This window comes from Capsicum annuum, chromosome 2 (genome assembly GCF_002878395.1).
Source record: "Capsicum annuum cultivar UCD-10X-F1 chromosome 2, UCD10Xv1.1, whole genome shotgun sequence".
NCBI classification, from domain to species: Eukaryota; Viridiplantae; Streptophyta; class Magnoliopsida; order Solanales; family Solanaceae; genus Capsicum; species Capsicum annuum.
This window is the reverse complement of record NC_061112.1, coordinates 115529241-115588597: the sequence shown is the minus strand read 5'-3', so window position 1 is coordinate 115588597 and position 59357 is coordinate 115529241. Positions and strand designations below refer to the sequence as shown.

General features: G+C 31.4%; 4 protein-coding genes across 38 annotated transcripts; 2 read left to right on the top strand and 2 right to left on the bottom strand.

Annotated features, from left to right (window-relative positions):
- Positions 1–14047: 14047 nt before the first annotated feature.
- Positions 14048–19099, bottom strand: LOC107859036 (ferredoxin--NADP reductase, root-type isozyme, chloroplastic). The gene is made up of 5 exons (XM_016703905.2): positions 18647–19099; positions 17468–17524; positions 16327–16653; positions 15494–15713; positions 14048–14840 (listed from the first exon to the last, which is right to left on the bottom strand). The coding sequence occupies exons 1-5, from the start codon at positions 18668–18670 to the stop codon at positions 14341–14343; spliced, it is 1128 nt and encodes a 375-aa protein (XP_016559391.1). The 5' UTR covers positions 18671–19099; the 3' UTR covers positions 14048–14340.
- A 13165-nt stretch (positions 19100–32264) lies between these two features.
- LOC107859035 (E3 ubiquitin-protein ligase DIS1) lies at positions 32265–38870 on the top strand. 12 transcript variants are annotated; one of them, XM_016703898.2, is made up of 4 exons: positions 32265–32592; positions 34849–35081; positions 35834–36220; positions 38278–38870. In XM_016703898.2, exons 2-4 carry the CDS (start codon positions 34863–34865, stop codon positions 38596–38598), a joined length of 927 nt encoding a protein of 308 aa, XP_016559384.1. In that variant the 5' UTR covers positions 32265–32592; positions 34849–34862; the 3' UTR covers positions 38599–38870. The 12 variants fall into 12 exon arrangements, with proteins under 12 accessions (XP_016559384.1, XP_016559390.1, XP_047262615.1 ...); XM_016703904.2 differs by having other exon boundaries at positions 32273–32592; positions 35799–36220; XM_047406659.1 differs by having other exon boundaries at positions 32351–32915; positions 35799–36220.
- Positions 38871–40007: 1137 nt separating this feature from the next.
- On the top strand, positions 40008–48641 carry LOC107859033 (nuclear transcription factor Y subunit A-7). 24 transcript variants are annotated; one of them, XM_016703896.2, is made up of 9 exons: positions 40066–40385; positions 43395–43498; positions 43670–43737; positions 43836–43899; positions 44671–44813; positions 46412–46519; positions 46610–46774; positions 47871–47937; positions 48040–48116. In XM_016703896.2, exons 4-8 carry the CDS (start codon positions 43872–43874, stop codon positions 47931–47933), a joined length of 507 nt encoding a protein of 168 aa, XP_016559382.1. In that variant the 5' UTR covers positions 40066–40385; positions 43395–43498; positions 43670–43737; positions 43836–43871; the 3' UTR covers positions 47934–47937; positions 48040–48116. The 24 variants fall into 24 exon arrangements, with proteins under 24 accessions (XP_047262618.1, XP_047262617.1, XP_016559377.1 ...); XM_047406662.1 differs by lacking the exon at positions 47871–47937 and having other exon boundaries at positions 40008–40093; positions 48040–48641; XM_047406661.1 differs by lacking the exon at positions 47871–47937 and having other exon boundaries at positions 40011–40385; positions 48040–48641.
- A 628-nt stretch (positions 48642–49269) lies between these two features.
- LOC107858004 (40S ribosomal protein S25-2) lies at positions 49270–51598 on the bottom strand. The gene is made up of 4 exons (XM_047406679.1): positions 51481–51598; positions 51325–51399; positions 50618–50752; positions 49270–49537 (listed from the first exon to the last, which is right to left on the bottom strand). The coding sequence occupies exons 1-4, from the start codon at positions 51481–51483 to the stop codon at positions 49424–49426; spliced, it is 327 nt and encodes a 108-aa protein (XP_047262635.1). The 5' UTR covers positions 51484–51598; the 3' UTR covers positions 49270–49423.
- Between the last annotated feature and the right edge of the window lie 7759 nt (positions 51599–59357).

The following is a 59357-nucleotide window of genomic DNA, read 5'->3' as shown; positions in this document are numbered from 1 at the left end:
TGCCAAAAGTAAAAAATATTGTTGGCTTAAAGTGGATATTCAAAATAAAGTATCATACAGATGGAAACGTACAGAAACACAAGGCAAGACTTGCCGCGAAGGAATACTTGCAGCAGCAGGGCATTGATTTTGAAGAGACATTTTTCCCTATTGCTCGGTTTGAAACGGTTCTGCTCAAATGAAATGGTCACTTTATCAATTTGATGTTAAGTCAGCATTTCTTAAATGGTGAACTGGAAGAGGAGGTTTATGTTGCTCAACCTCAAGGTTTCAAAATCAGTGGACAAGAGGAAAAGGTGTACCAGCTGAGGAAGGCGTTTTATGGGTTGAAACAAGTGCCACGTGCTTGGGATAGCAAAATCAATTCCTATTTTGTTCAAAATGGATTTGAAAGGCATGAAATTGAGCCTATTTTGTACTTAAGGAAGCAAGGTAACAATGATCTTCTTGTCATTTGCCTCTATGTTGATGATATAATTTATATGGGTTCATCTCACTCTATTGTAGCTGAATTTAAATCTAGTATGATTAGTAGATTTGAGATGACAGATTTGGGTTTGTTGCATTACTTCCTTAGGCTTGAGGTGAAACAAAGAGAAGGTGATGTATTTGTTTCTCGAAAGAAATATGCATTAGACTTTCTTAAAAGATTTGGCCTTGTCAATTATAGATCTTCAGCAACACCTATGAATATGAATGAAAAATTACAGCAGGAAGATGGTACTAGGCAAGCCAATGCAAGAAGTTTCAGAAGTCTGGTTGAAGATTTGATTTATTTGTCTCATACTCGTCTGGATATTTCATACTCTGTTGGTGTCGTTTCAAGGTTTATGAGCAATCCAGCGAAGAATCATTTTCGAGCTGCAAAAAGGATTCTACACTATATTGTTGGAACACTCGAACATGGTATTTGGTACTCTCATGTTTCAAATTTCGGATTGGTAGGCTATACTGATAGTGATTGGGAAGGCTCGATGGATAATAGGAAAAACATATCAGGCAACACTTTCATTCTTGGATTCGGCGCAATAAGATGGAGTTCTAAGAAACCAGCAACGCTGAATTGTCGACTTTAAAGGCAGAGTATATCGCAACAACTTCTTCAGCTTGCCAATGCATTTGGATTAGGAGAATTTTGGCCGATCTTAATCATAAGCAAGAGAAAGCAACAAAAATATATTGCGACAACAAGCCCACAATTGCAATGACTAAGAATTCTGTATTTTATGGAAGAACAAAACACATTGACATTCACTTCCATTTTATTCGTGAGTCAGTGGAAAAAGAAGAGATCATATTGAAGTTTTGCAACACCAATGAACAAGTAGCAGATATATTCACAAAAGCATTGCCCTATCAGAAGCATGTTTACTTCAGATCATTGCTTGGTGTTAGCGATTTTGAATCAAAGGAGAATGTTGAATAAGTGATTAAAAAAAGGGAGAAAAGTTACTACAGTTTTCTTTTAGCATTTTATTGTTTTTGACTTAGTCTAGAGTAGTTGTTCTTTAGTCCTTAAGTTTCTCTTGTTAGTTGAAAGCACTACCGAGTTAGTGCCTATTTAGTGCAGTTAGTGCCCTTTATTTTGCATCTTTTAGTTGAGTTGTAAACTATTTGTAAGGGCTTATCAGTGATGAATGACATTCAGAAAAAAAAGTCTTACAATTTCAGAGAACTCTCTGCCATTCTATTTTCTTGCTAGTTTTCTTTTCTTTCTAATATTTTGTTCTTGAGTGAGCTTGAGATCTTTTCTCCAACAGTCCACCCTTCGACTAAGGTAAATAATTACTTTACCAAGAAAATTACAAAGATAATCAAAATCACAAGTTATTATCTCTCTTTTCCCCTTGAAGCCGGTTAACTTAGAAAATATTTTGACAAGAACTATTTGGTTGTATTGAAATTTAAATTGTACTATTCCCTTTGTGCCAAAATAAGTGTCATTTAAGTAAGAAAAAGTTTGTTCCATGTAAAGAGTTATCTTAAATAGAAGTTGTTTAGCAAACTACACATTATGTTGATTGATTTCTGAATGATCATAAATTTTGTTAAGATGATACTTACTTTGGGAGGAAATGTATGTTACTATTAAAATTTAAGTAAGTGAGAAATTCTTTACATAAACCAAACTCATATACAGGTTTAGTATTTGAAGAATTAATGGTCACAAGTCGAATAAAAGCATTGGTAGCTAAAAGCAACTCTTTATTAATGATGAATTTCACCAAGTAAATGGCGAATTACGTGTCAAATCAGACGTAGACTTGATTCAAGTACTAGAAAAAGGTCTTCTTAATCCATACAAAGTTTAGTAGGAATAATTGTTGGTTTTGACTGATGGAAAGTGAATTAAAAATGGAGGAAAGTGGATTGAGTTTTGATTTTAACAAAAAAGTGTTCTCTCATATAGGTGGAAGAGAGAAACTTCTTCGTACTTAAATATAAAAATATGTCTTCATGTGGATAGTGAGACAATAAAAAGACAAGCCTTACATCGTTGTTGTCATCGCTCGCTCGACTTCGGTGTTGGAGGATTTGATATGGCAAATGATCGATAAAGAGATTATCTTTTTGAAGATAATTCATTTGAAACTTGAAAGTTAGATGATTGTTTAATTCAAATTCGATATAAAAATATTCTCTATATGCGAATACATGAGCATGTGTGGACACAAGTCACAACACTTCGAATGGATGCTACTCTTTGAGACATTGTTTAAAAATGAAATATGGGCCTGCAGGTGCAGATGCCAATGCAGGTTATGTCATCTTTCTGTTTTTTTGACAAAAGTTGACCTACGCCCGTTGATGGCCTATTTGCACGGTTTAAAACAGTGCGATTTTTCAGAACCATTGATTCCTTTCTGAAGCATCATCTTTTGACCATAAATATCTGATTTTTTCCTCAAGTATAGTACCAAAAGTTTTGAAGTAAAAATCACTCCTCGTTTATGAAAAACTCAAGTGTGATTTACGAATCGTTGAGTGCGTTCGTAGTTTTATAGAGTTTGAGATACCGCTATTTTGTCGAAGTGATTCATTTTATTCCGGGAGCAGGGAGGATATATTCCATAATCTTGGATAATTGAGAAGAATAATTTCCTTAAGGACACACCATAAATTCGGCGGGCTTGAATCTTCCTTCATCTCTTTCGTAATGTTTGATTTTGCAAAATAATCCTAGCATTTGACTTAATTTATTTTTTATTTATTTTTTGAATAAAGATCACATTGATGATAACTCATAACATATTTCATAATTATTTATAATCTCTCCTTTATGTTAGAAAAACTAACATACTTCTCAATTTACTTCAGAAAATTTATCTTTGCACATCATGGTATAATCATTAATCGCATATCGCACATAAAAAACTATTAAATTGAATATTGGATGACCTTAAACCAATTGAGAGGGGGAATTAATCGTAATTTATTGGTCCAACGCGTACAAGTGTTATTGTATGCACTATATCATATTTCAGACCAACATGCAGACACTTTATTCTCACAAGCACTCAGGGACGGACCCACATGTATAGGAGGGGGTGCACGTGCACCCGTTAACGTCGAAAAAAATTATGTATATATATGTGTATATACCTTGAGAAATTGGGATGTAGCTGATAGTGCACCCTAAGATAAATGGTAGTTCACTTTGATGCGTTGGTTAAAGCCAACCCTTCCGTCCAAGTGACCAGCAATTTATAACAATAAAATTTCTGGAATGGAGATTTAACTTGCGACCAATCCGTAAGGGGAACCCTCCTTGATCATTGAGCTACCACAACTGATTTTTTAAAAATGTTAAAAGTAAACTTCATATTATAAGAAAATAAAGTTATTAGCTTAAAACTCTTGTTTATTCTATATATTTATTTTTTCAGTATTATTCATGTCTTTAGCGACCAATTGAATATGATAATATTTCTTAATCGACACCGAAAGTTTTTTTAATGTCTTAAGATAATATTGGTGCTCCACAATATTATCAAAAGCAATAAGCGTAAAAAAGCTTCAAGGTCTATTGTGTTTAAGCATAAAGTACAAATAAAGCGTGAGATTTAACGAAAAAAGGCATTAAGGTAGAAAAGTTATAAATCTATATCTAGTCCAAGACTAATAATATAAGCATGAATGACAAATATATGAACAAAAAAACAAATTTTTTTTATAAAGTGAAATATTAATTGTTTAGTGTTCGTCTCCTCTGAAAGCCTCATTGACAAGGGAAAGTATGTATTCGAAATTAGAACCTAAGCTACACATTAAGCGAGGCAAGCGCTCAACACATTTTGAGTCTTACTTCGAGGCTTATACGCGTCTTTGACAACACTGATGCACCTACAGACTTCAAATCTTAGGTTCGCCTCTGAAGCACTGATTTTTCTATTTATCAGAAACATTCAACCTTAAATCAATATTATCATGATGGATTGTATGGATTACATAATCTGGAAATTTTGCTCTTAAAGCAATTTATATTTAGTACGTAACTTTGTGAATGGGCTGACAATAAATGTGCATATGGTCATTTTATTGATGCATCAATTTAATATAGGCTCAAGTTATCGACAGACACTTAAAGTTGTTTCAAAAATTCACTTAAACCCCTCAGTAATCAGCAAAAGGTATTGAGTGAATATAACACATTCGCATGATGTCACAAAACTGACCAATAAGGAAAATACACGTGACAAACGAATTTTTTTTTAAAAAAATTATATGTTAAAAATTCAATTAAATAATGACACATGTTGTGTGGGTCTAAAAATTATTTTAAATATATTATAATTTTTTTTTTAAAAAATAACCGGTTCCCCCTATCCCGCCCCGCCCCCTCCCTTCTATTCTCTTCTCCATTTTATACCAGAAGATGAACTTTTAAAAAAAAAAAAATTAAAATCTGGTTTCCTAACACCCCGCCCCCTCCTCTTCCATTCTCTTCTCTATTGCTCTGCAAGAAGCTGAACTTTTTTTTTAAATAGAAATTGGTTTTCGCTTTACTAATTTCTCATGATACTTTCTCCATCAAGGATACCAATTTCTCCATTTTCTGCAAGAAAATGGTTCCCCCTTCCCCTTTCCATCTTCTTCTCCATTTTCTACAAGAAGAAAAAGAGGCTAATTCTACATGTAAATTCGAACGTGTAAATGAAGAAATAGTCATCTCCATTATATTGTATTTGTGTTATTTAAGTTCATAAACGTGTAATTCGAACAATTTTAAATTTTTTGTGTTGATTTTCTGGCGAGTCTCGCCAGATAATGCATTCCTTAGAAATTTTTAATGAAAAAAGGAGACGGCTAACTTTCTGTTGTTCTTGTTTTAGATGTATAAAATGGATTTTTGCATTTGTGGGTAGACGACGATGACGGAAAGGGGTGGGGGTGGGCTTGACGATGAACTGGGGGGGGAGGGATGATGAAGACGAGATGAATCGGGAGGGGTGCATTTTTTTTTAATTAAAAATTATGGTAATTAAAAATTATATTAATGAAATAATGCAAGTATAAGTTTTTTAATTAAAAAAAAAAAAAATTCTACTATTCACGTGCCCAAGGAGAGTGTAATCCAAATCAGCATTTTGTGCTTGATAGATACCAATTTTAGCACTTGAGGTGCCTGATAGGTACAGACCTTAGTTGAGGGGTCCAAGTGAATTTTCGGGACAACTTTAAATGTCTGTTGATGACTTACGCCCTTAATATATCACATGACAGGTGAATGAGTCCATTTTCACCTTTTATACTTTTTAAAAAGGGAAAAGACAGAAATGATACTTCAAATTAAACTATTTCCATGAAAATGACCATGAAATTTAAATTCCACTTTCTAACCTTTTCAATTTACTGGCTTATTCTAAACCGTTTCTACACAACTTCTATACAGTTTCTATACATATCTTATACATATAAATATTCTATACGAAAATTATACAGTTTTGATATAAAATTTATACAATAACTGTAGTTTCTTTTTACACGTTTTATACAATAATTATAGAATTTTCATACACTTTCTATATATTTTTTATATATATTTTATACATATTTATATTTGATAGAACTATACAATTTCCATACATATATCTTATATAGATATATATTTTATTTAACAATTATATCATTTTTATATAATTTAATTATTATTTATAAACAATAAAAAAAAGCAGAATATTTGATCAGTTAAAATATTTATAGCAAAAAAATAATTGAAATATTTTTAAAAGAACCGAATTGCCCAAGTTGAATACTGTGTCAGTATTTTATATAGATTGTATTAATATTTTATATGGACTATATATGGACTACGTAGGCCAAAATGATCCAAATTAGGAAAAGTCTATAAAGCGAAAATAGTATATCCGGCTAGCCACTTTTTGAAAAGCTTTCAAACTTGGGCTATTTCTTTTTAAAAATTGTTATAGAGTGTCCTTTTTCCATTTTAAAATTTAGGAAACCCAATCCAATATTCGCTGGTGCAACTAACTTATCATGAGAACAAGCAACATAAACAATTCTTGAAAAATCTTCTAATTCTTCATTAAATGTCCAATACTCAATATATATACATATTCGGGATGTTATAATTGTTCATGCCAACTTATGAACTTATTCATAATAGTAAACTCCAGATGTTTCATGACATGTGCTTTTTTGCTTTAATAAATGGAAAAATTTCAAAAGTAGCAACTTAACAGCTATAATTATAACTTTTATAGCAACTGCTTTATAATTATGAAAAATAATAAGTTGTATTTTTTATTTAAGTAAAACGTTGCTATATAAATACATATACAAATTGAATAATAGTTTCTATTTTAACTCCAATTAGTTAGACTTAAATAAGGGAAGTAACCGTCGCTTAATTCATGCTACTTTTAATTATAAAGATTTCTCTTTTGACTCTTCTATTTCTCTTTTTTTTTTCTTTTTTGTTTCCTTTTTTTTTTTCCTTTCTCATATTTTTCCTTTTCTTTTTCTATTTTCATTTTTTTATCTTTTTTTTTATTTTGATTTCTTTTTCTTTTCTTTCCACTTTATTTTCACTCTTCTATTTCTCTTCGTTTTTTCTTTTCCATTTTTTTTCCTTTATCATATTTTTCTTTTCTTTTCCTATTTTCGTTTTCTTCTTTTTTCTTTCTATTTTTATTTTATTTTATATTTAAGTAAAGTGTTGCAATATAAATATATATACAAATTGAATAGTAGTTCCTATTTTAACTTCCATCAGTTAGAGTTAAATAAGGGAAGTAACCGTCCCTTAATTCATGTTGCTTTTAATTATAAAGATTCATTTTCCTTATATAACTCTTCTATTTCTTCTTTTTTTATTCTTTTTCGTTTTTTTTTCTTTTTTCTTTTTTTCATTTTTTTTATGTTTTGTTTTCTTATTTTTTCCCTTTCTCATATTTTTTTTCTTTTCCTATTTTTATTTTATTTTTTTTATTTTGATTTCTTTTTCTTTCCACTTTTTTACTTTTCTATTTCTCTTTCTTTTTTATCCTTTTTCGCTTTTTTCTTATTTTTTTCCTTTCTCATAGTTTTCTTCTTTTTTTTTTTTTTTTTTTTTCTTCTTCTTCTTTTTTTCTATTTTTATTTTTTTATTCTTTTATTTTTACACTTATATTTCTATCTTTTGTTTCTCTTTCTTTTCTTTTTTTCATTTTTCACTTCTTTTTTTTGGATTTTGTTTTTTTCTTTTTCTATTTTTTTTTCTTTTTTTACTCTTCTATCTCTTGCTTTTAGTTATATCTATAGCACATATACATATTAAAAAAATATACACAATACATAGACATACAGATTTGCGTATGTATTTACAGTTCAAAACATACATACATACATATATATATATATATATATATATATATATATATATATATATATATATGCATATGTATTTATAGACATACATATCTGACTCATATGTATATATAAACATATAGGACACAAAATTTCTATAACAAAAAGTGACATAATATATTTGCCTAATTGCGCTTGAACTACACATTTCTTCTTCATGATGTAGACATCAAAAATATTATTATGACAAAAAATATGCATTATCCATAAATATATATGCATTAATCATAAATACATATGCGTTATTCATAAATAGATATGCATAACTGAAAAAATACATATGCATTTTTGAAAAAATACATATGCATTAGTCATAAATACATATGCACACTGAAAAAGTATATATGTATTATTCATAAATACATATGCATCTATTAAAACCTAAGCATAACTAAAAATATATTTTTAAATTAATAAATATAGCATACATGCCCATAAAAACGTATGAATAACTAGAAAATACATATGTATTATTCAAAAATACATATGCATATCTAAAAAAAAATACATATGCATTAGTCATAAATACATATGTAATCTGATAAAATACATATGTATTATTCATAAATATACATGCATAACTGAAAAAATACATATGCATTACTCACAAATACATATGCACAATTGAAAAAATACATATTCTTCCTTTTCGTTTGACTTCCTCTTTTTCACATATTTTTGCACTGTTTGGAATTTTGGAGATGATGGTTTTCTCAATGTTTTTCGTTTCATGATTTTCCCAATATTTTTCAGCTCGTCACAATACTTTGATCTCACCTCTTCTATGCCAACTTCTCTGTCCAGCTGAATAGAAGTAAAGATCAATTTAACACAAAACTCCACAAACCCCATCAAATAACATATTAAAAGTTATAGCAAACCTCCATCAAATAACATATTCCTCCATTATAGCAGACCTCCACAATCTTTCAACAACCCCCCCCCCCCCCCCCCCCAAAAAAAAAAAAAATGAAGAAGACGGATGAAGAAAAAAATACAAAAAATAAAAATTGTATGAAAAGATAACATGCAAATACTGTAAACAAGATTACTTGGGCTACTAATTAACTCGCTATATTAGTAGGACTCTTTAAAATTATTATGGTATAATTATATTTTTTAAAATGTATAAAAAGTTTACACGTATCTGTTGATATTTTTAGAAGTCCAAATACCATAAATTAGTAGGAAAAAATGACTTACATATCACTACCGCAGGCCACAAAAAAATTTCAGACAATGAGAGATACTCATTACGAATTTCTACTGTAAATTTAATTAAAACTGCCACTATTATTATTGATTTGTCTTACTTATGCAATGATGTTTGCAGGTAGTTGAATACAAAATTTAAGATATTAACTTAATTTTGTAGTTCGATGAAAGAAAAAGATAAAAAAAATAATGGTTTAAAGGGTAGTTTGATAAATATCAACTTACCTTATTTGATGGAACACCATTTAAAAAAAAAAAAAATTAAAAAAAGCGAAGTGAAATATGGGGGAAAATTGAAAAAAGTGGAGTGAAATATGGAAGGAAATTAAAAAATGTGGAGTGAAAATAGGGAAAGGTAAAAAAGTGGGTGAAACCCAAGTGATTTTCAAGGTTAAAATATTGTTACTTTTACTATAACTTATAATTTTGAGAAAGTGTTGCTATTTATTGTAATTAAGGTTTTAAGTATGCTAGTTTCTGTAATTTTTTCTTTATAAATTTCACATTTACTATTACATGAATAAATTTTAAATTTACCATTTCGGAAGTAAATTTTAGAATAATTTGCCTTAATTGTTCTATCTCTTCTAGAACAATTGCCTATCACATTCACCCCAGGGAATGAATTTTTACTTATAACAATTGAAATTCGCATTCCCAAGAAATGAAATATAATCGTGTCTTAAGCTTATCAGATTAAGATAACTTAGGATCTCTTTCAAAATATTACTACTACCGGAGCAAATCAAAACATACATAAGATAATAGAAAATTTTTATCTAACATATCTTTCAAAATATACCACGCTTAAAGCAATTAATTCTTTATTATTATTGTTGTCCTTTTCCACGCTCTTGTGCATTCATTCTATCATTTTTCTTCTTTCAGACATATTATGCACTAGTACCACATTTATTTCAAGGAATGAAGCATATTCAACGGGACGAGCTTCAAGACTTTTCATAAAAAATATATTATTTTGTCTTAGCCATCATTACATCATCAATATAATGCATTGATGCAAATTCAATATCTTATCCATATAAAATCGTCTCCGACATAAATCAATGGGACTTGAACCCAACATCTTATTATCTTGATGCATTAGGACACTAACTCGCTATCTTACCCTCTTGATGCAATGTTACATGAATCCACCGTCATACCCTCTAATCTTTTAAAATAATACCACCTTAGTGGTTACCAACGATCACCATATTTACTCAAACATGCCACTGAAAATATTCAATCATGTAACTTACTATAGTGACCAAAACCATAATTTAGCAATTCATCCATTTAAAAGTACACAAATTGTGACATCATGTAAACTTGAATTTTGAATAAATTACCTTTAAATGATATGTAGCATATTTAAATCTTCATAAAGCAATACTACTAAATACCTTTCTTTTCAATATAAAAATAATTTATCAACAACAAAGAGTTAGAAAATGTAGCAGAACACTCCAAAGTAAACATGTACTAAGTGATCTGTTATCATAGCGATACAAATTAAGCGAGTTCGGAGTCTAAAGGGAGAGGTTTTAATCCAAAATTCTAAATAGATATATAAAATGAAAAAAAAAAATCAAAACAGATAAGATAAATACAGGTGTTTGTCGTGTTCATAAAAAAATCAACGTCGTCGGTTATCTGAAAAGTGCAAGACGAAAGCACGATTTTAGCTTACAATATAAATTAAGTCACTTACTTTATCCTTTGATCAGAGGCGGAGCCAGAATTTTTGTATGGGGGGTTCAAAATCTAAAGAAAAACTCATCAAAGGGAGTTCAACATTTAGAATATATAAATAAAAAATATTTTAACCATATATTAATAATATAATTTTTTATCGAAGGGGGTTCGTCCCCTTTATTAGGCTAGCTCCGCCTCTGCCTTTGATATAAAAGTTGGTGGGGATTGAAAATTTAATGACATCGATGTACTCCCCCGTCTATCTTTATTTTGGGATATCCAACAATACTTGTCCAATTTATAAAATCAATGAATAATTTACGTATTTTACCCTTGGTATTAAATACCATACATCACTCATTGCATTTTTCAAAGTAAAAAATTTATTATATTCAAAGGGTGATATAGTAAAACCACCAATCTATTTATAGTTTTTAAGGCACATGTCAAATCAAAAGTGAACAAGTATTTATGTACTGAGTGAAGAATTTATTTAAACTATAGTAAGTAAGATAGTTTTATTTCTTACAAGGTTAAATGTGTCCCTTAACTTATTAATTTTTTTTTATAAACCACGCATTTCATTCATTTCTTGTTCACATTATTTATTTGTTCTCTCGTTTCATTCTCTCTTCATTAACATTATTTTTGGTGTTTGTTCTTGTTCTTGTTCAAAGTCTATTTCATCAAAAATCTTGCATTTCAAGATATATTTTAATCACCTTTTTATATAATTATTTTAATACCTAACAAACAAATATGTAGTATTAATATAATTAATCATCTTTTTAGCTTACTAATTTGATAAATGTTGTTATTATCGTACCAACTTGTTAACGCATTATTAGTATACCTTGTTAACAAGTAATAATGTGTTAACATTTGGCAAAGATGGACGAAGGGAGTACATCGAAGTCATTAAATTCTCAATCCCCACCAACTTTTTCAGTCAAAGGGTAAGGTAAGTGACTTCATTTACCTTATAAGATAAAATCATATTTCCACCTTGCACTTTACCGACGTTAACTTTTTTATGGACAAGACAAATACTTGTATTTGCCTTGTACGTTTTGAAATTTTTCATTTTCATATGCCTCTTTGAAATTTTAGATGAAAAAACTTATCATTGGCTTCGAACTCCAAATCTTTAAGTAAGACTTTTTCGAAAACCTTTTAGGAGTATTATCTATCAATGCATTGCTATCAAGATAAGCGTGTAATATTAATTTAGAGACACTAGTAATGTGTTATAAATTAATATAGCATAAACAAGAATAATAAGAAAGATAAGAGCGAGTAATTCTCATTTCTGTTGAGGATTATATTGAGGGATGGAAGATAAATTACAATGAAAGGAAAAATCTTTTATTTATAGTGAAAAATTGACTTGATCCAAATTTAGGTTTATTAACTTTTTTTCAAATAAACATACAAGTAGACGTTCACTATAATACAAATATATTTAGAACAATTTCTCAATTATTCCTTTTTATAAAAACATTATTCTAAACTAATTCATATATATACAGATAAATATTAGAAAAGGGGCCAAATATATTCTTAACTTTGCGATTTAAAGTAAATATACCCTTCATTAAAAAAGTAGTGCACACGTGCCCTTGGCGTCTCACAAATGATGTGTATTTACCATTTTCTTTTGTTAAAAAGTGCATTGAGATTTGAGATAGATGCTGCTAAGAATTATTTTTACACTCTACTTAAGAAAACATTGATTGAAATTTTATTTTATCATATTAATCTTAGTAATTATGCTTTAAAAATTTAAATTTAAATTTAACTACTAAAGAAAATGACTAATTTTTCTTAATTTCATAAATTAAACAAGTAAATTCACATAACTATCTTTAACAAGCGGAAAAGTAAAATGAAATGAGGGGGTTGTGTGGTGGGGTGTACTTTGGTGAAGTTGTGTGGTAACTCTTTCTTGCTCACAGGAGTTGTTGAACATTTGTTCCTATTTATTCTAATTTTGGTGGATTGAGTTATCCGATACATGTCGCTGGTGAAAGGTGATAAATATCCTGTAAAATTAATCGAAGTACGCACAAACTAATCCGGACACCACGGTTATTAGAAAAATTGTAAAGACGTTCTGTAATTTTTGTTTTCTTAGTGTTAATGCATATTGTAGTTGATTTATGTCCCTTTTTTCTCTTTGGTTGCCTATGATCTAGGTAATGTGTTGAAAGAAAAAGGAAGACTATTAAATCATCTAGAGATAAGGAAAAAAGACCTTCAAAAAATGCTAGAGCAACACATTATGTCAAATGTTTGAGATCAATTACAAGTCACTTTTTTCTTCAATTCTTTCAATATACTTAACTATTGACCAGAATCAAGACTTTAGTTATGATGATTATCATTGATCTACCTTATAATTGAGCAGTTGATTAGTTTATTTTAGGATAAATATAATACCTAAAGATTTAGCAATATTCTTAAATTTATGTACCATAGCAAATTCCAATCGCTAAAAGGCATCTTAGCTGGACGCTAAACCAATCCATCCATATTTTATGACTAAGGGGTCATTTGGTAGAATGTATTAAAAAAAAATACATGCATTAATTTTGTGTATTACTAGTACCTTATTTGATAAATTTTTAGTTATACACTCGATTGTGTATTGAGATGTGTATTACTAATACCTCAAAATCCATGGCATTAGTAATGCAATGGATCTAATGCAAGCATTAGCATGATCAAAGACATAATTATCCCTCAAAAAACTTTCCACATTCTTTCTCATATATATAGAGAGAGAGAGACGGTATTTTTGTAAAAAAAATATTTTTTTAAACGATTATGTAATTCATATTATTTTTAATACATCAAACCAAACACTGCATAAAATAAAAATACAAGCATAACTAATGCAAACACAACTAACACAAGCATTGCTAATACATCATATTTTACATTATTCTTGTACACTCTAACAAACGACCCCTAACAGTGCAACATAGGCTGGTAAGATGTTGCATAACTTTTGTCACTTCTCTAGTCAACCATGATAAATCAACAATAGCATTTACTGAAATGAAAAACACACACAGTGTAATCTCACAAAGTGAAGGCCCGAGGAGGGCAGAGCGTACAGAGACCTTACCCTGATAGACCCCGGCTCAAAGAAAAGCAGTTCAAAAAAGTTGTAATTGATGGAAGTACAACAAACAAAGGATAATAACAAAACAACAAATAGTAACAGAATAAAAACTACAACAACACAATATGATAATCGAGATTCAAGGAACAACTAATAGTATTTGCTGAAATGAACATAAACAATAAGCATATTCCCCATCATTAAAGAGGACAGTTTTTATCTCAGAATGCCCTATTATAGGCATTTGAAAAATAAAGATAAAGAGTGCAAGATTCTAATTACCCACATTTATTCTCTGAGTGCCACTGAGCAGCGAACTTCTATGTTGAAGACTGGCAGTACAACAGCATTTAAAGTGCAAATAAAGTTTCTGTTGGCAACAATGACAAATAAATGCACTACACCAAGCGCCAAGAATCTGCATTTCCTAATCAATAGACTTCAACATGCCATTGCTTGTTCTTTTTGAGTTTTGAGAGCTTCTGTTCCCAGCTCTCACCTCTTTCTTCCGCGACCCTCTTCAAGGTATCCTGAATTCCGGGCATCATTCCCTTCAACCCACAGAAATATATGTGCGCCCCTTCATCCAGAAGTTTGAAGATCTCGTCGCTGTATTCCTCAATCTTATCCTGAACATACATCTTTCCCCCTTTCTTGTTCTTATGCTCTCGGCTGAGGGCGCGATCATACCTGAAATTATCTGGGTATTCATGGAGATAGCTGGTGAACTCTTCGTCATAAAGGAGGCTATCCCTATTTGCCACCCCAAGGAAGAGCCAAGCGAGGCCATTGAACTTGAAAGTGGGAACAGATTCCATGAACATACGACGAAGGTATCCTCTAAAGGGAGCCACACCAGTTCCAGTTCCAATCATGATGTGGGTGGCATTAGGATTATCTTCGGGCAGAAGCATTATCTTACCAGAAGGACCTGCTCCAAAGTATTCAAAGAACAATTAGTGAGAGAGAAAGGAGAGCTTCAGTCCTACACCTAAATACGCAACCCGAAATTTAAAATTAGAATAGCTTCATTCTGTTGCGAAGAATAATCAGAACTGTTAAGTGACAAACTGTCAATAAAAAAGCGGTACTAACAGAAAAAAAAACATTGAGTATAGACGTTCTAGTGGCAACTAATTAAAAACAAAAGGTTAGCTAACCTGAATGTTACATTTTCAACATGCTCCATTTTCAGAAAATGTCATGCCTCAGGAAAATCCAGTTTCATTACAAAAACAAAGAAAATCACTTTTAACATAAGAAAATACAGACGCTATAAATTCTTTTTTAATAAGGAGGGATGGACTAATGTAAATCAACTTCTACAAACCACTAAAGTTTCTAGTTTATAGCCTTGTTTAACAGTTTATTGTCCCACGAGAATTTTCTTTCAAAAAAAAAACACTTTAAGCCAAAGCAACTGATGTGATAAAAGATGACGTAGCAATAGGAAGAGACATGCAAATTTATGCAATGGATAGAGCAAGACAGGCAGAACTGTAGCACTGATATGTAAGGTTTTAAGAAATTCAGAATGCGATAATTTCGTTTGGTAATATCTATAAAGCATTACTAGTAACTTACCTGTAATCTGTACCTTGTCACCTGGCTTGGAATCACATAGGAAATTGCTGCAAACACCGTTTTTGGACGGGTCTTCTTTTCCTGTTTCAGGATCGTAGTAGACAGCACGTCTGACACACAAGCTGGCAGTTTTCCCATCAAAGGAGTCCCCGTACCTAGTTGATGCAATTGAATATAGACGAACATTGTGGGGACTACCTGGTTTCTTTGGATTCTCCCCCTGAAACGTATTGAATATGAGCTTGGAAGATTGCTTTATGTAGAGATACTACAAGTTTGTCATGAGGAACAAATCAAGTTTGTTATACCAGAGGTATAAGGTCAAACGCATTGTGACATTAAATTTCTATTTTAACAATGAGGGAAACTAAAGTCCAGGTCAAATCTGGAAATGTAGAAGCTACATCTTAAATTTATCAGCCAGCTAACCTTATAATGCAGGGTTAGCATACAGTGATTATTGCTTACAGCAAGCCAGAGTTTTTTAACTGGACACCCCACTATGCATATCGGGACCTCCATCTATTGGGATCATTATACCAACAACGGATAAAAAGAAACAGCACAAGTTTTACAGTAGTTTAAAGTATCCATTTGAGCCTACTGTGCATGCTATCTTTTATTTCTCTACAGCCATCAAACAAGTAAAAAAGTAGTCAACAACAAAGGACAGGCAAGCAAACAGTAGAAAATTCAACGTATTTGCGACATACACCCCTCTAGTAACTGCAAGGCACAAGTTACTTTCAAAAGACTCGAACAAGGGAAAGGACATAACTCTCAGAATTATAATGAAGATGATGGAAAAAAAAATCTTTGAAGTCATAACTTACAGGAGGAATGACACCATAACTTTGTCCTTCCCAGTAAGGAAGATTGCCGCCATGATCAATGACAATGTGACAAGTCTCCCCAGGAGCTTTTGGGCCTACAATCCTCTCAATAGAGACAATCTTCGCCGTGTATGGTTCCCTGGGCTTGTAGATATTCAATGGCGGTTCTTTTGCATCTTCAAGTGATAAAGGCGATACTAAAACTTTGTCTTTACTTGCCGGTTTCACTGACATACAAACAATTTGTTGACTTCTGGATCTTGAGGCTTGTAGATTAACATGAAGCATAGAGATCCATGTTTTATCAGTAAATGTTACATTTGTAGCCTGTTAGCCAATGAAATAAATATCCTTTGAGGATTAGATGCCAATAAATACCGAATGGTGCCTATTACTCGAGTCAAATCGCTTCTAACAATGTGATTCATAGAGCAAACACGTTACTTCATACAACAACAAACTCTTGGACAACTTGACAAGGAATATCATCAGAAAGTGGAAACAAGAATATGTATGATGGATTTCTCATATGGTCACTCAACTAATAGTTATCATCTAAGAAATTTGTCTTTCTTGATTCCAATTTCTTCAACAAAGAAAGTGACTTTCTAAAATAATAACTATTACTTGAGTGACCATCTGATAAATCAAACTCCAAAAGTGCACAATGTTCCTAATTTGTTTCTCTTTCTCCCTTTCGCTTTGTATCTAGTGTTAACTGCAGAAGTTTCAAAGTTATTATGATATCACATGTTTTTTGTACCTTAATCGTTCTAGTTTCATTTTTCTCTACTGTTTTTGCCCTTCTATTGTTATATATAATTCTGCATGGATACTTCATACTTCTAAGAACCACCACGGTGCTTCTTTCATTAATCTGTCTGATGAACAAAATTCAATCAAAAGAACCTTTTGATGTAATGCATTTTGTCCCTCAAGAAAGCAACTCAAAACTTTCCAGAAAGAAAAGCTACAATCTTTTTTTTAAAAGTAATAAAAAATAAAGACAAACAATCAACCAAGTAGCAAACTCAACATCGAATCAGTACAACGATATTTTTTAAAAAAACAAGTTAAAATTTCCACATTCAAGTATCAGAACATGAAAGTGATATCAATCAGAGAACATTTTGTTAAGGACCTTAATGGTAGATCTCCGAAAAGAGGACTCTGTTTGAAGAGGAGCAGCAACTGAGACCTGCATTCAGAAATGCGAAAACTTTAACAGCATGTTTGGATGGTTGTTACATATTGTTTCATAATGTATCGAATTGCATTGTATTGTACTGCATTATTTTTATTTTTTTGGTAATTAGCAGTTTATTAATCACCAAAGTGTCGTCAATACAAAACCATAGCGAGTATACACTCTAGCTATCTCATATCAGTAACTACATCAAACTTAGCTAGACATACATTCACCTAAACCAGCAAGACACTAGCTAGAAAATCAAGCCATGCAAAAATACTTGCCCGTAAATTACATATATATGCTATCTCCCTAGCAATGACTTCATAATCTCTGGTTTTCTTCTCATAGACTTTCTCGTTTTTTTCTAACCAGACGGCATAGATAGTCTGTATGGTTTTTCACTATTACATAACATCCATCAATAAATCTGAAAAACAAACTTGCAATATTATAAAGAAAAACAAGGTACAATGTAGAACTATTATAATAATACAACAATATACCCCATGTATTCCCACAAATGAGGTTTAGGGGAGGTAGAGTATACATACACCTTACTACTACCTCGTGGACATAGAGATGTTCTTTCAAAAGCTCAAGTAACACATAACAAGACAGTGCGAAAAATGTGGATTATCAAATACTCCCTCCTTCTATCTTTACTGTTTGGTATACTAAAAATAAATGTTCAATATACTTGTTTTGAAAAAAAAATCGGCTAATTTACCATTTTGCGTCCATTTTACTCTTATTATTAAATACTATCCATAATACAATGCATTTTTCAAAAGCATTAAACCTATTGATGTTCTTAAAATGTGTGACAAATCAACAGTAGACAAGTAACTGGTGTCCCATTTTACTTATTCTTTTTTACTTAACAAATTTTTGTAAACTAGTCATGTTATTTATTATTTTTTTCAATAGCTGTGTCATCCAATTTGGGACGAGTAAAATGGGACTGAGGGAATAATAAACAAATACAGGAAAAAACGAAATACAAATCGACCACACCAAATGAATCTTATTTTCTTTGTTACATGCCAATGAATTTTACGATATGATATAATAATAAATTTTAACTAATGATCAAAACAAAAAGAGAGAGAGAAAATAAAGAGGATTGACCTGAGAAATAGCTGAATGGGCCATGATCAGATCCAATGAAGCTTTGGAATTAAAATTGGGCAACTCTCAAAAGAGCAAAGGAAAATAAACAAAGGTTTTTATAAGTGGGTTTAATGGAATCAATTTGGGGGTTTTAGCAAAAGGCACAGTTGGTGGCTCTTCACATTTTGATTTCAACTTGTCCACTGTCCGTCAAAAGGCTTCTCACATTTCTTTTATTAAATTAATTTTATTAGTTATGTTTTAAAAACATACATTTAAATATATATATAATTTTTTAATTATTTGATGATAAAGATAGTATCCATTAATTTTATAAAAAATAATTAAGATAATTTATTCTTGAAAAAAGAATAAATTATTTTAAAACAGAGCGAGTATTATATTTTCCTAGTTTTTAATCAAAAATATTGCTGTAGATTTAATTTAATCCTTTGAGGAATGGTTTAGTACAATGAATCTAATAAGTAAAGATAGATACCTATAGAATTATTTTATATTATTCTTTATAGGAATAATAATTCTATCATTTTAGTATAATTAGTGAAATAAAATAGTTTTGAAATCATTAAATAATACCTTATATCAAAAATGAGATAAAGTTAATTTCAAATTTTATCTTAAAATTATTTTTCTTATTCGATGTATCAAATAATTCCTAAATATACTTATCATTTGTTTGATATGAAAATTAAATTATCATGAAATTATAATTTTTAAATTAATTTATTTTATTTAAAATGTCAGATATAATAATTTAAGTTAAATGAGATTAAGATGAAATATCCTAAAATTAAACCCCTATTAATGTGGTACCAAACGGCCCCTCAGTATGTTGTCTCTTCCGTTTGCTAAAGCACCAATTAAATCAACGTATTAAAAAATTAATGGCCATCGGCCACTGCCAAAAGCTACTAATTAAAATATAACAAAATTAATCAACTTTACAGCGAATCGAAAAAATTGAGTGGACTCAAATCGATTTGATTCAAAAGAAAAGTTTAAATAAAATTTAACTTCGATCAATTTTTTCCTGCCAAAATTCGAGAAAACAAAAGTTGACTACGCTTTATTTTTTGTATACTACTTCAAAAGTCAACTATTGAATTTCATTTTACCTCAGAACATTTAAGATTTGAAAATATGGGATAAATTATAATTGTTATAAATTATAACATTTAAGATAGATATTTACATTATAGTGAATGTAGATAAGATCTATTTGAAATCTATTAGAATATGAAATATCTATCTTTTAGAAAGAAATTAAGAGTAATTTAATAGAAATAGAAACTAAGAGTATGGATGTTATGATATTTGGTATGGTGTTTGGTAAGAGTTTTAAATTATTTTGGTATTTGATACGGTATTTGATATTTATGCAATAAATGTCAAGATATTGTATACCACACCGAAGTTTTTTAATAATATATAAAACTCATGTATATTATATTTAAAATTATTAAATATATTTATATATCATCCATTAGTCAATTGAACATAAAAGTAATTTTTATTTAGAAATAAATTTTTTGGGAAGTTTATTATTTAGTAGTACTATGCTTAAGTTTAGGTAATATTGTTTAGAGTTTGCATCTTGGACTACTCAATCGTGATTGAAATGTTCTTTTTGTGTAATTGATTAACAAAGGTAATTGTTAGTCTTATATGATTGAGACGTTTTTAAAGTTTAAAGTTATAGTTTTTTTATATGAATATATGTAAGTCGAAATCAAATAAAGTATGGTTACCAAATTACCATAGGATAAAATGCTGAAACCGAATTTAAAAATGTCGAACCATACCGAGCTAATTTGGTATGGTAATGGTATTGTTCTTTTAGATACCGAAAATCGAAGTTACCATACCAAATTTTAAAATACCGTACCGTACCGTACCATACCCACCCCTAATCTTGGTAACTTGAATTCAGTGGTATTTGGAGAATTTGATTAGCAGGAATTTCCCGTGAAGAAGATAAAATCATCACATAATTCGAGTACTTTGGTTAATACTAAAGAGTAAAGATCTCATCGTGGTTATGATTTTCTACATCTCAATTTACTTTAGAGAACTTTAGTAGAGTCCATAATAATTCTACAACCACCGGAATTTACTATATATATATATATATATATATATATATTTCGCTATTAAAAATTTGGTTTGTGAATATATATTTGCTTTATGTTTTATTGACTGAATTTCGTGACATTAAAAAGGCAAGACATTGGGTTATAGTCCTGATGCACCATAGTGATAAGATGTTGGGTTCAACTCCCATTAATTTATTGTCTAAAACGTCTTTATATGGATAAGACGTTGAGTTTAAATCTCAATGCACCATATAGATGATATAATGATGGCTAAGGCAAGATAATGTGTTTTGGGTGAAAAGACATGAAATTTATTTCATTGAATATGCTCTATTCTATAAAGTGAATGTAGTAGCATTGCATAACATGTCTGAAGAAAACAAGTTATTGAATGTATGAATATAAGCATGGATAACAATATGATAATAATCATCAAAACTGATGATATTTTCACATGCTTATTATGCTTGAGAAAAAAATCTCTGCAATCACATGTATGCCTCGATTTTCTCTTGAAATATTTTGAAAGAGGATATAAGCTATCATAATCTGATAGATTTAAGACACGATTATATTTCATTCTTGGGAAATGAGAATTTTGATTGTTACCACCACAGTTCCATCAATATTTAGTTAAGTTTATCAATATAAACATGCACTTGATTGTGATGGTATCACAACTCACTTTTGAAATTTGGAGTTTACTAGAATAAAAGTTCATAAGTTGACATAAACAATTGCGACATTCCAAAGATGTTCATTTAAGTATTAAACATATATTGAAGAATTCAAAAATTCTTCATGAACTTTTAATGTTACTTGTTCTCATAATAAGTTGGTTGGACCAACTAATGTTGGGGCTGGATCCCCTAAATTCTGAAAAGTATAAAAGGTGAATATGGACTCATTCACTCGTCATGTGACCTGTTAAGAAGCATCAATATAAGATGATCACATGTATATACATTCATAAAATTGTCTGCTCAATAAAATTGAGTTAAAAACATAATTTTTAGATTGTGTAATCAAGATATTCATCTTGATAAGGATGGTTTGGCATTAAATGCCTTCGATAAATAGTTAAATCATCGTTAATGAGAATAGAGTTTCATGCGTTGGTCTGAATTATGATATATTGCATACAACAACACTTGTTCGCATTAGACCAAAAATTATAATTAATTTCTCCCTCTCAATTGGCTCAAGGTTAGGAACCAAATATTCCATCTAAAATTTTTTAATGTGTGGTATACGATTAATAAATATACCATGATGCACAAAGAAGATAGAAGATGTTAGTTTTTCTAACATAAGGGGGAAGATTATAAGCAGCTATGAAATATGTTAGGAATTACCATCAGATCCCCATTCAAAAGATAATTCAAGTCAAATATCGAAAGTATCTCATATTTAAACTGTAAATGCTCCAAATTGAATGTCTCTGAAGAACAAAATCTACTACATGCATAAAACACGGTAGATCAATCGGTTCCAAATTCAATAATTCTTAAATGATGATAAGGATCAAATGATTATAATAAGCAGGCATTGTTCTCATGAAGAACCTACACATAACACTTCGTGAAATGTTATGAGAGGTTCAGGTACCCGAAAATAATGAAGTGATAAGATATCAAAATGTTATGTCGCATTATGAATCGATATAGAATGATATATCATCAATATCTTTGATACAATATTGCCGCAATATTGTAAAAGATTACGAGGATTTGAATTCTACGTTTATTTAAGCATGCTGACGTAGAAATATTTATCAAGTTACATGAAAGAACACATCTTGTTTCGATCTTGTTGATTGTGCTGGTGTTGAGTATTTACTTAACCTGGATAAATTTCGATCTCAAACATACAATGTGTTCACATGTGGGATTACTGTCATATCTTGGAGATATACAAAACTGTCTATCTAGCCACTTCATCGAACCATAGTTAGTCATGAAGCAAGCCGATAATGTGTATGGTTGAGGTCCATGATACATCACATTAAAAAAAATGTGGTTTGAAATGTGATAATATACCCATAATTTTATATAGAGATAATACAATATGCATAACATAGTTTAATGGAGGATTCATAAAAGTAGACTGAACGAAGCACACTTCGCCAAAACTTTTCTATACACATGAGCTCAAAAATAATAGTGATATTAATGTGCAACATATTTGTCCGAGTGACAATATGGCTGATTTATTCACCAATTCTTTTCCAACTGCAACTTTTAAGATGACGGTGCACAAGATCGGTATGCAAAGGTTCAAGGATGTTCTCATTAGGGGGAGTTAATATGAGTTGTACTCTTTTTCCTTTAAGAGATTTTGTCTCACTGGATTTTTCTTGTAAGGTTTTTAATGAGGCAGCTAAAATGCGTATTATTGGAGATGTGTACTCTTTTTTCTTCACTAATTTTTTTTCACCGAACTTTTTCTAGTAAGATTTTACCGAGTCACATTATCTATCACTTAGACATTCAAGGAGGAGTATTATAAATGTATTTAAATTATAGTGAATGTTTATCAAAAATATAAATAAGGTTTATCAAGATCTATTTGATATCTATTAAGATATGAAATATCTATCTTTTAGAAAGAAACTAGGAGTAATTTCTCCTATAAATAAAAAGGTTTCCTTCATTGTAAAAGACCCTAAGAGAATCCCTCAAGAGAAATAAGAATTACTCTATCTACTCTTGTTCTTCTCTACTTTATTTTTCATAATTATAATGAAGGGAAAAAAAATTATTTGTAGAGAAAAACTGACTTGGTCTAAAGTTACCGTTTCTAACTTTTTCCCTAACAAGCATACACGTAGATATTCACTATAATACAAATATATTTATAATAGTTTCTTAATTTTTTTTTATAAAAAATATTATTATAAAAGAATTCATATATTATACCGATAAATATTAGAAAAGGGGAAAAATGTATCCTTAACTTTGCGGTTTAGAATGGATATACTCTTTGTTAAAAAAAAATAGGAGATTTTCTTTAGGTAGGGGATATATCCCCTTGTCGTCTCACAAATGATGTAAATTTACCATTTTCTTTTGTTAAAAAGTGTGTTGATATAGATGTGGTTGAGAATTACTACCTACGTTTTATTTTACTTGGTCCATATTAACTTAACATTCTACTTAAGAAAATGTTGATTGGAGGTTAAATTTATTAATTATGTTTTGAAATATTAAATTTAATTACTAGTACTTTATGTAATAATTAAAAGACTGTGGTAGTATTGAAAGAAAATGATTAACTTTTCTTGATTTCATAAATTGAAAAATTAATCCAAATATTTTAGCAACGGAAAAAGTAAAATGAAATGAAGTGGAGGGAGGGGGGTACTTTGGTGAAGTTGTGCTCTGGCTCTTTCTTGCTCACAGGGTGGTTAGTGATTTCTTCCTATCTATTCCAATTTTGCTGGATTGAGTTATCTAATACATGTCACCAGTGAGAGGTGATAGATATCTCATAAATTAATCGAAATATGCTCAAACTAGTCCAGACATCACAATTATTAAAAAAATTGTAAAAATATTATGTAATTCTTGGTTTTCTTAGTCTTAATGCATGTTAGAGTTGATGTATGTCCTTTTTTCTCATTGCTTGCCTTTGGTCTGGGTAATCTGTTGAAAGAAAAAGAAAGACTGTTAAATCATCTAAAGATGGAGCAAAAGACCTCATTCAAAATGCTAGAGCAACACATTAAGTTAAATGTTAGCTTGCTTCCAATCCATTAACAGGAACCAGATAAGGAACAAGAAAGAGAAGCACTTTCAATTCAAAGGTTAGGTGCGATAGTCACTCGTGCAGGAGTAGATGTTTGGGATAAAAATCCAGTCTTATGGTGCTTTTGTTTAGAGTTTTTCCTCTTCGATATATTTTACTGTGGCAATTTTGATGGAGAAGATTGTTAACCCTCTCTCTGTTGGTTTTCTCAGACAAGCATCATTTGATGTTAAGGTTAACTCAATAGTTAAGTTCATTACTTTCACCATGTAATGTGTAGTTGTGCCTAATGAATGTTGACTGGTGGTGAAGATTATACTTCCTCCGTTCAGATTTATTTGCCATATTTTGACTTAGACATATCAATTCAAAAATAATGACTGATATAGTGACTTTATCATATTACATCTATTAGTTGATGTTTAGTAATAAATACCGAAAAATAATTTGGATGATAAGTTAATACTAAGAGTAGAACATGAAAAAGAAAAATTCTTAATTTGTCAAAATGATTAGTAAAAATAAAAATCAGGGTAGAAAAATAATAACAAATAAATCTTAATTGAGGCAGTATATAAACATGGGTTCTTTCAAAAATAGTTATACTTTGCTGAAAAAATCACCTTTCATAGCCATATTTTACATAATTACCATTTATAGCCGTTGTATTCGATTTTATCAATAGTCTGTATTCATATAAAATAAAAATACCGTACCATTTAGCCATTGTATTCAATTCACAACCACTGTATTCACTTTTACTCAGTGGTTTGTATTCATATAAAATATAAATACACTACATATTTAGTCTCGTCAAAAACACTATCATTTTTTTCTTTTTTTTTAAATATTTTTTCTTTTTCGTGTTTTCCTCGTTTTTTCTTCTTTTTTTATTTTCTATCTCTTACTTCTATTTCTCTTTCTTTTTTTCTTTTTGTACTTATTTTCTTTATCATTTTTTTAGTTCTATTTTAGATTTTTTGTATTTTTGAAAAATATGACTACTCTAGCACAAGTCATGGATGATAACGTAAATACCACAATTGTTATCGTATTTGTAGTCACACTGTCATTTATATTTTTGTATTCATTGATACAACTGTATTTGTATTTATATTTTAAAATTCGCACTTGTATTTGTATTTTGTAGTTCACATTTATATTTATATTTTATAGTTTGCACTTGTATTTATATTTGTTAGTCCGCATCATCATTTATATTTTATATAATTCGCACTTGTATTTTAAAGAACTGTTTTGTATTTTTATTCTATAATTGACTGTATATTATATTGGATTATATTTGTATTGTGATTTTATTGTGTTTGTATATTTAGATTATATTTGTATTTGTATTCTATTTTCGTCGATGCCTTTTTATTTTTAAAAAATTATTTTGTATTTGTATTTGTAATTAAGTTGATTGCATATTGTATTTAGCCGTGATTATGTACAATTTATCATTTGTATTTATATACAAACAAGTAAATGCATTAATTGTATTTTCTTGATTCTAAAATATATAAATATGTAATGTATCATTTGATACAATTGTACCATTTTGTATTTGTATGTCAAAATTATCACTCGTATTTGTAAATAAACAAATATCACTTGGTACAAATACAATTACAAACAAATGATTTTACAAATACAAATACAATATGTATTTATATATATTGTATTTGCATAAAAAATTGAATTGTATTTATCTGTATCAATAAATATAACTTTATCAATAAACACAAACAAGTATTCGTAGTAAGAAAATCAATCATTTCTTTTCAATAATTAAAAAATACAACTGATAGTTCACACTTATATCTGCATGTTATAGTTCGCATTTGTATTTATTTTTTATAGTTCGCACCTGTATTTGTATGTTATAATTCATATTTGTATTTTATAGTTCGCACTTGTATTTGTTTTGACTAGTTCGCACAAATGAAAAGAAGAAGAAAAGTGAAAAGGAAAAAAAAAAGGAGAAAAAAACCAAAAAAAAAGAAGAAGGAGAGTAAAAAAAAAAAAAGAAGAAAAAATTAAAAAGGGAAAAAAAAAAGGAGAGTAATAGAAAATTGAGAAAATACATGAGAGAAACTATAAATTATAATTAGGAATAATTAATAGACAAAAGGGGCTATGAATTGTAATTAATTGAAACTTAGGCTAAATAAAGTAATTAGGAGTCAATATTTACTAAGTTATGTAGTTATCCATATAAATATAGTTGTGATTAGTAGCACGTAATTGATAGTCACTCTTGGCTCAAGCTTACTTAGAAAACCTCGTAAGATCATTTTAATTAGAAGTGTATTTTATTAAATTAATTTTATTAATAATATTTTAAAATTAACCACTATTAATTTATATAGTTATTCAACACAAATATAAAGAAAAATTTACAATTTTTTTCAATTAATTTTATATATTTAAATAAATAGTTTTAGTATGGAGGCTTTGTAATATGAAATGAAAGGTGTATTTGGGAACGTGGAGGTTGGTGGTGGTTGTTAAAGGCTTGTTTGCTACAAGAGATAGGATTCATCAGTTTCATTTTATTTGGTTTCTTTTTAAATATGTTTGTTTTAAATTAGTTGTTTGTTTTTGCAAATCAAAAATGTTTTATTATTACTTCTTTTTCATATTATTCTCAATATTAAATAACTAAAGAAAATAGTGATGGTTAGATTTAGCATTTCAAGACATCATTAATAAGATTAATTTTGTAAAATACACTTATAATTTATGAATTCTTAGTGAGTGTGTCACGTCAAAAGAGGTCAAGTAAAATGAAACGAAAAAAATAATTAATTTTGAAATTAATTTTAAGATGGACTTATCCTTCATTTTTTATCCTAATAAAACGTATGGAATAACTCATCCCACCCTTATCCATTTTCATGATAGGATAATTAATTTCGTAATTTAAGTAAAATATAATTATTTTTTATCCGAAATATCTTATTTTCCAACTAAATAATTAATGTAGGAAATTGATACTCCCTCAGTTCAAAATAATTGGCCTTTTTTAAAAAATAAAAATAAATACTTGTTCCAATTTAGTTGTTTCTTTTATGAAATAAAGAGAATTTTATTTTGTTTGTCCAATATCACCTTTATCATTATATGACTAAACAAAGTATATATACACAAATTTATATTTTAACGCATAATTAATAAGATTAATTTTATAAAATAAATCCTTAATAAATATTTTCTTAAAGAGAGTGTCAAATTAACAAGAGCCAACTGTTTTTAAAATGAAAAAAATCTATGATGATTCACAGTTATTGTATCATGGAACCTGATAGCAATGGCAACAACATATCTTTAAGATTTCTAAGAAAATTCCTAAGAAGAACACCACAAATCAACAAGTGACTAAGTAGGTGTTCGTCCATGAAAATTAATTTTTTTTGGAGTTGAAATTAAAGTTAGAGTTGAAGTTGGAGTTTGAAGTTGTATTTGACCATGAATATAAATCGAAGTTGCGTTTGACTTTTTATGGTAAAAGTGAAAGTGAAAATAAGTTTCACTTGTTTTCACTTTTTCTCAAAATTTTTTCATGATCAAACACCCCCTAAATGTACCATAGTTTTCACTTTTTCTGAAAATTCTTATGATCAAACACTAGAATTTTCACTAAACTGAAATAATTTTTTCAAAAAAAATAATTTTTTTTTCATGATCAAACACCCCCTAAAGTACCATATGTGTGTATATTTGAAGTCCTATTTTAGAACTATCAAAATGGACAGATCCAGTCCAAACCTAGCGGGCTAGAGAATTAAGTGGGTTAGGACAGGCTAGCCTTTTTAACTAAAGGGCCTTTAAAATAGCAGTCCAATTCAGACTTAAGCGGACCACGAATTGAGACGTGTTGGCCCTTCAAAAAAAAAAAAAAGTAACTCGAAACATGATACACAAGTATAAATAACATAAATACCAACTCTTTTGGAAGTAATTACACTCTCTTTCACTTTTTTATTACTCTACTCTCTCTCCCTATTAATATACATAACATAGCCGACATCTACATGGCATTCTGTGTATATGTTGAAATTTTTGTAATATGTTTAGTGAGTTGAGATTTTTTGTAACATTGAAAACATAAGTTGTGTATTTGTGTAATTTTTAATAAACAAAAATAATGTAAGTACCGGATAATCACTAACTTTTTATGTTTTTACTTTAAAGTATCTCCTACTGTTTTTTAGCATATTATAAACATGGGAATATTTCAGAAATAGTAGCACTTTGTTATAAAACTCCTTTTCCATAGCCATATTTTACATGATTACCATTTATAGTCATTGTATTCACTTTTACTCAGTGATTTGTATTCATAAAAAAAACATAAATACACTACATATTTATTCTCGCCCAAAACATTGCCATTATTTTTTATATTTTTTCTGTTTCATGTTTTCCCCCATTTTTTCTTCTTTTTTCTATTTTTTCTCATTTTTTCTTTTTTTCTCTCTCTTTAATCTCTAACTTCTATTTCTCTTTCTTCTTTTCCTTTCTTGTTTAATTTTTTTTTCTTTTTTGTACTTATTTTTTATCATTTTTTATTTTATTTTATATTTTTAATATTTTTAAAAAATATGACTAGTCGAGCACAAGTCATGCATGATAACATAAATAACATAATTATTTATTATATTTGTAGTCACGCCGTTATTTATATTTTTATATTCATTGATACAACTGTATTTGTATTTTAAAGTTCGCACTTGTATTTATATTTTATAATTCGCATTTATATTTACATTTGTATTTTATAGTCCTCACTTGTATTTGTATTGTTAGTTTGTACCATCATTTCTGTTTTATATAACTCACACTTGTATTTTAAAGAACTATTTTGTATTTATATTTTATAATTGACTACATATTATATTAAATTATATTTATATTATGGTTTTATTGTGTTTGTATATTTAGATTATATTTGGATTATACTTGTATTTGTATTCTATTTTCGTCAATATCTTTTTATTTTTAAATAAATATTTTGTATTTGTATTTGTAAGCTGATTGCATATTGTATTTAGCCGCGACTATGTATAATTTATCATTTGTATTTGTATACAAAAAAGTAAATGCATTAATTGTGTTTTCCTGATTCTAAAATATATAAATATGTAATGTATCATTTGATACAAATGTACCGTTTTGTATTTGTATATCAAAATTATCATTCATATTTGTAAATAAACAAATATCATTTGATACAAATATAATTACAAACAAATGAAAAAAATAATTTTACAAATACAAATACAATATGTAGTTGTATATATTGTATTTGTATAAAAATTTGAATTGAATTTATTTGTATTAATAAATACAACTCGTACAAATAAATACAAATAAGTATTCGCAGAAAGAAAATCAATCTTTCCTTTTCAATAATTAAAAAATACAAATAATAGCTCGCACTTGTATTTGCATGTTATAGTTCGCATTTGTATTTGTATTTTATAGTTTGCACTTGTATTTGTATGTATAATTCGCATTTGTATTTTATAGTTCGCAATTGCATTTGTGTTTGCTAGTTCGCACAAATGAAAAGAAGGAGAAAAAATATGGAGAAAAAATGAGAGAAAAGAAAGGAGAAAGAATACAATAAAAAGGACAGTAATAGAAAATAGAGAAAAAAATGAAAAAAAAAATGAGGAGAAAAATGAAAAGGAAAAAAAGAAAATGAAAAAAAACACAAAAAAGAAAGAAAAAAGAAAGAGAAAACAACAAAAAAATAAAAAGAAAAAAATTGAAAAAGGAAAAAAATGAATAATAGAAAATAGAAAAAAGAGTGAAAATACACGAGAGAGACTATGAATCGTAATTATGAATATTTAATAGGCAAGGGGAACTATGAATTGTAATTAATTATCACTTAGGCTAAATAGGGTAATTTGGAATTTTATTTGCTAAATATGTAGTTATCCCAATAAACATCTTACTAGTACTTTTAGTTATAATTAGCTCATGACATTACTGTAATAAGTTGAGAATGATGATTAGCTATAAATTTTATGGAAAAGTTTTAATATAGTTAAGATGATAAATACGGATATACACAAAGTGTCTACATAAAAGCAGTAAGATTCTAACAGAAAAGAGCCTAAATTTAAAGAATGAAATATTGCATTAAACAAAGGCAACAAGTATTAATCATCACACGTAAAAGCAATTTTTTTAAATTCACAGTTAAAAGCAGTTTACCAGACATTTCAAACATATACTAAGAACTTTCAAAAATTTAGTATTAATCAAGGGATGGATAAAAAAAAAAGATGTAGCCAGTTAAAAAAATTGACAAAATTCTAATTCCTAACAAACAAATAATCAATTTAACAATATTTAATAATTATTTTTAATCTCTCAGTTCACGGACTGGACTTTGAGACCGACGGCTCAGACCTCTGAGGCCGACAGACCAAATGAAGCTGGACTTATAAACCTTATTCCTAAATGGTTTGAAAAAAATTTAGTTCAACCCATCTTAATTAGAGAGTTGGGTTGAACCGACCTCACGGGATAAACCTATTTTATTAGTTGTGTTCTATTTTTGTTCGTCCTTTATACTTGTACATGTTTAATTTAACATATTTTTTTTTTTTAAAAAAGTAATAAATAAAAAAATAATTTTACTACACATTATATATCATCCTTATTTGTTATAAGTCGTCCAAGTTTCTATTTCATTATTAGATAAATTTAACTTCCTCTTTTCCTAATTGATTTGTAAATGATGCTATGCATCCTTTTAACTGTTTAAAACCTTTCATGCATTCCTACAGTAAAGTTGCTTGTTGTCAAAAAAAAAAAAAAGTATTGTGAAATAAATAGTACTTATCTAATTAGAATAAAATCAATATAAAATATTAATTATTTTAAATTTTGTTAAATTAAACAAATAAAGTTGAATAATCATGTTAATATTTCGTTTGATCATGAAAATAATAATTTTTCAAAATTGGAGTAGGAGTTGGGATTTGTGTTGTGTTTGACCATAAATATAAATTGAAGTTATTTTTGAAATTATGTGAGAGAAATTGGAGTAAAAAAGCAAACAAGTTTACTATTTTTCATTTTTTCAAAAATAATTTTCACCAAAATAAAATATTTTTTATATTCAAATACTGTTTTTTCACTAAGAGGAAATACCTTTTTGAATTTGTTTTTTAAAAATTCTCATAAGCAAACGTTTACTTAGTATACTAGACAAGTATCACCTAGCCCCCATTTGTCATAAGATTTTTTTTTCCCACTTTTTTCAAAAATGATATTTGGCCATAAAATTTTTTAATGTAACTTGAAGTTGCATTTTAAAAAATGAAAATAAGTAAGAAAATAACTTCATTTTATATTCATGGTCAAATACAACTTCAACTCTAATTTTATTTTTTTAAAATTTTCATGATCAAATGCCTACTTAACCAAAATTAATTAATTTATATGTCTAGTTTATTAAATTATTTAGGTTTGAATTAATTTGAGTTGGTGTATAATAATTACTCATTTCGTCTATTTTTATTTATCTATTTTTTTTTAGGATGTTCAATAATATTTATCCAGTTTATAAAATTAATAGATAATTTTATCTTTATTCATTTGATCCATGATATTAAATATAATATATTATTTATTTTTTAAAAAATTATTATATTTAAAAGATAATATAATAAAACAATCCTTATTATTATTATTTTTTAAGGTATATGCATATTAAAACTGAATAAGTATTTATCAAAAATAACTCTCCAATCTAGGGGCAATGTCTCTTTCTCGTGAACCAAATCCCTCATTTGGCGCCGACTGGGATATTTCTTTGAACCCTGTTTGGCTTCCTATTTCCAAACGCGTGCGGGTCCCTATATTTTTTCCATTTTCCCAAGTTTCTCTTCTTGTACTTTCTCGAGAATTCTCTCTCTTCCCCCACACGCTCCCTTCCTCTCTCACCTATTTTGAATTTTGAATAAGGTTCAAATTAATGGCAACTCTTCTCTCCTCTAGGGTTTAACCTATTTATGATGAGTTTTTTTTTTTTTCTTTTTCAAATTCTAGATCCGTCTCGCCTTGAATAAAACCTAGGTATGCATATTTCATTTTCCATTTTCAAAATAATTGCGAATTTGAGGTGTCATTTTACTACCGAATGCATGTGTGTGTTTAGCAATAGATTTTTTTGTTTTGTTTTAGATAACGTGGTGTTTGGGTCAGCTTGCGTGCAATTCAGCTAATTTCACGGGATAACTGCCCCTCCCACCAGCAACTGAAACCACCAAATAACTGTGTCCATTAAGGCTACGATACATTGGAAGAATTCACCTAGTGTTTTTGTTTCTGTTGGAATTTGAAATTTGAGCCCTCGTGGTTTTCAACCGACTTCATTGACCATAAGGTCACACTCTTGGGTGTGTGAGAGAATTTAGTATACGATTTTCAGTAATTGTTTTGATTTCTTGTATATGTAGTTCAGCTATTATTATTGGTTATAATTGAGAATGTCTGGTTTAATTGATTCTAATCTTGTGTTGTTTAGAGATGATCATATTTCTGTATTGAATGTGTCCCCGTGGATTGTTGCCCAATTTGGCTTATTAAAAATCTAAATTGTGCTTTCAGAAATGAAATTATTCTGAACATCAGCAGATGAAGATAAGTAGACCTAGTTAATTTAATGGAGTATTACCTGCCGTTGGTTGGTGTATACAAAGTTGGTAACTCAACTGTAAATATTTGATTGCCTTTGCTCGTAAAATTGTTTTTTTAATCTCTTTTTCTTGTCCTGTTAGTTGAAGCCATGAGCTCTAAGAGAAAATCCCACTGTTAAAGAACAACATTTTGTATCTTGCTGGACTAAGAGAATTCTATTATCTGATTCTTTGGGTAACTGGGAGTGTAGATTAATGGTCAATGAGGCTATAATGGATTATCAAAGACCATGGTTCTAAATCAAGCTGAGGCTAAATAAATAAATAAATAAAAAAGGTTATTTCCTTCCGTCTTTCCAAACCTTGGTAAGCAGAGTTTCTTGGTACATGTACTGGTCAAAGATACAAGTTGAGGTGTGGCAAGCTGCACGTATACCACCATTATCTGAAAATTATGTGATTCAGACGGCAGATATCATAGAAGAATGTCCTAGTGTAAATGAATTCAGACCTTTTGAATTAGGAAATTGTAAGTAGGAATTCATGGGTGCACATGCGTGCAAGTCACTGCATGCATGATCATAACTGTAGATTCAACAACAACAACAACATACCCAGTGTATTCCCACATAGTGGGGTCTGGGTAGGGTAGAGTGTACGCAGACCATACCTCTACCTCAGGTGAAGTAGATTGAATTATTAATATTATTATTGAAAGGCGTGGAAAATCTTTAAAATGTTTATGCTTGGATGCTCAATGTTGTGTTTGGGACTTGGAAGCAATTTTGATGTTTAGATCGTCTAGGAAATTTTTGGAGAATTAAGTACATCTCCTTGTTCTCTAAAAATATGCCCAATTTTCTCACCCCAATATGAAAAAGACAATGTGATCATAGAAAGCAATAGCAAGACAAGTAGAGTGGAAGAATGAATTGCCTGGAAAATCACTTGGAAGTTGGAAAGGTTTTGTTTTCGACAGATTTCTTTGACATGGTGTTCACTTCCTCCTCATGTCCATAAACCACGGAAACTCGGTTAGTGTTCGAGATATATCTTCTCACCAGCACTCTCACTGCCATGTCAATAATACATGTTGGGGCACTTCTTTGTCTAAAGTAGACAGGGACGCAGTGTTACTTAATATGTCATGTAGCGTGATATCTTGGAGAACTTGTTTTTTAGTGGGTTGTCATTACTCATTTCCCTGTGATTAGTTAAATATTGTTTTGCTGTGTGTAAGTAGCTTAATGTCTATTAAATTATTTTGGGCACCGAAGAGTGTGACCTAGTGGTCAATGAAGAGGATTGAGAACCATAAGTTCTCGTGTTCAAATCTCAGCTGATGCAAAAAAAATAGTAGGTGATTTTTTCCCTTTGTCTTGTCCAAGGCTTGGTAGATAGAGTTACTCGATATTTGTGCTGGTGAGAGGTAGCACCGTAGCAGGTATTACGTGGAATTAGTCAAAGTGCGCATAAGCTGGCAGGACACCATGATTATGTATAAAAATTCATTATTCTAGGTCCTGTCTGCTGAAAATGGAAATACTCTCCGGTAGCTGAGGTATTTGGCATCTCGTAGATGGTGTTACTAAAAAGTTTTAAGATGTACCGAATTATCAACTTTTACATGCTTAATTTTTCCGCAACTGTTGAGGTATATAATCATATTTGATGGAGTACTTGGCACATGCAGGAATTAACAATTTTATGAAAGGAATGGCAACTGTAAATCCTTATTTTGATGATTTGCAATGTCAACCCGAGGTCGTTATTCCTCCACAAAATGAAGACTGCACGGACATTGGCGAACATATGAATGATCCTGTTCAACAAACATCAAAATCTAATGTGACTGTTTCCAGCAGTGTTCGTGAATTATTGGAATGTCCAGTATGCTTAAATGCCATGTATCCGCCCATTCATCAGGTGTGATTATCTGAATTTTTGCTGATAAATGGTGACGGATGCCCATTACCAGCCTTTGTTTAGTGTTGCCTACCAAAAAATACTTAATGTCTTCCTATGCTCTTCTTCTTAGAGACAGTATTTTCAATCTTTATGTAATCAAATAGAAAAAAGAAGAAATTAGAGGAAAAAGGAAGAGTTTCGTCAGGTTATTATTTAGAATAGTGTAGGATGAAGTTAATTGACATGTTCCTGTTTCTCTAATTTATCTTTTAAAGACATTAGTGAAACAAATACTCCTCCATCTTCAAAAGAATGGTGGGCTGCGGATTACAAGGGTGGTATGATTTTTCGACGTTGAGTTATTTTTAATTTGTACAATGCTGGCCTGGAGGGAATTTAAATTGGATACACATATAGTCGATCCCAACTTGTTCGAGACTGACTTCTTGTTGATTTATTAGTTTTTTGAAGAAATTTATGTATTTGTAATTGTATAAAGTTACTTAAAATTATATTTATGTTGTCAAATATATTTAGAACATATTTAAAATAGTCATTGTGGAAGTGACGTTGTTTGATTCCCAGTAGTTACATTTAAAATTGAACAGAGGGAGTACTGATCCACACTTACTAACTATTACTGGATGTATATCCTTTATTCTCTCGCATAGTTTTTCTAAAATAGAAGATGCTCCCTACTGTTGTTATCGTTGTCTCTTGTTCTTGCGAATGCAGTAATTAGTTCATCTGGCTCTTCGCCCTTATTGCAGTGCTCCAACGGTCATACTCTGTGTTCTTCTTGCAAACCAAGGGTACATAATCGCTGCCCAACATGTCGGCATGAACTTGGTAACATTCGATGTCTTGCGTTGGAGAAGGTTGCTGCATCTCTCGAACTCCCATGTAAATATCAGAGCTTTGGATGTATCGGCATCATTCCTTACTACAGCAAGCTAAAGCATGAGTCCCAATGCTCTTTCAGACCCTATAATTGCCCTTATGCAGGGTCAGAGTGCACTGTCATTGGCGACATACCATATTTAGTTGCGCATTTGAAAGACGATCATAAAGTTGATATGCATGTGGGCAGTACTTTCAACCATCGTTATGTGAAATCAAATCCCCATGAAGTGGAAAATGCTACATGGATGCTCACAGTAAGTATTGTTGCTCTTCTTCCATCCGGTGCAGATTAGTTTGTGGTCTAACTGAAATTAGGAGGCATCTCTAACAAACAAAATTCATAATGTGTTCTAGATTTGTGTATTGGAGAATGTTAATATTATGATTTCTTCACTATGAAGCATGGGCACATCAATTCTAGGCTTTTTCGCTTTATAGTTTTTTCAGTTTAGAGGCTGTAGGGTTCTATTTGATGTCCCTAGTTTTTGCTTAACATGAACAATAAGAAATCCAAACCAGTGTTATGAAAAGCGAAAAGAGCAAAAAAGCTCTAAGGTCTGTTGGGGCTTAAAGCGTAAAGCGTAAATAAAAGCGTGGGCTTCAATGAAAAAGGTGCAAAGGGAGAAAAAAATATAAATATTTATGTTTAGTCCAAGACTAATGATTATAAGCATGAATGACAAATATAGGAACAAAGAAATTGAAAAACAATTACGATAAAGTGAAATATCAATTGTTTAGTGTTGCCTCTTCAGAAGAGACTCATTGGCAAGACATAGTATTTCTTAAAAACTTGATGACGACAGTGAAGCGCACCTAAAGCGAGGGGAAGCACTCAACACGTTTTGTGCCTCGCTTTAGGGCCTAAGTGCGCCTTTGATATCACTGATCCAAACTCCACTTGCCTTTACTATATTGAGTTCTAAATTGGAAGATGTGGACACTTTCATCTGGTCTTGGAAGTTTGTATTAAGTTTGATGTATTGATAGCGCTTTAAAGGTTTTAGCTTTTAGGTACTTTAAGTTCTTGTTGGATTGAGGAATAATAGTTGATTTCTCATGTGCTCAAACAAAGCTGGATAAAAATGACTCAGAATCTACTCTTATCCATGAGATGATTTTCTTTTTGGATAAAATGACTCAGGACAATATACTCTTATCCATGAGATAATAAAAATACCAACAGCAGTACCAAGATTTTGCACAGGAATGAGCATATTGGTTCATAAATCAAATGAAACTGATATATGTCTGTTGATAGTTCTTGTTTTTGTGTTAAAGTTGCATAGCAAATTATATCTATAATGACATGATCTTTTATCCAATTGTTTATGCCCCCATAGAGTTCATAACATATGTTGTGTGAGGGTCTTGTGTTCCTTATATGATTCACTAATTTTTCAAAGAACCAGTTTCAAAAAAAAAATAAAATTCTGGTGAAAAATTGCCAGAATTGTTTGGTGCTTATGGGTCGCATTATATGGAAGTGGAGACAGCTTGGGGTTTCTTTTCTTTTTCTTCTGGTTTGTTGTTCTAGTTAATGATTTTGAATGATTATATAAGCTGAAAACCCTAAATCTTATGACTGAATACTCTTAATCTCAGTGGTAAAGGCATTTGGCTGCAGAAATGGAATATCTTCACCTTTTGTCATGAGGCACTGACATATTTTGTTTGTAATTTGGCTGCCCATTGCAAAATTGCTGTTGTTTTGGGGAGCTTTTAGCATTTGGAGGATCAAATACTTGGCATCTTATTTCCAGCAAGGGACAGTAATTTGAAACCAGTTTAGGAACCGTTTTGTGAAATTTGCTCTTTTTGGGAGAACCTTAGCCAGGAAAAACTGGAATAACCTCCATCTTGAGCGGGGGATGCCTTTTTGGGGTGCAGAGATCTCTCTACCTGGGACAACTAGGTGCAATAGTAATTGGAAGTCGGAATAGGAGAACAGTTATCTCAGGGTGGGCTTACTACTTAGAAGCTTTCAACATTTTTTCTCTCCGCACCTGTCTATCCAGCAAATGACCTAATGAATTGGGATTTCCCTGTTGGTCCAAGTCATTTTTGGGCAAGTGGATCATTTGTGACGAAGAGAATGAAAGAGAATAATGCCTAGCTTGTTGGATTGTTCTATACTTATCTGGTTATGTGTTATGATGCACCCATTTTAGGGGCTTTCCTTGCTCACTGTGTGGAGAATCTATCAGTGGTGGTGTTTTAGCAGATATTATTGCTTAAATTGTGATCCTGTACCTTTTGTATTTATGTCTGATTACTTAATAAAAATTGTTCTCTTGTAAATTTTCTCCAGGTTTTCAGTTGCTTTGGTCAGTACTTCTGTTTACACTTTGAAGCATTTCAACTTGGAGTGGCACCCGTTTATATTGCATTTTTACGGTTCATGGGTGATGATGAAACGGCAAAGAACTTCAGCTACAGTCTTGAAGTTGGAGGCAATGGAAGGAAGCTGATTTGGCAAGGGGTACCAAGAAGCATCAGGGACAGTCATCGTAAGGTTCGAGACAGTTTTGATGGCCTCATCATTCAACGTAATATGTCGCTCTTTTTTTCTGGTGGAGACCGGAAAGAATTGAAGCTTAGAGTTACTGGTAGGATATGGAAAGAACAATGATATCCATTGTTGCAGTCGAAGGAGTAGTTTTTTATTCATCTAGCTATCAGTTCAAATCTAGTTTTTTATTCATCTAGCTATCAGTTCAAATCTTCTGGTCAGTGTATTTTCTTGAACAAGGAGCAACCTCTCTTTGCTTGTCCATGATTAAAATACTTTAGTGAGAAGAAGGCCTAGTCAGTTTGTGGAATGTGTCTTGCTGCTGTGTAATGTGTGCCACAGTAAAAGATGTCTATCCATGAAGTTCTTTTTATTGAAAATTCATTGCAGAATTCTCGTTTATTCTCTTTTAACAAGTTAGTTGACCAAAAGTGGGAATGTTATCAGAATAGTTGAGTATTTTGTAATTTGTGATTCAAAGATCAAGAGAAAGGGAGCTATAACTGGTGGCATTGTAAATTAAGTAGATTCTAACAAAGCTTATTTGTATTTCCAGTGATTAAGAAAAGGCAGCACAATCCACTAAGCTTCTGCAATGCCCAGGATTTGGCAAAGGATCAAACTGCAATAGATTTTACTGCTTGCACTCGTTATTTCCTTATCACATAGCACCAACTTCAGGAGTTACACTAAAGCTCTCCATTATTTCTGGAGATAAAATTGTCTAAGAATATGAATTAATATGAGAAGTTATTTCATATACTCCCTCTTCTTAAAAAAGAATGATCTAGTTTGATTTGACACGAAATTTAAGAAAATATTTTTTTTAAAGATTTTGTAATCTTAAATTAAAGTTATGTCAAATATATCGAAATGCTTTTTAATGTGTTTCTAGACATATTACGCGGAATATTAAAATTAAAATATTTTTAAAAAAGTCTTTTATTTAAACGAATTGATAAGGAAAGTATGGTCAATTTCTTCTTAAAACATGTTCAATGAATGTGAAACCAAGTTACCAGGGTTGTGGTGCAGTCGATGAGGCTGCTTTACCCTTAATCAGAGGTTAAGGGTTCGACCTTGGGTATGGAGAAAACTCTGTTAGGAGCGTTGTCACCTTAATGGGTCCTACAACGCGCGATCCGAATTAATCGAGGCTCAATGCGAACACCGGATGGAAACACAAAAAAGAACGTGAAACCAAGTTAAAATATTTCCAAGTTTTATGTTTACTTTAATTATGACACTTGTATGATTGAGATGTCCTCTTACCTCAGTTGTTAGGAAGATAGGGTCAAGTCTACTGCCACGTGATCATATTGAATGGAGTATACATTATTTTACTTTTGTTCTTTTAATCAGTTTAGCTGACAAGACCATTTTAAGGTCCCACATAAACTTCTGGCTAAGAATTCAACTGCTTTTTCCCTGCCAAAATATTTGGACCACTTCTGTCTCTTCACTCTAAGCCACATATATTCTGTTTCCCATTTTCCTTATATATTCCTTTTCGTGGTAACTCATTTTAAATTAAAACTGAAAGGGAAACAAGAAATTTCTACCACCATATTTTTTTACTGTTGACTGCTAGTGTTAATGTTCAGTAAAATCTCAGGTCGTTTCTATTTTGAGATTGGAGTAAAATTTGCATTTATATATATTATCTTTTTCAAACTTTACTTTATAAAAATACGTTAAATATATTATTGTAGAATTTTAAAGATATTACACATAATTAAAGGACATGACATAAATACAAGGTGACGGCAAGTGAGTGTAGAAAGTTACGGTTTTGGTAAACTCTCGTCTCATGAGTAAGCAGCAATAACAGTTACAAACACAGAATAAAACTAAGAAGCAATCCACATAAAAACACCAGAAAGTTAAAGCTCGTTTTCCATAAAAAGGTAATTGTTTCTTCTTCCCCTCTACTCAAAGACCTAGCTCATAAGGTGAATTTTACCACCGAAATTTGAGGAAATTGAGCTTCATAATTTCTGTGTTTGCATGTTTTAAGTTTCATAGATCAAGTGTTTGCTTCAGCTGTTTCAGTATTCACATGCTTTCTGCGCTGAATTCTATGTACGCCTTGTATTTCGATTTGAGATTTTTTATTTTATTTTTTTGTAAAAAATTGAGTTTCGTCGCTGAAATAGTTGCGATGTAATAAAGCTAGGATTAGGAGTTCTTTTACGTCGTTGTCGAATTAATTGTATCTCATTTAGATTCATATGTTTTTGCATAAAGAAAATGAATAAATCTCAAAACGAACGGAAAATCTGGATTTGAGGTATTGAGCTTCGTTATTTGTGTGTTTGCATGATTAATTATTTAAATTTTCATGTATCAAGTTGTTCGATTGAGCTTCGGTTGCTTTCTGCTGTGAATTCGGCTTGTATTTCGATTTGAGATTTTTTATTTTTTTTCTAAAGAATTGAGTGTTTAGGTGCTGAAAAAGTTGGGATGTAACAGCGCCAGCATGCTGAATTATTTTACGGCATTGTCTAATTAATTGTATTAAGGATGTGGATGACAAAGTAGGGTCGTATTAGAAAGAGATAACAGTTTTACTTCCATAAGCTCCTGAACGAAGGAAGGGATACTAGCATTGTGTTGGGGGATTTGGAGCATTCCGAGAGGTTTTTGCGATTATGGTTATTGTAGGTGCACTAAGTTTGAGGAGGTTAAGGGGGCTATCCTAGGATGCGCAGAGGTAGAGCGATGTGGCCAGCCGATCAGATGAGATTTCGGTGGATTTTTGGAAGTGTACAGAAGAGGCAGGTATGGAATGGTTGACTCGATTGTTTAACATAATTTTCAAGACGGTGAGGATGCCTGAAGCTTAAAGGTGGAGTACGATGATTCTGTTGTATAAGAATAAGGGTGACATTCAGGATTGCAATAATTATAGGGGTATCAAGTTATTGAGTCACACTATAAAGGTTTGGGAGAGGGTGGTAGAGTTGAAGTAGTGGAGGATTGTTACTATTTCTGAAAATCAGTTTGAATTTGTGTCAGGGCGCTAGACTACTGAAACTATCCATCTCGTTAGGAGACTGGTGGAGCAGTTTAGGGAAGGCCTATTATAGAGTTCCCAGGGCGGTTGGGTTAGGACTGGGGGAGGGGACTCGGAGCACTTTCCCATCTTGATGGGGTTACACCAAGGATCCACGCTTAGCCCGTTTCTTTTTGCCTTGGTGATGGATGTTTTGATGCGACAAATTCAATGTGAGGTGCCTTACTGTTTGCTTTCAATGTGAGGTTACTGCTAGGTGGGGGTCGTATTCCAGATGTCCTATGGCTTACCTCGTATCTCATATTGCGCTTATCTACCTTATTTTCGTATTACTCTGATTTCTATTTTATTATGTCTTATTCCTTTTATGTTATGCCATCCGTCATGCTTCATGTTTCATTACGCTCCTGTTTACTATTCTCTATCTTGAGCCGGTGGTCTATCGGAAACAACCTCTTTACTTCTTTGGAGGTAGCGGTATGGACCGCGTACATTTTACCCTCCCCAGACCCCACTTTTGTGGGAATATACTGGGTTTGTTATTGTTGTAGTATATGGTCTTGGTTGATGAGACACGTAGTGGAGTTAATGCTAAATTAGAGGTTTGGAGGCAAACCTTAAGTCTAAAGAGGTTAGTTTGAGTAGGTCCAAAATGGAATATTTGGAGTGTAAGTTCAATAAGGTGTCTCATGAGTTCGATGTGGTTGTTAAGCTTGATACTCATTCTATCAATAAGAGAGATATCAAAAAAGTATCTGGGATCTATGATTCAGGAAAATGGAGAGATTGACGAAGATGTCACTCATTAGATTGGGGTAGGGTAGATGAAATGGAGGCTCGCCTGTGGGCTCTTGTGTGACAAAAAGGTACCTCCTAAACTTGAGGCTAGTTCTACAGAGTGGTGGTTAGACCGGCTTTGTTGTATGGGGCGGTGTGTTGGCCTGATAAGAAGGCCCACATCCAGAAGATGAAGTTGGCGGAGATAAGAATGCTTCGGTGGATGTATGGGTGTAATAGGAAAGATAGGATTAAAAATGAGGTTATTCAAGATAAGGTGGGAGTGGCTTCGGTGGAAGCCAAGATGAGAAGCGAGGTTGAAATGGTTTGGTCATGTGATGATGAGGAACACGGATGTCCCAGTGCGGGAGGTGTGAGAGGTTGGCTAGGGATGGTTTCAGGCGAGGTAGCGGTAGACCGAAGAAATATTGGAGGGAGGTGATTAGACATGATATGGAGCAGTTCCAGTTTACCGAGGACATGACACTAGATAGGAAGTTGTGGAGGAGGCGGATTTAGGGTAGAAGGTTAGTATGAGTGTAGGATGTTGTATCTTTTGTCGTATTACTTGATGTATCTTGTTTATGGTATTATTGGATATGTTGATTTCTATTGTATCTTCTTTTACTATTCCTTGTCTTGATTGTTTTATTTTGAGCCGGGGTATATCGGAAACAACCTCTCTATCTCACATCTGAGGTGGTTGTATGGACTGCATACGCTTACCCTCCCCAGACCCCACTTGGTAGGAATATACTGGGTATGTCGTTGTTGTCTAATTAATTGTATTTCATTTAGATTTTACATGTTATTGCCGAAAGAAAACGAAGAAATCTCAAAAGGAATGGAAAATTGGATTTGAGCTTTGCAACTTCTGTTATTTGTTGTTTCCCTGATAATTAAAACCTTTTTATCTTTTATAGTTAACTAAGTAACTGGTAAAGTTGTTGCCATGTGACTAGGAGGTCACGGGTTCAAACGGTAAAATAGCTTCTTGCAGAAATGTAGGGTAAGGCTACCTTGTGGTCCAGCCCTTCCCCGGGCTGCCTTGCCCTGCCCTTTATAGTTAACTGAGTTTCGAACTTGTGACACTTTGTTTTGGATTGTGGTCTCTTGGGTGCAGGGCCGCCCCAGCATTTTTAACTGGAATTTTTTAAAATTCATTTAATTTAAGGAGGTTAGGGGTTCAAGCTGTGGAAACACCACAGCCTCCGACAAAAATGCAAGGTAAGGCTGCGTACAATAGACACTTGTGGTCCAGCCCTTCACTGGACCGGACTGTCCCTTTTTTTCATTTAATTTAAGGTTGTTTTGTAGTTTGAGAGATAATTATGAAGGGTGTGATGTATCTGGTTTAATTGCATAAGTAATTTGGCTTTGTGGTATGGATCTTTGAAGGGAATGGTTTTAATGTGTAGAAATGTTGAGACATGACAATGGAAGAGGTCTGATCATTATATCTGAAGGTTGAATTTAAGTTTTGTATTATGATTTATTTATGCTCGCGTGCAATGTGTATTTTGCGGTGTAGAGCATGCTGATCCATCTATTGTTTACTGCATAGGTTTGTTAATTTGGAAATTCTGTCTCAAGCAGCGTCATGACGTCCTCGGTTCGTTATCAGTCAGGTTATTTTTGGATTTTTTAGCACATTATTTTGTCGGTGGTATAGATTTGCTTCTCTAGTCCTGAACTGTATTATGTTGATTGTGAAGTAAGCTTGATCTTGATTTCACATGTCTTTCATTACTAATTGATATCTGTAGCCTTTCTATTTTACACATATAGTAATGATAAACCTTTTTCCTTTGCCAGTAAAATCTGGCAGATTTAGTGTGATTCCTCCAGTTTTCTGATTTGAAGCACATTCATGACACCAAGTATGCAGCTTGGAGATTTTTTCCGTACTATTGTTGACAATTGTTTCTTTACAAGTATTGTGAAAGATTGTTAAGTAGATGAAGGCAAAAATGAAGTTGTGTATCCTTCGGCTTATTTGGATGAAAGAAATAGGAGAATATCCAGAATAGCGAAAGGGATGTAAAAATTATACAAGACAATTTATTTGTTGTAAAGCGAAAATCCCAATCGATATAGGTAGTCAATATTCAGGAGTATTTGTTTGATGACACTGGCTGAACTGATTATCTTTTGTTATATTCTTTTCATGCCTTCATTGTGTGTTATCATTGAGAAGTTTAGATTATCAAAAAGAGTTGACTTACCATGAAAGAAGAAAAGAAATTACTGTCTATTTATGCTTTTGTTTCACATTCAATTTTTAAATAACCATAGTAAACTCAGACAACAGCAGAACAAAAGTTAAAGTAAATTGGGTATGTAATTTTGGTCAGATAAACAAAAGGTTCTAATGACTGTGTTACTGCAATAAATTTCAGATGGTAGTGAGAATGAACAGCCAGAGAATCAATCAGAGTCTCACAACGAGTCTTCATCCCCTGTAACTGGAATGTCTGTCCCTGGCACAACACCAAATATGAACTATGTGATGCCCACTCAACTTGGCAATGGAAATGCTATGGTATATTTGAAGCACCTATTAACTTCTACCGCCATATTTCTGAAACATCACTGTTAAGTCTTGATTTGATATCTTCTTCCTCTTGATAATTATTATGGCTGACAGATGCAACTCCTCCCTCCTCCTGTTCATTCAGTCAGATGTGATCCTAGAAGTTTTATCATGATTCAGTTAGGGGTCTCGTCCAATAGTTTATAAGTATCTCAAGAAAACTGATTGTGAACAAAAGGAGTTAGGGCATGTAGATCTATTGATGATGGTTCTGTGAGTATTATCATTTTTGCACTTGTTAAATGGCTTCTTTTTTTTGTGAGATGAAGTGCACATGTTTATATTTTGTCATAGTAAGAATATGTTATATTGTTTTGATCTTCCTTGATGATTAGCAGAGACATCACTTTGACACTTGAAACAGGTAACCTTGCATATAACTTGCCAAATAATTGGTTGTGCAAGAGCATGAAAGCCAAGTTGGTAATAAATAGGCTAATGTGGGGCATATGGAGCTACGCTTGCACTTATGGATTCTTGTACCCAGAGATGAATTCATATGATGCAAAATACTTTAGTTATATGAATGAATAGTCAGATGTTTCCGGTCAACATGTAAATTGAAGAAAGTTGCTTAACAGATAGCACAACAGAATTCACTGGTGTTCTTCAGACTATTTGAGCAATAAATGGGTGACTATGAACCTTTGAAGAGGCAGATTAATGCATCAAGTGTTTGTAGCATACCAAATGTATTCAGTAGTAGGATGGGAAATATTTCTACTTATAGATTGTCATGTTTTATACCTGGCTGATATAATAAGGGCCTATAGTCTCTGACGAGGAATTAGAAAATTTGCATGTTTCAAGATAGGAAATGGCATTCTTGTGATCTCTCATTTCAGTTTTAAGTAACATTCTTTTTTATAAGATTGTGTTATTTTGGAACTAATTCTCTAGGCATTGCTTTGATTTCAGATTGCAAGATCTGTTTGTCACTCTTGCTCTACAGTTGCTCTTGCCACAATTTGGCTAAAATTTTCTTGTAGGTCTACTGGCCTAGAGTGTCACTTAAGGTAAGTCTTTGTCCTATAGGAGGGATACACTAGCAGAATTCTTTGAACACCATGAATGGGATGATCCGAATCAAGTAGACTCTTTATGCAGCAGCTTGAAGCTTAGAGTTGGTTATGCAGTAAATACTTGTTTAAATGCAAACATTTTACATTTTGCCATCTTTTCAGCTTTGTGAATGAAATTTAGTGCTAGAATTGTTTCCAACAGTTGTTGAAAATCCGTTGGTCCCTATTCAGTCTGCTGCATAAGGATTTTCCTAGATTAACCTGGAGCTAGGTGTTTTATCTCCCTCCCTCTCTTCCATTTGGCACACATAATACCTTGCTATCTTAAGTATTCTTAATAGGACCCCTGTTTTTACTGGATGCTCTTTAAGTAGAGCTTCTGATAGAGATTGCAGATCTCTAAGGTAACAGTTGGGAGTATTTGAAGCCTACTTCTGTGTCTACTAATTTTTTATTTACGCTCTAGTGATTGGTTATGTTGGTTCCATTTTTCTGATAATAAGTCTGCATCTATTATTCCATTAGTTGCAGGCTCAAACAGCTTATCCTTATCCAGACCCATACTATAGGAGCATCTTTGCACCGTACGATGCACAGCCTTATCCTACACAAACTTATCCAGCACAACCAATGGTATTAGATTTTCGTGACACTTTTCATCTGGAATTCATCTATGAAATTTCCCTATAATGTTGAGAGCTTGGTTGTGCCATTTCCTGTCAGGTTCACGTTCAGCTAATGGGAATTCAACAAGCTGGTGTTCCTTTGCCATCAGACGCGATAGACGAACCTGTTTTTGTTAATGCGAAACAGTATCATGGCATCTTGAGGCGTCGACAATCTCGCGCAAAAGCTGAGTCGGAAAAGAAACTTCTGAAAGCTAGGAAGGTATGTTTGTCAAAGATGTGTTTGGTCTTGTTATTTGTTGAACTTTGTTGCTTCAGTAGTCCAAATATTATAATTTAGAACCGAACTGACAGCTTGGTTGTGGTTCATCTGCTGATTTATCATTTCCTAGTTTAACAGCCTTCCAGATGTTTGATTTGGACATATTTTAAGCGTCTGCGCATTTCTAGAGCTATTTTAATAACAGATGCAGACGATGCTTGCTTCACAGATTAGTTATGATAGAATTATATACAAAAAATTTTATGCCATTAATAATATATAGGGATTGTTATGCGGTGAATAGTAATGTGTGAGTTGTTAATTGTTATACATCTAGTAATGATATAGGGATTCCTATTCGGGGATATCTACTTTGATCATTGATGCATCCTTGTCTATATACTTCTTGGTATACCAATAGCTACATTTTACCCCATATAAAATAATACATAGATTTCTGCATCAGTTCGGCCGATATTAGTAGTGCACAGTTTAATACTGGAAATACGACGGTACTTTAGTAATGTAGAGCTCTATGTTGTAAACTAAACATTGTATCTGTTACACTGAATTTTAACCCTGATTATGTTTCCTTTAGAGCCAACCAAAATGACGCCAAAATCATAAAATTTCCGTTACTTATAATGTGTATATATACTGCGAGTGGAGAGCATGAAAGACAGAACAGCAAGTTGTCTAATGGATATTTTTCTGGACTGTAACTTTAATCTCCTCTATTTTCTGTTGCTACGCATAAAGATCTAAATTGTTACTAGTATGCCATTTAGTTTCACATTGCATTGTACAAAGGTTCTGATGAAACAAAAGCTCTTAATTCTAGAGCATCTGTAATTCTATATTATTGATCAATTGTCCGTCAAAGAGACATTAGATTGCTCTAATCTTTGGGAAGCATCATTTAGATGTATTTTTGAAGACTAAAATTTGGTGCTGGTGAACAAAGTGATTCTGTTCCCAGTTCGTAATTAAGGATCTTTCTCCAAGCAAATGATCCCATTTTTCTCTATGATAAATAATGTGTGTGTGGAAAGTTATGGGTTCTGATCAATAATGTCTTTTACTCCCTAATAAATAGCTCAAAGATGATTATCAACTGTGCTGGAAACATCTGCAAGATCCAATAGCATATAATTGGTAGTAAGGTGCCTTACCCCATGATTAGAAGTTTCTAGTATCTCTTTCTGAGGTTATGTTTTTCCAGAACCATTACCTTGGGAGGCTCACAGTGCAAAATAATCTTGCAGCCCTACTTGCATGAATCACGTCATTTGCATGCATTGAAAAGAGCTAGAGGATGTGGGGGTCGTTTCCTTACAGCAAAGAAAACTGATAATCAGCAGAAACAGGATGAATCTGGTGATAAATCACAAGTCAACACTAATCTTGAGTCTGGAAAAGACAGGATTGCTTCTTCAGAGAATGACTCTTGATTTATGCAACAGTGCAATATCAAGGACTTTGTGGACCATTGTATGTTGTTGTTGTTTGTAGAAACAGCACATTTTCGCCAAAGTAACACTGCTGTAGCTGGGCTAATCAGGGTGATTGTGGTGTTCTGTATGTTTATTTCTATGTAGAAAGATCAGAATAGGCTACTTGTTTGAGAGCTACAAAGTGGTTGCTGGGCGTATATTCTCAAAATACTTTCTGAGCTTGTTTGTAGAATATCTTTCTTGTCCTTTGTAATTACCTCGTGATTCCTTCAAACTGTAGCTCTGGTAAGTTTACAAAATATCGAGTCAGGAATTAGCGTTTGACATTATATTTTGTTAGTTTATGAAGATCAGCTTGTAGTGCTCCCGGTTGATGGATTCTAATTTTCAAATGTTAATGCATTCTCTGTCAATATCTGGGTTATAAGACAGGTACCCGCTGCGATTATTGGTTCTTATGTATTGCCAAGCAGCAGGTTTTATACTCATATCCTTTTGTATTTACTTGATATTCCTTTTCAATGTGGATTTTGTATATTTTGGAAATATTAAGTGAGAAATTAAGGTTCCTTGTAGCGTTTGACATGAAGTTCTGTTAGTTTTAGGGGAGTGGTGGCAACTATCTAATTTCCAGCTGTAACCAGCATGACCGAAAAAACGGAGATCCTGGTGTAAGTAGCATCTGTTGGCCACCATTCGACTTGATAATCACTTTTGTTTGTGTCATTGCATCATTTTAGCAACTATCTTTAGCCACCATTCGTCTTGAAAATCACATTTGCTCGTCTATATAACCATTTTGGCTCATCTTTTAGGACTACTTCTTATGTGAACTTGTCGCGGAAAAATTCTTCCATTTGCAGCCATTCAAGTTCATATATTTTGTGTTACTAATCAGAATTCCTCCATTATTTACTTACTAAAATTTAGCCTATAATCTTGAGATTCAACCATAATAATTTCTAAAAGTAAAATCTTCCGCCTTGTAAAAGTAATACTATAGGGTATTTAAACATATATTGCAGGCCACAAAAATAATAATGCACAAAATTCATAAACCTTCCACTACAGCCAAAGAGACCTGGAGGGTCAAGGAGTAACAAATCTTCAACTCAGCACAAAATTATGTCTCAACGTAACGTTTTAAACAAAATGAAGGCTAATTAATTAAACAACGAAGTCTAAATCTCAAGACTTAAGTGTTGGTAGCCCGGGTGTAAATCTGCTGGCTAGCATGAGCAGACACCATCCTGATCAACCCTTTAGCCATCAATTCCCTGATCGCCTTCCTGGCAAGGGATCCACTTATCTACAAATACAATCAAATGAACAATATTAGCAATAAGAATATCAGCATATCAAAAATGAATCTGCAACAAACCACTCAGCAATAAGATAACAGGACACTCCATTACAGCATAAGATGGAGAATGTTCTGCAAGAACATTTCTAGAGAACCAATTGGAGTGTTTGGATTCACAAGACTACAATTACAATAGTTAAAAGTTCCCCGAACCTTGCTCAACATTTTAATACGAAAATACATGATAATATAGCTACTACTTAGGCCTGAGTCCTAATATCTTCAAATAAAACCAAAAATAAATCCATGAAACAAAAGAAATGCATCTTTAGAAGGTTCGTGGCAATTCAGCAGTTAGCATTGCATGTGGCACCCTAGTTTAACAAAATACTAGGTTTTTTAATCTCAGAATAACTACCAAAACATTATTGGTTTTTTTGTTTTCAAAAGAAAACGAAACGAATGCTTGGTTTAAAAATCAAACTGGTAAAGAGTTGTTTATTATGTCTTGAGAAAAATTATATTGCAGAATAATGTGACTAAAATGGGTGTGATGTTGATATAAGAGAACTAATTGTCTTTTTGTTTGTTCCTAAAAGAATCAAATAATATGTTCACTTTTCAAACAAGAACATCTAATTTGTAAACCAAAAGTGATTCTCCACATTTTGTTCTCATAACAGTATGGCCACCACTTAAATAATATCTTTGAATTCTATTTGTATCGCCCCTCAATTTCAGAATCTACAACTTGTTCATCTTCCCTTTCAACAAAAAGATTTCATAAACAAGTATATTATACTTTGGAAATGTTTAATTAGCTTGAAGAACTACCATTCTCACCACAAGAAAGTAACCTTTTCCCATAGTACAAAACAAAACCAGTCCTCTCCACATCCAAACTAGAAGCATTATTCAACAATTCTCCGTACTATTACACAGAACCCTAGGCACTGTATAGTCTAATACCAACCCTAAATGACCCGCTAATGATAAAACTCAACCATATAAACAAACATATTCACATGGAACAAACTAAATTCAATACAGAATGATTAGATCCATGCTATGAACAAACAAACGTACCCTCAAACGGTCGGAGAGGACGGAAGGGGTGATGAGCTTATACTTGGGTGCTTCAGTGATAAGCTTGTCATAAGTAGCCTTATCAAACAAAACCATGTTGTTCACCTTCTCCTTTTGCTTTCCCTTGCTCCACTTCTGCAAATCCCACACATTCAAAACCAACATTAAAACCAGAGGCATCAGAACATTACACAATTCATAAATAGTTTAAATTATCTTTTACACGTAGATATAGTAGACATTGAACCCATTCGACTTTACTTTCTATATCTTGAACCACTTAGTGAAAATCACTATTCATACATAGTTAAAATTATCTTTTACATGTATAGTAGACGTTGAACCCCCTTCGGCTTTACTTTTTATATCTTGAATCACTTGATGAAAAATCACTATGAACCACTTAATGAAAATCACTATCCCTAGATAGTTAAAATTGTCTTTTACATGTGTATATAGCAGACGTCGAAACCCTTCGGTTTTACTTTCTATATCTTGAACCACTTAATGAAAATCACTATTCATACATGGTTAAAATTGTCTTTTACATGTGTATACAGTAGTTGAACCCCTTCGACTTTACTTTCTATATTTTAAACCACTTAGTGAAAATACTGGCTCCGCCACCAAATAAATTAAAACCTCACGTATCAACAAAACAAATAAATAAGCAAATAATTTCAACAAGATAAAGAAAAAGGTATGACCTTCTTCTTCTGCTTGCCACCACCGGACTTGGCGGGCTTGGAGGATGGTGGAGGGGCCTTATCCTTCTTAGGTGCCTGCAAAAACAATCACTCAAATCAACATTCAATGCTCAAAACACACATAAAACTAATCACAAAAGCAGTAGAGAAGTTCACCATTGCTGCCGGAAGTTGCTAAAGGGTAGGGGTTTGGGAGGGGGGGGGGGGGGGGGGGGGCAAACGGAGGAGAAAACTGAAGTGAAAAGAAAGGCAGCTATTTCTAAAGATGAAATTTAGGGTTTTTATTGGATTAGTTCGTGTGGGCTTTTAACTTATTTTGGGCCGATTAGAAATACATAGGTTGGGCTGGGCTCTTCTTCAGTTATCAGGCTGAAGGCCCTTGGAGACCACCATTTAAGTCGATACTTTCCATGCACAAAAGTATGAAAAAAATAAGTAAAAACCACGTAAATACCGCATAAAGTGAAACTATTTATATAATCTCCCTTGAGATATTTTCTCTCCCTATTTTACAAAATATTGTCATACATTTGGATGTTTGTTATAAATTGATCGAATGTATGATAAATCTGATTTTCCTATAATTATGGGATTGGGAATTAGTAAATATCTTCCTACTCCTTAAATTACGCCATTCAATAACCTGATGTTAATTATTGCATGAGTTAAAATATTAACTGAAATTTGAATTTCAAAATAAAAAAAAAATTCTTAAACATTACTTCTAATTGTCTTCTTTCTGATTTACGATTCTGAAGAAAAAAAAATCTTTGTTCGTGATTTCTTGTGAAAAAAAAGATGAACATCCCAATATTGTTGCATCATTCCGATGTTTGGGAGACGAAAATAAGTTTTAAAGCATACAAAAGTGATGTCATTGTTGTTTCAGAAAGTATTAACTTTTTGAAATTGATTGCGACAATTGCGATGGAATTGGGTATTAACGATGTTAAAAAAAAATTAAAGTTAAATACACCATTGATGGTAATTCTTCTCCAATTATCATAAGAAATGATAATGGAGTGAAGGTTTATATTGAGTTGAAGAAACAATATTTTGGGCTTGTAAATTTTTCGGTCTGTATAATAACTTCCAACAAATCGATTAAGGATATCGTGTTTGATAGGAAAACTGGGGCAGTAATATCTATTGAAGGTAGTGAATCTGATTCGGTTGCTTTAACTATTGTTGAAATGCAGAATCAGTATTCATTATACGTTCCAGAATTTGAAGTTAATAATTTCATTACTGATTATAGGAACACTGAAATAAAGGTTAACCAGTTTAATAATGATAAGAAAACTTTGATACCGGTTATGGCGAAATATGCGATATCAAATGGCTTCAACGCCTTTACTAAACGATCTGACAAACAAAGGTATGAAATAAATTATTATTTTTTATTTGTAGATGCTGTAAAGGATGTTCTTGTTTTGTAATAGCCTTTTTTAATGGAGTTTAATTGTTGACTTCAATTTCTGGTTTTTGCTGTTTGCACATAATGGAGCTTTATTTACAATGTATAATATGCCATCATACATTCATTCGAATGTATAATAAAATTGTAACAATTTAATTATAGTATTTTTATTCAAATGATTGATTTTATATGTATGTTAATAAATTTACAACATGTTTTACAATGAAACTGCAGCTATGTGTTACACTGCCGTGTCAAAGATTGCAAATGGGCCCTGAAGGCGTATTTGATGAATCATTCGAAAATCTTTGCAATAAAGACATTTGATTCGGAACATAGTTGCAGCCTGAGTGATAGAGTACTGAATAATTTGATTGCAATAATAGTTTTTGTCAGTGAATTTACTGCACCAAAGTTAATTAATTACAAGAGAATATACACACCGGCGGACATAATTGAAGAGATAGAGGCCGTCTACGGTGTTGATATTAACTACATGATGGCTTGGTGGCCAAAAGAAAAGACAATTGTGATGCTTAGAGGTGGACCAGCTGATGGATATCGAAAAATGCCCTGTTATATATATATATATATATATATATATATATGTTGAACCAGGTATATCCTGGATCATACATTCGAATGCATAAGGCATTAGATAACGAGTTTAAATACTTGTTTATTGCCTTACATCCCAGGATAAGGGGGTTCAAATTTTGCCGTCCAGTAGTAGTTGTAGATGGTGCACATTTAAGCGGGACATATCAAGGAACGTTTGTATCGGCGAGCACTCTTGATGGTGCAAGTATTATACTTTGAAATATTTATCTTTGGTAATTCATCATTTTGCATGTATTCTAACTGATTATACGTTGCTTTTGTATGTATAATAAAATTTGGACTTGCTTAATTAGTACATATAGTACTGATGTACGCCTTTTATTTTGTATTATTGATTTTTTCTATAAAGTAGGTGCTAATTTTTGTTTAAACAACCTTATAAATTGCATATTCATTTTAAAATAAAATGAGTAAAATTTAAGTAGATTTTGCTTTATGTGATATGTATACGATTATCGATTATACGTTATGGTGTATGTATGATGTTGTAAAATATCCATATTTTTTTTCAATTTTACGTTTAATATCTGATACATTTACTAATAATTAAATGTATAATTCTCTAACAGCATGTTTACAATGTATGATGTATTGTTATACGTTATTAAAATATGTAATGTTATATATTTTAGTTGTTTTCAATTAAGTGATAAAGGTGGGACAACATGTATGATGTCATGTATTACTTAAATGTAAAATAATTAGAAACCTATTCAATGGTGTACATAGATTATAGACCTGCACATATTTTTTTTTTTTTTGTTTAGGATGTATTCTCCCATTAGCTTACGGTGTTGTGAATTCGGAAAATGATAATTTATGGACTTGATTTTTTCATCAATTTAGAGAAGCATTTGAAGAACGGGACAACATGTGTGTTGTATAGAATCGAAACGAGAATATCGTAAAAGGTGTGAGCATTGCTTATCCTAATGTCCCCCATCTAGCATGTATTTGACATTTATGGAAAAATGTTTGTAAATATTTTAGGAAAAGCAAAGATAGACTTAGTGATCTTTATTATTCCATGGTAAAGCTTATAGAAAAGAAGATTTTGATTACATTATGTCAAAGGTTGAAAAGGTTGATCCAAGGGTTAAGGAATATCTGGAAGAAGCTGGATATAAAAAATGGTCTTGATGTCACTCCCCTGTTAATAGAGGCAGAATGATGACCTCTAATACAGCTGAATATATTAACGGTTGTTTGGTAGAGGCTAGAGTACTTCCTATTTTGGATTTCCTTGAAAAAGTTAGGATTCTATTCGCTACATGGAATTGTAAGAATAATGAAATTGCATCTTATACAAACACAATGCTCGGGAGAAGATTTCAAGAAATACTAACTGATAATGGGGTCAACTCGTTGCGGATGACAGTATGTATTATGATAGTTGAATCTCCTTTATATTTGTTATTAATTTGTATGTTTTTAACTGTATAAAATTAATCATTGCTAACAGGTTAAGATAGCTGGTAGTTATCTGTACTGTGTGTATGAATCAGGAAGGAGGTACATTATTGATATTGATCATGGCACGTGTAACTGTTGCCGGTATTAAATTGATGAAATTTCATGTGCACATGCAATTGCCGTTTTGAAGAGTATAAATGTTGATGTAAAAGAGTATGGACGTTACTGCTCAGAATTGTACAGGCCAAACACCATTGTCAAGATGTATGAACTCCCCATAGTTTCTATGCCACACATGAAAATTTGATTGTTCCAGAATCTGTTGATGCCGAAGAAGTTTTGCCACCCAAATACAAAAGACCTTTAGGGAGGCCAAAGAAAGGAAGGCATTTGAAATCTAGTGAATCACTTACTGCAAGTTCAAACCATTGTGGTAAATGCGGGCGTGCAGGCCACAATCGTAAGACGTGCGGTTTCTTCACAAAAGAAAATTAAAGATTTTAGTTTGTTGTTCTAAATGCTTATTGTTAGTTTGGTTATACCTACAGATCATCATTTTATTTTGTTTTTGTTGATTTGCTTGTTGAAGTTTATTTTATGTTTTTAATTGTTATGTGATGTTTAGTTATTAATTAATGTTTGACATTTTCGCAATCAAGTAATACAGTTTTGAAATATCATATTTTGTGACTTTACTGCTCATTATTGTAACGTAGTAATATGTAGTTATAGGTGATTATATACTATGTATAATACATTTAACAATAACCTGTCTTTTATATATATATATATATATATATATATATATATATTATGTATGATATACTTTTATACATTAACAACATGTATGATATTAAAGTAAAATCATTTAAAAAGCATAAGAACTGGCAAAATTTAAAGTAAATAATTTTGTGTATGAATATGAATTATACATTAAGATGAATGTTTGATATTACAAACTATTCTTATTTTCTTATCAGTAGTACGTCTAATGGCTGATACATTAAGATTGTTTACATTATTCTTCTTAAATTTTTTGAATACTGTAGTTGTTTTCAATTAAGCAATGAAATAGTGTCAACATGTATGATGTTATCTAATAAATTTATCAAAAATAATTTGATACTTGCTCAAGGTATAATTAACTCATAATATAATTTTAATGCTGAAAAAAATACAACGTTTTACATATATATAAATTATTATTATGTAATTTGTTGTTATACAGTGTTAGTACTATTAGGTTAGACAAAATGATTAATTAGCAAACAATATAGAATCAGTACAATAGAGTGTATGTAAATGTAAATGTGGTAGAACAAAAACTGACATCCATATAATGTTGCCTAAAAATCAACATTCAAAAAAACAGTATTGTATATAACTGTTTACCAGAAACAACTAAAAAATCAATTAGAATGTTTTTAGAAGGTGATACTCCAAAGTAACAATTGCACGTTCATCAGGTGATTGGAGAAAAGTATTCCTTGGCCGAGGAAGATCGCCATTATCACTCGTATAACCTTCTTTCGTCTTCGTCACTCCGTAATGCCATAGTAACGAAGCATACCGTGCACGTTGACTTGAAGCTACAAACTCGCATGAATAGACTTGCTGCCTTTCACTCCATATTTCTGCATATGCAACTACAATGACCCCGCAGTCCCTGATTTTATAATAAAATGAAAGACCAATACGTTTACTAATTTATCATGATTATACATATTAAAATTTAAAAAATAAGAGTCACTTACATACTATCAGACACTTGTTGTGGAATATTTTGGACGTATTCAACATCAAATGGGTTGTGACTTATCTCACCAGTTTGCAGATCAAGCTTCCCTTCGTACGCTTTAGGTGTTGACCGGTCAATTCTTTTAGTTTTTTCAAAGAAATCACTGTCCGACAAGTAAGTAGGCAACATGAGTGCTAACTTTCGTATTTCGGTTGGTGGTTCACTTTTTCTTTTACTTGACAGTGAGTCACACACGTATCACTCTCTCCTTTAACACAATTACAGCCAATAACCAGTGATATTCTTTTTCACAGTTCACAGAAACATATACCTCATCAATCAAATGTCATGGTAATCCCACAGGAATACAGAATTCATTAATTATATTTGTTATAGCGATTTCATTTGTAGCCACAACAACAAATTTTGCGTAGTCTTCTTGCGTGGATTCTGATCTGTTTCAACTGCTGAAAAATATCATTCGTATGTCTTATCGATATATATTTTGAAGAAGCAATTGGTTGTCGTATATCTATATGTATCACACTGCTGCAACTTCAATTTTTTTCTCAAGTGGTAGAATACCACATCTAAGTGCTATATGTTAAAAATGATAAGAATATGTTAATCACTGAAAGAAAAAGACATGTTTTAATTATTATTATGTATTGATCAAGAACATGAATATATGATCTGTTACCATTACATGTATAAAATGTGATTATACATCACACCAGATGTATGATATGTAATCATACAACAGATTCTATGTATTCTGTAACAATGAGTACATTTTTAGTAAAAGTTTAAACAAGCATGATATCGTTTAGTTTAATTTACCTCATCATTTCAATATGTGTTGTGTTCCGACATCAAGTAAAACCAATTCTTTGAAAGTAACTATGTAACGACAAAGTCCAACAGAGGATAACTTAATTCTGGAGCATTTTTTAGATAGTGATTGTCTGTTTGTTTCATGCAACATAAACAAGGATTAGATTCACCAAGATTTATTCTTCTGTAGTATTTTGAATAATTTAGAAATGTTTCTAAATAACTTACTTGGAAGCATGATATTTGAGTAATCCAATTTCAAGCCACTGTGAGTAATCGTTGATCAATTGATTAGGCAATTCTTCGTAAATGGTACAACCATCAAAAGCATACATATGTTTCTCTTCATTAGCATAATTGCCCTCATCTTTAGAGCTCGATTCAAATTTTATGATGTATAGTGACCTAAAAATCTTTGAATTTTTTGGTCTCTTTTACAGGTGACTTTTTGGCTTCGCGTGCTTTTGTTGCTTCAAGCTCCCTTACTTGAGCATTCGAAAATAATGTGAAAACTGACTATCTAGAAGTGATCACTGACTTTTCGTCACTATATTTGGTGTAACAACATCGAATTTCTTTGTATCCGAAGGTGTTGACAACCCAAATAACAGTGCATCTATATCTTCTTGAACAGACTACATTATTGTGGCATCGATATCATCCTACAGAAAAAAGATTGATGTGTTATGTGTAAAAGCAAATATATTAATGTATACCGTTAATTATACCTAAACAATTGCTACATTTAGCTTTTGAGTAAAAAAACAACATAAAAAATAAAAAAAATACCTGCAAATCTTTCACATTAGTACTATGATGTATGTTCAATTCTTCAGCACAACATGCTTCTTTTGCAGCAAAATGCTCATCCTATATTAAATAAAAATCATTATGTAAGAAACAAAAATATGTAACGGTGATTTCAAATCTCTATATATAAAAAATGAATATGAATGTATAATATTCTGAATGAAAGTATAACATACTGTTATACATTCAAATGAAAGTATAATGAAGCTGGAACATCCCCAAATTAGGATAGTATTGCAATGCACATTATATATAATCCACTATACTTGGGTAGAATCAGTTCATATACTGTGAAATAGTCATCATGAGTTAAAATTAATAAAGACCAACATTAGAAGTGTATAATACGAAGTAACAACATAAAAATAAATCGTTGTAGGATGAAAATCTAAAAATTTAGATATGCAGATAGGAATATTATGATCTTTTTTTTAACAGTAATATCTTGTAAGTTTATGTATTTGGATTTGAAGTGTTAAACCAGCAGGAGTAAAACAGAAAATAACAACAAATATACCATAACAGGTCTGTGATCTTTTCTCAAATCTTCAATACTAGCTTTCTCTTTATCGAGAATAAGCTCATCCTAAATTAAGAGTTAATTAGAATGACGGAACATTTATTCAAACTAAGACATAGTTCAACGAAAAAAATTGTAACAGTGATTTGCAAAGTCATACAATGGTGAATGAAAAGTTTTGAACTATGGGTGTGAATGAAAAGCTTTGATGTCTATTATGCATGGGTGTGAATGTATAAGCACATAATTTTTGAGTTAAAAAACAACATGAACAACCAAAAAAATACCTACAAATGTTTCATATCAGGACTATGTTATATGTTCAATTCTTTAGTACAACTTGCTTCTTTTGCGGCATTATGCTCATCCTATATTCAATAACAATCATCATGTATGAAAGCTTATTCAAAGTGATACGTAGTTGAATGAAAAAATATGTACCAGTGATTTGAAATTGCTATCTATAAAAATGCATATGAATTTATTATATGCTGATTTAATGTATAACATAATGTTTGTTATACATTCAAATGAATGTATAATAAAACTGAAACATCCCTAAAATAAGATAGTATTACGATGCATATTATACATAATCCACTGTAATTTAGTAGAATGAGTTCATATCCTGTCAAATAGTCATCATCAGTCAAATTTCATAAAGACCAATATTATTA

What these genes read in the sequence shown, in the direction of transcription:
- LOC107859035 (XM_016703897.2), top strand. Translation starts at nt 34,827, where the DNA reads ATGGAGTACTTGGCACATGCAGGAATTAACAATTTTATGAAAGGAATG. An exon ending in TGTATCCGCCCATTCATCAG is followed by an intron (nt 35,082 to 35,833) that starts GTGTGATTATCT and finishes CCCTTATTGCAG; the next exon opens with TGCTCCAACGGTCATACTCT. An exon ending in ATGCTACATGGATGCTCACA is followed by an intron (nt 36,221 to 38,277) that starts GTAAGTATTGTT and finishes AATTTTCTCCAG; the next exon opens with GTTTTCAGTTGCTTTGGTCA.
- LOC107858004 (XM_047406679.1), bottom strand. An exon ending in GTGGCAAGCAGAAGAAGAAG is followed by an intron (nt 50,753 to 51,324) that starts GTCATACCTTTT and finishes TGGGATTTGCAG; the next exon opens with AAGTGGAGCAAGGGAAAGCA. An exon ending in TCCTCTCCGACCGTTTGAGG is followed by an intron (nt 49,538 to 50,617) that starts GTACGTTTGTTT and finishes TTGTATTTGTAG; the next exon opens with ATAAGTGGATCCCTTGCCAG.
- LOC107859036 (XM_016703905.2), bottom strand. Translation starts at nt 18,670, where the DNA reads ATGGCCCATTCAGCTATTTCTCAG. An exon ending in TTCGGAGATCTACCATTAAG is followed by an intron (nt 16,654 to 17,467) that starts GTCCTTAACAAA and finishes ATTGGCTAACAG; the next exon opens with GCTACAAATGTAACATTTAC. An exon ending in TGACAAGGTACAGATTACAG is followed by an intron (nt 14,841 to 15,493) that starts GTAAGTTACTAG and finishes ACTTTGGAGCAG; the next exon opens with GTCCTTCTGGTAAGATAATG.
- LOC107859033 (XM_047406662.1), top strand. Translation starts at nt 43,872, where the DNA reads ATGACGTCCTCGGTTCGTTATCAGTCAG. An exon ending in CTCGGTTCGTTATCAGTCAG is followed by an intron (nt 43,900 to 44,670) that starts GTTATTTTTGGA and finishes AATAAATTTCAG; the next exon opens with ATGGTAGTGAGAATGAACAG. An exon ending in TTGGCAATGGAAATGCTATG is followed by an intron (nt 44,814 to 46,411) that starts GTATATTTGAAG and finishes TTATTCCATTAG; the next exon opens with TTGCAGGCTCAAACAGCTTA.